This window comes from Falco peregrinus, chromosome 14 (genome assembly GCF_023634155.1).
Source record: "Falco peregrinus isolate bFalPer1 chromosome 14, bFalPer1.pri, whole genome shotgun sequence".
In the NCBI taxonomy this organism is placed as follows: Eukaryota; Metazoa; Chordata; class Aves; order Falconiformes; family Falconidae; genus Falco; species Falco peregrinus.
Window position 1 is genome coordinate 15,385,156 of NC_073734.1, and position 72,089 is coordinate 15,457,244.

The 72,089-nt window shown below is 40.5% G+C and overlaps 2 long non-coding RNA genes across 5 annotated transcripts; both read right to left on the minus strand.

The window, feature by feature from the left end:
• Nucleotides 1–7,101: 7,101 nt before the first annotated feature.
• Nucleotides 7,102–34,072, minus strand: LOC114011600 (uncharacterized). 4 transcript variants are annotated; one of them, XR_008749839.1, is made up of 8 exons: nt 33,978–34,072; nt 26,207–28,693; nt 22,885–23,071; nt 22,326–22,459; nt 18,005–18,587; nt 16,613–17,213; nt 14,621–14,808; nt 7,102–10,005 (listed from the first exon to the last, which is right to left on the minus strand). It is a non-coding gene; the product is annotated as an uncharacterized LOC114011600 (long non-coding RNA). The 4 variants fall into 4 exon arrangements; XR_008749837.1 differs by having other exon boundaries at nt 16,613–17,481; XR_008749838.1 differs by having other exon boundaries at nt 16,613–16,885; nt 17,072–18,587.
• Nucleotides 34,073–35,128: 1,056 nt separating this feature from the next.
• LOC129785643 (uncharacterized) lies at nt 35,129–55,719 on the minus strand. Its single transcript, XR_008749796.1, has 6 exons — nt 55,321–55,719; nt 54,577–54,891; nt 45,104–45,198; nt 39,156–39,195; nt 36,466–36,701; nt 35,129–35,282 (listed from the first exon to the last, which is right to left on the minus strand). It is a non-coding gene; the product is annotated as an uncharacterized LOC129785643 (long non-coding RNA).
• Nucleotides 55,720–72,089: the final 16,370 nt, after the last annotated feature.

Here is a 72,089-nt window from a genome sequence, read left to right on the forward strand (position 1 = left end):
TACCCGGAGAATGTATTCTAGCAAGCTCCTAAATTGTATTTGGACAAAGAATAATTGAACACTGGACAGAATAACAAATGCTATGGTCAAGCTTGCTTCATGGGTTTATCGTGTTGTATTAACATGATAGAAATATGAATACTTAAATCTTATCTCAGGTATAGTTTATAACTGCATTAATCATTTACTGTATTATATATTTTTCATGTCACTAAGATTGTGAGGAAAAGATTCAATTTTCCCAGTGCAGTCAGTTGAATGTGGTTTAGATAAGTTAAAGGCATTGCATTAAACTGTTTCAGCATGGCTTTCTCTTATAGATCCTATAAAAGGATGGGGAACATATATCAAACAGTAATAACTGGTATATTTTACTTTTTAAAAAAAAGTCATATAGCAGTGCATTTTCCATTTTCATTAAAATCAGATAAATGAAGTTACTAAGTTTGCCACTTACAGGTAAATGTATTCAAATTGACACAGGCATTTCTACCTGCTGTATTTGCTTAAAATTGTTAAGGGGAAATGCCCTTCTATCAATTAAAGTAGCAGTTTGGTAGACACTGAAATTATCCAGGGATACCATAAAGAGCAACAACAAATACCCACAATATACCTAGAGGTGTTTCACTTTCCTCGTATTTACTGGTGATGTGGAATACGAACCTTCCAAAAAAAAAAAAAAAAAGAGTGGCTCACCAGCATGTGTCTCTGAGATTTCAGCACACCACAAAGCACTCCCATTTTACTCCACATAAAAAAGGAATATGTACCAGCATATGCATTATGCACTGCTAACTGCCTTTTTAGATCATTATATGAACATTGCACATTCATTGCCCATGAATTATACGTAGATTCTAATTTGCAAGAGAGATACTGATTCATATCCTTGAAATCAAGAGGTGGCCAAAGGAAAAACGGGGGATGCCAAGGCAAGGGATGCCAGGGGGGCTGCGCCAACGGCTGCAGGCTGAGTGCAGGCGAGGTGGTGTGGCTGCCGACCTCAATAGGAAAAACAGTGAGTGGAGCAGGTAGCGGTATTTACTTGTCTGTAGGAGTGCTCCATCAGTTTGGGGGAGTTTTGGACAAATGGGTGAGTATCGTGTGGTTAAGTACTTTTGCACTGCCCCTTACTGGCATGTAATATATGGCCACTGGGGCTCACACCATGAGCAGCTGCTTCTGTTGGGGAAGAGATGCAGGGAATGGTGTCTGGCTGGGCTTCGGTCTGGTCAGGACCAGGGCTGGCTGGGGATCGGGTCCAGCACCGTGCCCGGGACTGCCTAGGTGCAGTACAGCACCCTGAGGGTGGCACGAGCGCCGGGCAGGGCGGGCACCAGCGGGTCCTGGGGCGGCTGTGCCATGCAGGTACTTGGGTCCCCTGCGCAGGGTGTGGGGTTTGTAGCAACGGCACAGATATACCGTGACTGGAGGTGAATTAATTGTTTCAGCAAATTTTCATAGTTGCTCATAACCGCGTTTTGGAAAGTCCCATTTAATAACAAAAAACAAAACAAACAAAATTATACTGCTATAGCTGTCATGCTTTGCTATTGTTCATTATTATTTTTTAATATATATAGATAAAACTGTTCAAAAGTTTTGTACCTGGAAAGCCAATTGAAATACCAGGATCCTTATGCCACGACCGTTCTTTTGCTACAAAATTCTCTGCACTTGTTTGTATTTATCTGTTGCACTTCAACATCATGCTCCGTTTGCTTTATGACTTTAAAAATAAATAGGATACTTTAAATATGTTGTACAATAATAACTTATTTTCTGGTCAGATATCCTCTAATTGAGATCAGCTGAAATAATCTTAATGAAGTTGTACAATATGGAAGATTCCCTGCTATGGAGGATTTATTCGCCTAAACTGTAAGTGGTGAGTGAAGCGTTTGCCAGCTCTCAATTAGTAGTTCCTATGTCATTGCTGGATTTTTAGAGGGTTTTCCTTAAACTGCTTTGAATTATGGTGTCACAAAATGCTAAATCAATTACATATGTGTCCTTGTATCTACCCCATAAGAATACCTGCCATGATTTTTTTATGGTCCTTTTAGACTTCTTGTTTACTTCCATGAAGTGAAGTAAAGGTCATAACACAGTGCAACTTATTCCTTAAAGTTTAGAAAAAAATCAAAACAGCAGGCCGTATAATAGAAAGGTGAGATTCAAAGACACAAATCACTTCACAGTCACAAAAATTGCCAAAAAATAGCAGCTTGCAGCTGTGCACAGCAGGGACAGAAAACATTAAACACATGTTAAATAACAAATAGGAGACTTAAATATAGCTAAAAGTGGACCTTATTCTGAATAAATCATGTAAACTGCATCTTAATGGTTCTAAGGAATGTAATGGTTCATGTGAAATATGCTAAATTTGTATTGTTAAAAAAATCAATAGTTAACCCCATCCCTTTTAAAAAGGGGACTGTTGAGTCCATGAGTAAATATTTTGTCTTTCATTTTCCTTCTCTATGTACAGCCAGATTTGTGAAATTTCATTTCAGTTAAGGGCAAAGCAGGACTTGCATTCAAAGCAGTTTGGGTTTTGGGTATGATACTATTTAACATTCTCTTTACAGAGGCTGGACTTTTAATGAAATTGTCCTTTTCCCCTTTCTTCTGTTACAAATGCAAAGAATGTGGATTATCCCATTTTTTTATATACTCCTGGTAAAGTGTTTGAATTGGGCTATCCAACATGCTGCATTCATTTGTGGTGCCTGTGAAAGGGCAGCCATTGCTCAATGGGCACAGCGAGCCTCATCCCATCCTTTCTACCGTCTGGGAATGAGCGACTGAGCGCGAGGGGGAGAGGAGGGGAAAAAAGGCTCTCTTCTTTTTATGAGAAGCATGAAAAATAAATCACCAGTTTGAGCATTCAAATCAATCCTGCTGGCAACTATCTTTCCCTTGAAATGTTTGTTGCCTGTATATTTCTGCCTTCTGAATATTTTCAAGCCTTTTTGCCTGCCTTCCTCACCGAGGGTCACGTTTTAGTTTCGCTGTATATATCTTTTTTGAGATTAATGTACCTTAATGACATCATTGTGTGCGATGATGGGAAGGTCCCCAAGTTTGCTTTTCTTCCCATCTCAGTTGCACTTCTGAACAAATCAGCTCTTGGGCTTTGATGTTTTTTCCTTTAGGGCTATCTTTCTTATAGGCAATATAGCTTACCTATACATTTAGCGAGTCTGCAGTCTCTCATTAGATGCATTTTTGTCATCAATAATAAGTTCCTAAGGAGCCTAATATGAGGGGTAACGGATACGGTGTGGAATGGAGCCATTGTTTGATAATGCAATATCTCTCATAACAATGTAAATAAGAGACTGAATACATTTCAAGGCTCCTTTGTGCTCCACGTTATTAGATAGTGCTCTATTTTCAATCTGAATATTCAAAATATGCTCCTAGAGTGCAGCATCGAAGTAAGTGGCTTTGAGGATATTTTTTTTTTTAAGTGGAAAGAAAAAAAAAAAAAAAGAAAAAATGAGGAGTGTTCTAATGAGGAACAGTTGAGTACTATGATTTAACATACTTCTGAGGTTTCTATCAGCCTGGAGCCGTTCTTTCTTGGCTTGTACACAGTGCATTTACATGGAGCTCTGTTTGGATGAGTGCCTTCCAAAGTACTAAATGCTCTAATGTACTGAAAAGCGATAAATATGGAAAATGCACACATGCATACACACACACATACGCGAAGTGCAGATACATATGCAAACACATACACACACACCCCTACACTCCTTACAGAGAAACTCACCCTCCCCCATACAGATGTTTTCATCTCCTTGATGGATGGATGGGTGAATTTTTGAAGGCAAAAATAATAAAATAGTATGTATTTTATTTATTTATTACCTGGCATTGCATAATACTGAAGTACTGCTTGAAGGGATGTGCTCCCACCCCTGCAGTGTGGCACCAAAGAATAAGACTAGTTAAAGGGGAAGAAAAACGAGGGGAAAAACCCCATAGAATAAAACCTGTACAAGTATTGTCACTTCTTCCCTGACCTGCCTGTACTCTGCTAACCTGAAAATGAGGGAAGGAAGGGTCTGGGTTTAAGCAGCACAACAAGCTGTGTTGCTGGATGTCAGGTACTGTAAATGCAGACAATAAGCTCTGGAAAGCATGTCACTGTTTACCAAAGGGCTCTTTGCAGTGACCTTACAAGCTAACAACAGTGATGGGAGTAGAAATGGTAATTGTCATTTTTATAGCATAGTCTTTTCTAATTTCTTTCAGTTCGTTCCTAAAAAAAAAACAAAACAAAAAGAAAAAAACCCAAAAAAACCCAACAAAACAACTTAGACCACAAAAAAGAGAAATAAAATCGTGAAAACAAAGCTGAATAGGTTAATGAAATGACAATAGAAAAGAGTCCTTAATGGGGATACAATTGCTGCCTGAAATATTTATTACTTACATTTATTTAGATCCTTCATGAAAAAATGTGTCTGTTTTCCTATACTTTGATTTTTGCTCTGAAGTTTCGAGGAGTTTTTGTGCTTTTTCATCTAATATTCCTCCTCTAACTCTCCCAACGTGATTCATTTCTTTAAGATCTTGTTTTATTTTTAAGTCATCAATTACTCAAACTTTGTTGGCCTATCTATTCTCTGCCATCTGGACCCCATACCTTATTTTAAAGCATGTTCAAATAATGACAACCTTCTTTTCTCAATTAATTTATGGGCTGTGGGGACCATTTTTCATTTGTTATCATGCACTTCCATTTGATCTCTCATATCTTTCTTCTGCATCTGCAACCATAGTGTATAAATCTTCCTCTCAAGCATTGTCATGGTGCCCAAGATATATAGGTGTAACTCCCTATTAGTTCCACAAAACCGACCTTAATTTCTAAAAATGGTATCAGATGCGAATAAAGTTTGGTAAGATGATTTGTTTTGATTTACTTTGTACCACTTATCTCGGAGTTTTCTTCCTACTTTTCTTTTATCTAATTTAGACAGTATAGTCTTGCAAGCCCAGTTGCATGTTTATCCATTACCTCCCTGCCAATGCTGCTCCTTAGAGAGATGGTGCTGTAAGATTTTGGATGCTAAGAATAATAAAATGGCATTTTTCAGTAACCTGTAGTAAGTATGCAATTTCTTCTTGCATTTAAAAATGGTAATTTTGTTTCCATTGAAATACAGGGATTTTGTAGGTCTGATTGAGGTGACATCAGTCTGGTAAAATGAACAGAAACAGACAAATCCAAATAGCTTTCATTTTATTCTGCTGTGTTGACAAATGATAAGACTTAAAAATCCAATTCTCCCACCGAGCACTTAGAGGAAGCTGGTTTGGACTGCTGAAGGGCTGTGGCTCACAAAACAAAAACCTCTCTTTTTTGTTATTGGGGGCGGGGGGCAGAGTATGCATGCACACACACACACACACACACACACGTGTGTGTGTGTGTATGTGTATTTTGTTTTACATAAACAGACTTCAGTCCAAACTAAGGGTTGCTAATTAAGCAAAAACCATGACCAGATGTTTATTAACACCTCTCAGGTTCATGGGATTTGGATAGTGTGCAGTTTTCATGGACTAATTTGAGAAGGGAAACACCTTTATTGGAATAATGGCCAATTATAATTGCCGCCTATGCCTATTTTTCTGTTATCTGGTGTACAGGGGGGAAAAAATAAGCCCAACCTATCATCCTCATACTGTTGATATTAATTCTGCACATTATTGGGTACATATTATTAATAATAAATACATAATAATGTACAGATGAAAAATTCCTCAGCCATTTACTTTACAACAACTTTTCTGTACGTGTTTTTATTAGTTTATCACATGCCAACGTTGTTAACCTATTTATATGTAGCCTGCCACTAGGTTTGCCTCTGCCAAAGCAACGATGCGTCACTTTGATGCCAAAAAGCACTGAAACAGGAAGAGTTGCTGTTGGGTCCCAGCATGGTGACTTCATCACAGGCCTCAGCTTCAAACTGTGGAGTAATAAAACTGAATAGCACAATATAAAACTCCATGTTTCATAAGACAAATATTGCTTTACGCATTCATGTCCCTTGTACTATGTTAACTGTAGGAAGAAATGGAATACAGTTTTAGTGACCCCCTGGGACCTATAAAGGCTATTTCTGAGTCTGAATCTTGCTGTTTAATTTAATCATTTATTATATTAATATTCAAATGGGCTGCATCTTATTAGCTACTGCAAAGATGTTAGTATGTCTGAAATAAATACCTAATTATGCTTTTGAAGAGAGAGGTTCTAAAGACTTTTGTACATTTGTGCTAATAGAACAGTTCATTTGCAGATTTTTTCTGCAGAAATCAGCAGTCTGAACATTTTGTTTTTTCCCCTCCTTACTTTGAATAAAATAAGAACACAGATCAAATATACCATTGTGGTGCCTAAATAGCACATACGAGTTTTCCCCTTTGTGCTGTGAGACTTCATTCTCCAAGCGAGTGAGTTATACAGTAGCAAACTGACCAGTGCCCTCAGCTTCTAGCTCAATAACACATTAATAAAAATAACTGCTTTAACCAAATGACCATGAAATTAAGTATGTTCTTATTCAAATTAAACAAATAGATATGCTTTTGAAAAAAACATTTTTGAGCCTGACATGGTCATGTTTAAAATACATTGACGTTTTATTGTTTTAAAAGCCCATTATTATTTTTTCCCTGAGTGCAAACTAGAAAAGATGAGGACTTTGAATTTCATGTCTTCAAACAATAGACAGCAGCTTCTTGCAAAAACACATGTTGTGGTTCTACATCAGGGAGGTAGCAGGATGCAGGGATGTGGAGGAAAACCATCCGTGGATTTCCAGTGCCAGCACATCTGCAGGATCTCCAGAAAAAAAACCTTTCACTAAGTCTGCATAAGGATGTCTTGAACTGCAAATACTGTGTATGTAAATGGTACTAACACATTTTAAACTAAATATGCACGGTGTGTTTAGAGCAGTACAGAAAATTAGTAATAAATGCAGAAGTTACCGTCTGCAAGACTAAGGATCACAAGTTGCTATCTTTCAAAAGATCACCACAACCAAACTTGGAATAATCTTTTTTTTTTTTTTTTTAAGTCTCTAAATCCAAGGTTCCTACTAACACAAAGTTATTTCTTTCATAACTGTTTGCTGAATAAATGATGTTGTTAATAAAAGGTTAAAGGACAGAGACTGCTGGAAGCCAAAGTCAAGTCCTGATATTATCCACAAACAGCCAAGATAGCGAGCTGCAGGATGAGGTCCTCCGTGCCGACCTGTGAATGGGCTTACCCTCACTCCGCTGCAGCAGTGTGGAAGCCTCGCCAGAACATCTCCTGCCATCGAGGACAACAATTACCACAGTTATCACTGCTGGGCAAATTATCAGCCTTCTTGAATCCAAGGAGGAGAGAGGTAGGTCAGCTCCTATATTTACTCAGGGAAGTTTTGTCTAACACCTCTAAGCCCCGCTGCTCCTCGTGGGAGTGTTGCCTGTGAAGGCTGTGACTAGACCCCACTCCGCAGTTCGTTCCTTAATTCTCCCAGAGCTTTTGGGGCTGCACTTCATCCCATTCACCCCCACAGAGTCTTCACTGTATCCAAGGCATCCTTAAATGCCTGTGAGGTTTGCTGCGGAGAACTTGAGTCAGTGACACCCCACCCCTGCAGGTGATTTTAATGACAATTATGTAGTTACCTGTAACCTTTGACAGGATTGCAAGGAGGATCAGTATGTATTATGGCATAGAATACATAACGTTTTATAACCACTGTTATCTTAGTGACCAACTGAAATTATTAATAATGGTCATCTGACCTACCCTGTATATAAAACAATAGCCTTGGTAGTTTGCTAATTAATGGCAATGATGTTTCTCTCAATAAGTAGTTGATGCATTTCTCTGTTGGCAAATACTTAAAAATACACATTGTTGTCTAGTTTTGCCTTCTTTTCTCCTGCAGAGTACCTAAAGATTAGATTTTCACTGTTGGTTTAACAAGTGCAAGCAAAGCTAGGGCATCAATAGTTAACCTTATATTTCCCTCTGCTGAACAGACACAGTATCAATGTAGGGGTTTAACTACCACACCACTAAAAACACATATTCCTGCAGTTTTAGACTAGCCATAAGAATGCTGTGTATATGTTTTCCTCATTATTTGGATGTGCTGTTTGAATGTTGTGATCAGTGATTCAGAGCACATGATTCATCAGGAAGACATTTGCTAGGCAGACATGTGAGGAGCTGTCTGCCTCTTCAATCTCACTGACAGGGCAAAAATGCTGATTTATAGTAAATCATTAAAATCTGCTTATTATTGCACTGCTTGTTCCTCTTCTCCACTTCAAGCCAGCATCTTGATCTGCATCATGTCTCTTACAATTTTATACTACAGCAAGCAGTTATTTAAACAAGAGAGAAATGATCCTTAGTCTTTATTAGTGCATATGAAAGGATATTTTGTTTAAAGAAGACTAATTAAGAAAGCAGACTCTATTTTCTTGCTCAGTTTAGGGAAAAATAAAGATTTAAAACGTGGAAGTGCAAAGAATTATTACAATAAACCAATACTTTTAAATGATTATTGAATAGCTTGTTTTTTAAAAAATAATCATAGAAAAGCAGCTCAAATACCACCAAAAATATTTGGACGGAAAGAGAGGTTGGATGGTTATTCAGCTTGTGATAGAACTCGGGGAAGACACAGCTAAATATTATGTGATTATTGGTGGAAAGGGAAAAACCCCTTGGAACTAGAACTAGGTGCCAGTTGGGTACAGTGACAATGGGAACATTAAAATAATTTTCGGGGGGGGGGGGGAAGTTTTGTTTACTTTTAAAGAGGTGGTTTTGTGAAATAATACAATATGTAAATACGCTGTCTGATAGAAAAACAAAGAAACAATACAAAAAGCTCTATATTGTGTATGTGTTACTTACAGTAAAAATTTTAATTTGATGCCTGGGGACAGAAATCCTTGCCACTGAATTACAAAGAAGTGAATAAACTGACTCAAAATTAATCCATACAGATCTGTCCCCTTAATAATACTAATTCCAGAGAACAAAGCAGTGCATAATGCATTTTAAATTAACTTGGAAAATGCATAATTTATATTTGTTTTATTTCTTAATATTTGAACACAGGTACATTTTAGAATGCTAAGGACAAAAAAGGAGAGGACAGATTTTGTCCATATATGCTCAATTTAAAAAAAATAAAACCAGATAATATTTTTCAAGCTCTCTTAGAAAAGGACTTCAGCTGTGAAATATTACGGAGAAAGGATAAACACAGTTAGGAGAGAGAAAATGATTTTTAACATGCTGTGAAATGAATATGTTTGGTTAAAATATAAAAAGGGTCCTAATTCCTAATAAAACATTCTGAAATAGATAATTACATATTAGTTTGGATCAAAAATAATGTCCTTACTCATGAGAAGCAATTGAGAGATACACGGCGGGGTGCCCTGTCGGGCATGGCAGGCAGATAGAATACAGGATGTAAGAGGGCAGGGGTAATGCACTGCAGTGCAATGCTCCGCTCCCTGAAAAATACACCGTGCCTACGGGAAACGACGAGACTCGGGGCTGCTGCTTTATTAATGCTTTTCACCTACACATGTAACATTGTCACCTGCCTCTTATATATATATCATATTATTTACCATATGGGTGTGCAAGTAGAAAACCAGATATCCTGTGTTTCTAATCTAGAAAAGCCGTGCCTGTAATTCAGAGATGCATTGATCTCCCGGCTGCTGGGGTAGCTCAGCAGGTTGGCTTCACCCCCTCCAGCCCAAAGGGCCAACCTGCACTTTACCAGGCACCACCTTACCACAGGGAAGAGGAAATAATTTCGTACATCGGTATATCAGCCTCCTTCCAGGCTGTGTCTTTTGGACAAACTCACAGGCTCTTCACTGCCCCGCCGTGCTATGTCTGTGCTGCTGGACTTGAAAGTTTGTCGTTCAGTTGGCCTGAAAAGAAAGGAAGGAAAACAAAAGGATTGCTGCTACAGTACAGGCATGGGTGCAGATGGTAATGTAATACAAGGAGAGAGCATCTGGATTTAAAGGTTCTTAGTCTGGAAAATTAGTCCACACTGTTTTTCTCCTGCCTTTTCCAGAGTAACTTTGGATCTAATAAATGTGAAGGGCTTTTGGAGAGGGCCAAGAAGCAATCGGGTAGGTGTGTGCCTCTTGCATAGCTGTATATGCAGAGATGGGGCATGCCTGCAGGGGCAGCAGGGTTGTCTGCATTTCCCCTCTGGGGTACCAGCCTAGGTAGGTCCTGGAAAGAAAGATAAGCTTTTAAAGAGAAGAAAATTTGCAAGCATTCCCATTCTCATATCAAAGCTGTGATCCTGAGTGAGGATGGAAACCCGAGTGAGTATTGAAAAAAAACAACCTGCTTGACTATATTTACTCGGGGAGATGTGGTGGTTAAAACAGTGGTGGTACATGTGCAGCTGGTAATCAGTAACGATTTAGAATAATTTCACTGGTGTAGATTTCAGTTATTGATACTGCTAACTGTTAACTCACTTTGAGTGGTTATCATAGGAGCACACGAAGGATAAAGACCATATTTTATGGAGATTTTCCTAAATATTCTTCATGATGTTTAAAAGAGGTGAAATTTGCCTGAGACCAGACTTGCTTACAACACAAAAATTTAGCTCCTAGTTGCTAAGTTATAAATCTTTCTGCCAGATTGGCTGGAACATCACATTACCTTGAACTAAATTTGTAAAGAATGACCATTGTCCTCACAGCTGTAAGAGAAAAATGTAGAGCTTGCCCCAAACCACAGGTTTTAATAGGCTGTTCACATGAAACTAAAAAGTGAGGAGATAAAACCAAGCCAACGCAAATTTATCCAAACTGATTACTTCCACAGTGACAATTTGTTAAATAATGACTTTACTAGGAAACTAAATTGATTACATTTTGCACACTTTTAGTATTTTAACTACCTGGAAAAAAATATCAGCTTATGTTTATAGGAAAACATTCCTAGTTAATTCTTTCCTTGGTGCTATGGTTGCGAGTTATTTTCAATAACTCAATTTACAGGCTAGCCTTATCGTGGGCTAATGCAAATTAATGCTTTGAGTCATAAGTGTTTCCCTTGGAAACAGTAATTTCAAGTTAATGTCTCTTGATGTGAAATGGAGTGCAGTGTCACAAGCTCTCTCTCACCAACCTACAAATTAACTTCTGTCCCCTCTGTACAAGAAATATGGATGGAGTCCTGCTTTGCTTCCCATAAAAAGTTATAGACACATACGTGTATGTGTAGGTGTGTCTATGCAGGCATGTGCAGCAGGCCACTCTTTAATGAACTGGTTACCGTGGATTTTCACTGGTGCAACCAACGGTGTGTGAAAAGGCTGTATGCAGCCGTTGGAAATGAATGAAAAAACAAAGTACTGACATTTGCAGCATACTAATACAATGATGAATCATGAAAGATAATTGTTGATCCCCAAACCAGGCCTACTTGGGCAGGTTGATTTGGTTTGCACCTAGGGACTGGTGAGAAAGAATTTGCAGCTAGCAACTATGAAAAAAAACCCACCAGAATTAAAGAAAGAAAACAAAGAAAGCAAATAGTGAGCAGAGGGAAAAAACATGTTTCTTCACTGTATTAACGACTTTCTTTGTGACATATTTTAAATGAATCAACAGTAGAAAAATTCTCCGATCCAGCACAGCTATGCCTCCTGCATATATATTTGATTTAGTATTTTCAGTCCAATCTTTTAACACAGCCTGTAGAACTCCAGCCTTATGCTACTGCTCAGAGAAATCACAGCACTTGTCTCCATCCTTCCAGCCCTCTGCACGTGTTGGAGCATGGGCTTTTTATTCTCATAGTTGGGCAAAAGTAAAACCAGAGTAGTCAGAACTACTAATGGTGAAGTCAGTTACAACCGAGTCAAAGCAGGCTAATTCTCCTGGCTGTGCCCTTGATGGTGCCTTCCCCTAGAACTCTCATATTATTGAATTTTTCTTCTTGCAAAATTCCTTTTCTTTTTTTTTTTTTTTTTTCCTTCTTAATAGTTCCGAGGTCAAACTTCTCATTTTTATAGCACCTACCTTCTGGAATTTATTTAAAAATAAATATTACAAACCTAACAAACCAGCCAGCCAGCCCTTCTCCACTTCTCCTTTGCCTAAGATAACTAAGTTAAACAAAACAAGCTTTGTAGAGAAATTACACAAATCCCATCTTACAATACAGAACATTTTCCATCTTTGCAGAGTCCTGAACTTCTTTTGGAGCTACGCAGCTCTCTGTCCCACAATGGACAATATTTGTGGGCTGCTACCTTTTGACCTCCACAACATCCCACAGCTTTCAGCAAACACCCAGGCGACACCAGTAATGCTACTTATTTTCTCCCAGCAATGGAACTATCAAAACAAGTTAAAAAAAAAAAGTGGTAAATAGCAGTTAATGTAGGATGCCCGCTGAGCATCAGCTAGGACAGTCCCAGCAGTCCTCCGAGCCTAAGACCACACAGCTCAGCAAGCCCTGGGACAGCTGCAAGTCTCCAACTCACAGAGGAGGGAAATGGTCTCTTCTGAAAATTCATGGGTAAGGATGTGTTCAATGAGAAGGGAAAAAAAAGCCTAAATTGCGCATAGCTCTTGACTCTGAGAGAAGTACCTATGTATCCTTGGGAAATAGCTTCCCTCATCTTGAGTACAGGCAAGAGAACGAAAGCAGAAGTGCCCATCAGCAGCCAAAGGCAGATGTGGCATTTCAGAGGGAGAGGAACCCAAGGCAATAATTAGATCAGAGACAGAGAACAAGGTAGAATCCTAGAAAATTAAAGGGAAGGAAGAAGAAGCAAGACTGCAATAAAGGAATAAAGAATAGAGGACAGAACATTCATAAACCAAGATGAACAAATAAGATAGTAAAAACTAGGGAGGGAAAGGAGCAGCATGACTGATTTTTAAAAGCTCAGGTCCTGATACCTATAGGAGGAGGAAAGGAATGAAGACAGTGGGGGGAAAAAGGAAATAAAGACAGTCTGGCCTGATGGAAATAGCAGAGACAAAGAAAACGAAGCATGTCTGAAGAAACAGCAGCAGGAAGGGAAAGCACAAATTCCTTCGGGAGGAGGCAAAAAAGAATAGCTGTGTGCTCTGGACAGAAAGAGATTTCTTGAGAAACCACTGGCAAAAAGGCAACAAAGTCCCTATTTATTAACGCAGATTGTTTAATGATTTTTTTTCCTAAGACTTGAAGCAAATTATGGGACTCAGAACACTAAACAAGGATGCAGAAGACAGAAAATGTTTAGGTTGTGCAGGTGAGCTTTAGGTTTCAGAGTGTCTTGAAATAGCACATACTGAATAAAATTGCAGCAAGTATAATAGCCTGTTTACAAGATCAAGGCACAGAAGCAAATCGAATGAAAGGTTAATAAGATCAGAGTTCATAAATTAAGGTTTAAATTCTCATTTTCTTAAAGAGAAAGACTTAGATGAAAGATCATGCAATCTATTTTAATTGTAGGAATAATTAGACGTATGGAAGAGCAGAAGGGATAATATGTAATCAGTGAAAAGACCTGGTCTTCTTGACCAAGGAAACGCCCTCCAGACAAAGTCAAAGACATGGTATATTCAGGAATCAATACATTTTTCTTTACTTGAAGAGGTCTCTTATGGTCCACGTTGGTTCGCGTCATCCAACTTTAAATGGTTTTACTTCATCAAAGAAAAATTATTCTTTTTTCCCTCTTTTTTTTTTTTTTTTTTTGATGTTGCCATGGATAATTCATTCTGACCAAAAAAGCAAAGATTCAGATATGAGCAAAAGACCAGAAAGGCTATGGGGGAAGACCCTATTTAATACTTTGATCTACAGACTTGAAAACAACTGTAAATATTTTTTTAATATTTCCAACATAAATAGTGTCATCTTTAGAATTATATTTGCAATCAAATTTATGATGGCCAAAAATATCACTTTAAAGCAGAAGCATCACTTCTACCGTCTGGAGATTTTTCTTTTTTTTTCTTGTGTTAGGTGTCTTAAGAGTGTGCAGAAAAAGGCACTGCAAATTCAGCACTTAAGAGAAATGATAATCAGACAATACCACATTTAAATCATAATGTTACATTACATTGCAACACCTTGTTTTTCTTATGACTTATGGCAATCCTCTAAGGACCATCACTCTTCAAAGAAATTAAGAGATTTCATCAGTAACAATCCCAAAAGAATTCTTGCACTTTGGAGTGTTTTGTTGGGTTTTTTAAAATACAGTTTACACACAAGAATATGGCCGCTGATGTGATAACAGACTCAGTTGGCAAAAATGCTTTTCTTTTCACAATTACTGCTTTTGGATTTCATTCTGCAGAAGGCTGAAACAAAAGCCTTGGCAAAATTCCTATGACCAAATGGTGGAAGAATGTGGCTGCTGTTTGAGGGACCGTGCCGGAGGAGCCCAGTGCAGTGGGACCTGCAAGCAAGTCACCACTGCCCTGCGCCAGGAGAAGGTGCCGTAGCAATATCAGGAGCATTTCACTTCTGAAAGGCAGCTGTGCGCATGGCTTGCTTGCTTACCTGTCTTGCAACACTCTTTGCTCACCGTGGGGCAGGAGGGAAACACTAGGGCTGTCACCAGCTTCATGGGCATCCTCTCCTCCTGGAGCTGTGTTCTTTAGGGCTCACATGGCTCCCAAGGGTCTGGCCAGCCTTTAAAGTCTGACTCCTGCAGAGATCAGGCTGACTCCGTCCTCTACCTGCATAGCCTCCAAAAAGGGAGCAAGTAGAAATTTAAGCAAAAATTGGTGGAGCCTGAAAGACGAGTCTGTGCTACAGCATGGAAGAAGGTGGCGTGGGGAGATGTGGGCTGTCACTGCCCTGTGAAGGGTCTGGCAGCGTTTGCCAGTGCACGTGGGGACCGGGCAGGTGCCTGTGCATCCTCCTTCGCTATGACCAAGCGACTGCTGGACACCAGGCACAGCAGTGGGGATTTCCCCTGCCTCTAGGAGGAAAAGCATCACCTCAAGGGGTGAAGAGCAATATTAATAGGGAACGTTGTCTCCTTCCTTTGTCGATGAAACACCTTGTTTCAGGGTTTTTGTTTTTGAACAGAACAAACGGTAACTAATCGGTAAATGTTATTTTGCATGTGCATATATCACTGGATTGCTCCAGCTCCTGTAATGTGATATCATACATCAGAGTCAAGAGGGATTAACAGCTCTGTCAAATGTCATCAGTGAAAGCTGTATATGTACAGTCATCTCCTGTGGAAACACTTCTGAGCAGGCTAAGTTTAATTCAAATAGTTTTCAAAAACATCTCCAATTGTCATAAATAGGCGAGTCCCTGGAGAAGCAGATGTTAGCTCTACCAAATGCAGTAAAACATCTTAAGAAAAAAAATCGTAAATATGGGCAAACTTCACTGATAGAGTATTTGCTAGAGAAAGACCAAAAGATTTACTGTGGATGTCATTTGGTGTTTAAAAATACTATCATGTGTATCATTAAAACAAAGAGTATTCTCTTAAATGTCTGTTATTTAGTTTTGAAGTGAAAAATATCAAATAGTTAAACTTTATTACGTGTAAAATTGTTTTTAGATCATGATGTAAATGTTACATACAGCAAAGCAAAGTTGAAAAGCAAGAAAAAGCAGCTTGCTGCAGAAAGATTCAAAACACCAAAGCCAAACAGATGTTTTTAAGCTAATCTGACTGTAGCAAGGACCACGTGCCATCACCTATAACTGAGCCCTGAAGGAGGGAGGCCAGGATTACTGTGGGGTTATAACCTGGTTCAGCTATTTAGAAGCACGTGGAAACCCTTGAAATGCTGCATGTAAAATGCAGCGGGGCCTTTTGGGCAGATGTGGTTTCCATCCAACAGCAAGTCCTGCTTTAAGCTGCTCAAGAGCAAGAGCCGCTGAAAGGCCCAAGCGCTGCCCTGCCCACCAGCCTTCGGATTTTCCTCTCCATGTTACACAGGAGCAGGACACAAACCAGAAACTATTTGGGTGCAATCACAGGAGAGCCCTGCCAGGTTTGGCAGTGCCAGCACTTGCCCTGCAGCTGGCTGGGGAGGCCCCCCCGGCAGCCCCCCGGGAGAGGACTGTGGTGCTGCCATGCCCTCAGCCATGGCAAGGTCGGCTGTGTTCCCAGGCAAACATCAGCTCCTCCCGCAGCTTTCCAGAAGACATCTTCAGCCCACACCGTACCCAATATACAACAGGATATAACTTCCTGAAAACAAAAGGGTTTTCTTTAAAATAACGGTCATGCCTCTTAGTGTCTCAAATCCTGGTGAAAATTGTGTAAAGTAAGTAGTGTTTTAAGTAAGTAGTGTTTTTACTTACTAAATTTCTTCCTTCAAAATAAACTGAGTTCTAGACATACAACAGCATTAAAAAAGAAACGTCCTGTGACCAGTTTTGTACTTTTCTGGACTGCTTTTTCTGCTGCCATTCTTGGATGGAAGAGACCACAATGGGCTACACTCATGTAGAAGTATGTGCATATTGAACACTAAACAGTAGTCATCATGTCATTAAATCAAAGGAACATCTCACCATGTAACTGGGTCTCGATTCCTTGCAGCAGCATCACTGTACAGGTAACTGGTCCCTTGGAGGTCAGCTGAATCCATTTCTCTTTCTTTACAAGGACTTTTCTGTAAATCTTGGAAGTTCACATGTTGTGTTTAAAGACTTGTAATCTCTCGTTCACATAACCATCACAAAGAGCACTGCCACCACTGTAGCGTTTAGACGAGCTGGATCACCAAAGGCAACAGTGGCTAGCCAGGCAGCAGAGGAACTAATGGCATCTAAATGGTCGAGATTCTATGGCATATAGACAAAACATGAGTAAATCTTGAACAGTATTTCATTTTGTTAAAAATATTTTCCTTCAGAAATCTTAGGTGTCAAACTGAACATTTAATTACCACATCTAAATTGTGACAACCTACACCAGTAAACTGCACTGCTACATGAATGAGGGACAAACTATCACATGAAGGTACTCACCGTCATTTAATGATCCTTCAGAAGAGTATTGTTCAGAAATTACCTCATTAGTTCCTTTGCAGGTAACCAGCACCATTCATATGTCACATTGCAACAGGATGCTGAAGAGCCTATCTAGGGTCGACTGAAATTTGTCTTCTGCCTGGTAAAATGGACATTGCAAAGGAAATATATAAAAATGTGACTGATCTGATGAGTTGCAGAGAATGACAGTGCATCCTTCTGGGACTTCTGGTCTCTTCACTATCCATGGATCCATGCAGCCACCCATTCTTCCACCCATCTGTCCTGAGAACTTTTGATGTGCGTGCCCAGAAACTTCTGATAAGATGGTAATTTTCAGCTTCTAAAGCCAGGCATTTTTTTTTTCCTTTTAACTGCAAAACTATGTGTTCTCTCCACGTCACGGTCTAAATCAAATGGCAGGATATTAATAAAAGAAGTCATAACCAGCAGATTAAATTTCTTTTGTATTAAACTTGGTGAGAGTTATCAGGACCTCAGATTCTTAGCTATAAAAAATATTCCTTTACTAAGGGATTAACTTCTAACAACAGATCTGTTGTTCAGCAGAGTGAGAGATGCCCCAGACTGCAAGGGACTTGAACCAGCTGGCCAAGCCCTACGGTCAGCCTACGCTGGGCTGAAATATTAAGCATTGTCTGCCAAAGCTGGCATCTCTTTGCCTGGCAGTTGTCAATTAATTCATCTGCAAGGCCTTTTTCTAATACTCTGTACTCCACTGGAGTTTAAAAAGTCAATCTCTATGTTCTTATTAGGTTGAAAGAGCTTAATTACTAGTAGAAGGAATTAAAATAGTATTGAAGGTTTTGCTTTCTGAAGAGTAATTAATACAATATATAATTAAACCTTAGGTTTATTTTCAAGGGATGATATTGCTTAGGTTACCTGAATTCAGCCTTCAGCACTGACCTTGTGGCCTTGTGGACAGGGGGATGGCAAACCTCTGCAGGAGACACTGGGAAAGCAACGGCAGGAGGACAGGAGTGACACTGCACAGAGGACATCCATCGGGCTTGCTTTCCAGTCATGTTAAACTAAGCTGTGGGAAAAACTTAGTTTAGATTTTCTTTCATACATTGGCACTTATTAGGTTAAAAACCATCAGAGGCAAACCATGTAGTCATGCTTGTGCCGCTGAGTGCTTCAGAATGTCACGTGCCAGGTTGCCAGTGCTGAAGAGGTTTGGGTTCCATTTGTTGGGTTGTCTGGCTGTAAAGTGCACGTAGCAGTTGGGTCCGGCGGGCTTTGCAGCAGGAGCTGAGCTGGGTGGGTGACTCGGGGGTCACAGTGCTCCATTTGCATCCTCATCTTCACACACCTGCATCAGGTATGTGTGAACGCCCCGTGATACCATTCGGGGAGGTGGGTGTAAGCATCTTTTTTTTAGGAGGCAGATACCCATGGTCAGAACGGTGCTACGAGGAGTTTCTTCAGCTGGGGAAGACAGGATCTCCAAGTCGGCTTTGTTTCACACCACCGTATATTATTTCAACTATTAATGAAAACACATGGGTTAATGTTATTTAAAATGCATTTAGGATAAAGGCTGCATATGAAATAATGTCAAAAGGAAAAAAACCCACAAAATTGTCGTAAAAGCCAGCTTTCTCAGAGAAATATCGCACTGGATTTATTTGAGAAAGACTCAATATTTTCTGTTTGGAGGATTTTGATGAATAAATGTTATTCCTATTTATTATTTATCCACTTTCAAATTGTAATGAATAGTCGTGGTGATAATTTCTTTATTTCTATATTTATAGAAATACAGAATTTCATACATACTGAACTGTGTTATTATCCACACATGTTCCGCCTTTCTGTAAATACAGAAATTTGGTGTTTGCCAGTAGAACTATTCATTACAATTTGAAAGTGGATAAATAATGAATAGTAATGCCATTTCTTCATTAAAATTCTACAAAAGGAAAATATATACTCGTTATTCCTTTCATGAATTCGGCCCATTGAAGGTTCATAAATAATTGTGCTTCACAATTGTGTCTAATTAGCAATGAACTTAATCCAGTGCATCCAAGAGCCTGAAGCAAAGGGAGGGATATTTTTTTGTTGTTTTATTTCTCACTCTCAGTGGCAACTGTCTGATTTTTGAATGTACCTTTGCTGATAAGACAAAATGATGCACTTTCAAAGATCAACGTTACATATACTTCTTTCCCCCCCGCCGCCCCCCCCCCCCCCCCCCCCCAAATTTGCTCTTTTAAGTATGAGGTTCATAAACACTGTCCCCACCAAACTTCAGGTTAGCTCAACAGTGGAGCAGCAATAAACTGATAAATGAATCTTAAAAATACTTCTCTATATTGAAGTTCTCACATAATACTTTTATTCCCTAATATGAGCTTCCCTGCAGAGCCATGCTGCTGTAGGAATGTCTCGCTATGAAACAGTTACTTCTGAGCCAAGCTTCAGCAGTGGCACCTGCTGTGGCAACACCCTTGAGGAAGGGTTGTGCAAAAGGCAGAAGGTTGGGTCTTCCCTACCGGGGGCACTGGTAGAGTCTCAGCACACAGGCACACACAGCACCACAGCTCGCTCTTTCCCTGCACAGGCTTCAAAGTCAGTATACAATGTAAAGTGATCATATTGCCCGTGAGGATTTCCCAGCAATGCACCCTTAAGAACTGTTAGAGGATGATATGTATTTAGCTGTCCCTCTTTTCTGTACAAGCTGGTTTACTAGAGAGTGGCTGGTGAAAAAACAGAGCTAGATGTACTAAATGTCCTATATTCTTCAGCTTTCAGTATCTCTAGTTTCTGTGGTGCTTATCACATGCCTATATAGCCGCTCCCATCGAGATTCCTTGGCAGGCTTGATAAAAATCCTAAATATATTCATTGTTTTCATCTCCCCCAACTAGTCAGTCATCAGTGACGCTGTTGGCTTTGTTCTTTGTACTTTTTCAAAGGAGCTTAAGCTCATACTCTAACTGATTTGATGTTATCTGAGTCTTAAACTATCACCAGCTATGAAACATCTAAGTCTGTTATGAATAGTCATTTAAACAACCAGTACTGTTTTATGAGACACCAGCAGGTTATTTGATTATATTACAATCACATGCCTTGCAGTTGAACTTTACTGTTGCCAGTGAAAAGCAGAGGAGAGGAAGAAGGAAAGGGAAACGGATCTTTGCTTTTCTTAGTGTCCTTTGTAACTCATGCGACTCATACAGTGAGGACACCAGACAATATCTTTATTGAATGTATGCCATCAAACTATTTAACACAAAATATGACATATTTTAACTGACCTTGTCTTAGAAAACAAAGGCAGACTCCAACAGATTTCTTAAGTGAAAGCCTCTAATATCACAGCTTCAATAAAATAAACATCTCTTTTGTTTTCCCTCTTTGCCTTTTACAAAGACCAAAGGAAGGTCTAAAGACAGACTCCCTGATGGAACACATTTAGCTAAAATAACACTGTCGCCTGCTTTTAGAATTATCTCAGCTCCTTCCAAATATAGAAAATAATAGAAAAATAAATGCTGTTTTATCATCATACTTCACCCCTGAGAAATTCATATCCTCCAACAAACAAAAGTATGAATTAAAATTGTCTTTCGAGACAACTGCTGGAGAAAGTTACATAGGGGAGAGTCAGGGATTAAATATACAGACTGATTTCTGCTCCCAGTTCTGCCCCAGACATCCAGAATGACACTGGGCAGGTCAGGGATTTTTTAGGTACCTGCTTTCCCATAACAAAATCCATACCCATGAGTTAAATCCTCATGGCTTATAAAATGCATCCAGAGAGTTAGGCACAGAGAATAATAAGTGAAAAGCTGCCTAATACAACATAAATCTAAAAAACGTAGTCACCCTTGGGCATAATAAAATGGGCATAATAGTATTCTCCTACCTCACAGAGTGCTATCAGCATACATTTACGAATGCATGGGTTCATAAAGACTACAGAAACAGCTTGGGAGACCCTCCTACCACATCATCTCAAACAGACCCTGCCGCTGCCTGTCCCTGGCATGAGGTGTGTGGGGCATAGGCCAGGGAGAGCCCTGGGGGTTGATTGTTCTTGCACCTTGCTGTCCAAACAGGTTTTTACTCTGCAGCATTCAGCCATCTATAAGAACACGGGAATCTTATCTTTTGAACTAGTTGGGGTGAGAAGCATAGCTTTTCCCCATGCTTTTCCCATCTTTCTCACGCTGCTGGTATTTCCTAAGTCTGGGAATTATCCAGAAACCAGAATTCAGCAACGCTGCTTTGGTATTTGCCTTTCTGTCAGGCCTGTGAGCAAAAAAATGTTGTCTAAATGCTTGGTGATGTCTTAAATTCTCAGAGCAAGAACATGTATGTCTTCACTTACACGTCCTTTGCGTCCACAGGCATATATAGCAAAGCGGTGAGAGATCTGCAGAAGTGATTTCCCATCTGAACATGCTGTGACCTGGATGCCCATGTAGGTATACGGTTACAATTTTTGCAACCTAGGTGCAGAGGTTTGAAAATATGCCCCCAGTGACCAGTCATTAGCAAAACTGAAATGAGGACAGTTTCATGTAAGAGGCTTTCTGAAAGCCTTGAAATATACTCAGCATATTTTAAATGGCTTTAATTCTACAGTACTTTTAATATAACCCTTTAAACATGAGGGAACACAAAGGGGAGGTTAATTGGAATGGCTAATTAAACACAGTGAAGTTAAAGAACTGGAACACTGGGATTTTGTTTTGATATTTAGCAACATCTCATAACCCTAAGGACATTGATTTAGCCTAAGGTCTGGTATCTTTATAAATTGCAACATAGCCTGGAGACCCAAAGGAGAGACAAAAGGGTTGAGTGCTTGTAACAACAGATTCCCAAAGGAGCCCTAATAACAATTATAACCAACATGATTATTTGCATTAGTTAAAAAATAAATCCGTCTCTCAAGTTTTAGTCATTTTGTACTGATCAACTAGGATATGGAAACAGTGAGACAAAATCTGCAACAAAAGCACATCCGACCTAGGGATTCAGAGGACAGAAATTTGTATCTTCCCTTGTGGATATTCAGCCACAAACTTCATTTTGCCCTCGATAATCCCAGAGCAATTCAAACCATTCCTCAAATATGTCAGTGAATGGGAAAAAGAAGGCTGCTTTTCTAGACTTCTTCCCCAGTCTTTAACGATAACATTCAGAGAGCCTGTGAGGTGTAGTTATACCCATTTCATAGCTAGGAAAACAAGCAATGTACCCAACTCTCAGCAAGCAGAGAGAAACCCAGAAGCGGTGACTGGATGTCCAGACCTGTTCCTCGCTGCTGAAGGGTGCCTGTGCCTGCTGCTCTGCCATGCTGATGTGCCAGCGACAAACCCAGTAGAGCAGGAGCTGCCAAAAAGCACTGAAATTAGAAACAGTAGAGCCACACCAGTAAGATCCTAAACCTTACAGCTTCTCTGGCTGGGGGACCAGGGTCTTCTCTGCGCACTGCATGGTGCAGGAATGCAGGATGGAAACCTGCCTGGTTGCTGTGTCTCATATGATTAAACTGGAAGCAGAGACGAAAGCTGTTGAACCTCTGTTGGCTTTGTTCAGTGAGCTCCTCTTCCATGAGACCTGACCTTACCACACAAAATAAAACCTCACTTTAATGAAGGTATCCAGATGGCCCTCCTAGACACAGCTATAGACTGCTGAATGCTAAGAACAAATCAAAGGAGTTGTTTGGTTTGTTGGGTTTTTTTAGTGTTGGTTTTTTTTTGTGTGTGTGGGTTTTGGTTTTTTTTTTTGTTTTTTTTTTTTTTTAGGGTTACCTTCACACAAACAGCACATATATCACAGGAACATGAAGAGCTGGATGTTTTCTGTAAGCATTTTCTTGTCTTTGCTGACTGAGAAGTTCCCACAACAGAGCACAGTTTGCCCAGAGTTGTTTACCTTCCTGATTTCTGATATCACTGTTCAGCTGCTGGTCTCGTAGCAGTGCACAGATTACGATGTCTGCTGAAAAACATGATTTCTCAGCCTTAGCAATGGCACCTGGGGAATTAACAGAGCTCTCAAGGATTAAAGTGAGATCCTAGCCATACTTACATTACCTGTGTAGCCGGCACAAGGAAGAGTTAGTGTCCGTGTTACCATGATTCACATGGCTGATGCAAAAGTGTATAATCTTTTTAGGAATGCTGACTTCTATTAATTTAAAGATACAAGGATCAGATTACTAGAATATTAATGGTATAGATGCATAGAAGATGAAAGAACTATTATGAGTCTGTTGTTCTAGTTTAGTAGCTGGACTGTTAGAAAGCAAGCAGAAATACAGAGCGCACATGTAGAGCCCCCAGTAACCAAACCCCAAGCAATTACCTGCCCAGACTCAGAAAGGACACGTAGGTTATTGCTAATCATCTGGACAGGATGAAAAGACCTGAAGAAATGAGACCCTTTCTAAACTAGCAAGGCAAGGTAAGTGGTGGGGATGGGGATATTTAAGCAAATTTTATGATGATGGGCAACCTGCAAGCCAACGTTGTTCTGCCAGATCCCTGCTGTGACTGTCCGTTTCCATAAAGAGCAGCTCCGTGGTGCCACCACACCACACCAGGGACCGTGCAGGTGATCAGTGGTTCCACAGGGCACAAGTTCACCTCGTACCCCACCTGCACACCTCTCCTGCTTGCTTCTCACTCTGCATGGATCTGGGGTGTTCTTAGAACAGCTCGAGCGAGAGCATCACTCACAGTCCATTACAGGCTACTGTCTTTCCAAAGGGCGTTCAGCTGATGCCCCCACAGCCTGGTGAAGCCTCGCTGAAGCCCTGCACATAGAGCAGACAAGTCTACCTCTCCAAAGAAGATTTGCTGGCAATCCACATACGTTTCAATACATAATTTTGATTTCATGAATATTGAGGCAACACTAAATGACTGTGTGAAGCTGCAATCCAGCTCCGAAACAATTTGCAGCGAAAGGTATTCAGGCACCAGATAAATCTACAAATTCACTGCTTTCATTAATACTTACAGAATGCTCGAGAGTAGAAGAGGCCTTTATGCACTATATGAAATATTTAACTGGATACATATTGCCAATAATCAAATATTATGCTCTGAGAAACCTAAATGCAGTCTAAAAATTGGGAACTTACTGCTGAGATAGCAAATAGCTCGCTCTTCATTTCTAAAGGTCTTGCAAAGTTTTGTCAGTGCTTTGCAAAAATATCTGCGAGAAATGCGAATCCTCCCTGTAAAATCCAGCAGGAAAGGGCCACTTCCCAGCTGCCTTTGTTGTCAATTTAGAAAAAGAGAAAATGGTTTCACAATGATTGCTTTCACTTTAATTTCCCCCCTCCCCTGATTTCAGCAGGAGGAGATTCTGCTGCTTAAAGGGGGTTGTAAGTCCAGAACTGCTCTGCTGACTTCACAGAGGCGTAAATGAGAACAGAACAGAGACAATTGCTTTTAAATGGATTAATCAGAGCAAGTTAAATAAAAAGCAGAAAATTCTGTTCCCGCTTTATATTCAGGTCAGAATTTGGGGATTTGTTCTTCTCATTTGCCAGTGTTTCAGAACTAGGAAATAATATCTGAGAATTCTTTTTTCTTTCTTGACAAAGAGCGCTAGTCAAAAATTGGGAACCAGATGGCTGCTTATATATTTCTTTTTTTTATTTACTGCAATACTAAAGCCACCATAAAAAAGCAAAGTTGAACAGACAGAGCTAATAATATAATCATTCAAAACACCTGCAAACAGTGCAGATGGGCAATTTCTGTCTGCAAAATCATCAGTGAAAGACCGCCTTCCCATATGGGCAAATCTAGCTGCCTTAGAGCTTCCTAAGCTCTGTCCCTTACCTTAAGAAAACCTGCATTGAGCATATGCAGTCTTTTTATAGCAGAGCAGAAGTGTCTGTATCTGCCTGTTTATTTTAGTTAAATATAACTTACAGCACTTACAGCCCTCTATCAGTGTATTTGATTTGCCCATTGTACGTCCCAAAAGGGCAGAAACTCTGAAGTAGTAAAGCAAACAGCTTTTACTCAGGCAGAACATTTACAATTGTTAATGTATATTAATGAACCTCAAACACATAAGTTTTATTCCTTTATGTAAGCAAACAGTTACAGGACCAAGGTTGCTGTTGCTGGGGGGTGTGAGCACATATGTCTGTCTTATGTATGCATGTGTTTAATATTGGGTTATGAAATTATTTCTCCCCCTTATTAAAAAATAAATCCTCCTTCTGGTATCCTTTTGGCATGTCATCTCCAATGATAATATACATCGAGAAATGGGAAAGAATGAGACCCAGGTTGTTCCAGAGCTAACGCTGGTGCTGCCATTGAGCCTAAACCAGGACAGGCTGATTTTCATGCCCCAGCTTCTCGTCACTTCAACAACAAACCTGCTTCAAGCCCTGGCCCTTGGGAGCTCCCCAGCCCAGCTTCCCAGTCAGATGGAACCCAAACCTCTCTGGAATTCAGCGTGATCTCAAGCAGCCCTTGTGACCAGACTCCTCATTTCATCCCTGGCGCTCTCATCTAGGCAAAATATTCAGCTTTGATATTAGTATTATTTTTGAGTCAGCATCATTAAGAAACCTCCCCACTTTCACATGAAAGTCTTATCTATAAATTTGATTATCCTCGAGGATACATGATTTTGGAACAAAAAAAAAAAAAAAAAGTGTAATTAAACACTGTGAAAATGAAGTGGCGAGGCTGTTCCAAGCCAAGCAAATCATCTGCAATACTACTTTATTCAATGAATTCAGTCTGCGTTGTGTCTTTGCTCTCTACAACATCTAAAAAAACCACAGACCTAACACTTTTTCTTTTTTCTTTTTTTTTAATACTAGCTGTGGACAAAAATAGAAAGCTTAACTACATTTTTACACTGCTGCTCTTCTTAGGTGTGGGCACCCACACCAGCTGCTAAATAAAAACTGTTCCTTGCTCCAGAATATATACAAATTTACTTAGAAATTCCCTGTTGTTCCTTACAAATATTATTTTTAACGTATTTATTCTGTGCAGAGTGATCTCAAAAGCAAGTCCAGATGAAACACAAATGGTCAGGAAATCATAACATGATTTTGGTTTTTTTTTTTTTAACCTCTTAAAAACCTACCTTAATACCACTGCATTAGAGAGTGTCTGCAGCCCCGACATCATGGAAGGGGGTTTGAATGCAGATCCCGCCAAGGCAGTGACCTTCTCCAGGCGTTTTCTGCGTTCAGGGTCCACACATGAGGTCTCTCTGGAAGGAGCTCATTGCTGTGACAGGGCCTTAAATTTCATTTTCCTCAAATATGTGCACAACTTTGAAATTTGCTTTGTATAAATACTTCCTGGCAGTGAAATGCAACTTCTCAAATCACCACTGAAAGAACACAAAAGGAGCAGCAACCAAGCCACAAGGAATGCAAACATTCACAGAAAATATTGTACATTATGTACCTAGTTCTGGTGAACATCATCATTAGGCCATTTCACCGGGATGCACAGTGTTAGCAGCTCACATTGTTGTTTTAACATAACAATTAAAAAGGTAATATGTCGTAGGAAAGGAAGTAGGGGGGAATGTAGGTAAAGAAAGACCTGGTTTCTGCATTATATAGCAATATAATTCTGCAGAAAACCCGTCTGCTCTCCTAGCAAGAGCTTGGAAGGCTACGGCTTTTACAATGCCAGCTCATGTACGAGGAAAAAGATGTAAAGGCTTTGCCAGGGCTTCCTATAGTGCAGTAGCTCCATTATTATTATTAAGTATCTTCTTTTCAAAGTTTCCTGGATTTCCTAAATGTAACAATAATTTTAATAATTACAAAACCGAGAATACTACTTCTATGACTGACTGTGTTCCCTGTTTTCCTCCAAGCTAAAGCTCTGCTTTCATGTAATACATAAAAGAGCAATATTGCTCTGATGAACTAAGACACATGAAATATCTAATTAACATTAAAATATTGTCTCTTGTCATTAGCTTCATTTGCACTTTAAGTGTCAGTTCTTGAGAGAGAGGTTCAGAAGCAATGACCTGGTCCTCGAATTAAAAAAAAAGAAAAGAAAACAAAAACCTATGCAAGGCAGAAAAGAGGAAAAAAATACGCTAACGTACCACATTACATACAAACAGAACTGCTTGCAGTTCTTGAGAAAGAGGTTCAGAAGCAATGACCTGACCCTTGAATAATAATATAAAAAAACCTCAACAACCAAACCATGCAAGGCAGAAAAGAGAAAAAAATACAGTAATGTACCATGTTACATACAAAGAGAGCTGCTTTTCTTGATACCCAGGCTCAAAACAGGATTCTCAACAAATAAGAAGCTTTTTTCTCTCTTCTTTTTGTTTCCCAACCATCTCACCTCCGATGAACCCCTACAGAGTAACTTTTGGCCATGAGAGGGATGGAGGGTGATGGGAGGCCCCAGTCCCATCCATTTCCCTGTGCACCCACCGCACAGCGCCGGGCATTGCAGCTCAGCCAGCCCTGCCAGGGCTTTTCTTTTCTGGCTGAGAGCTGGCCCTGGGACCTGCACTCACCTGTCCGAAAGCACCCTGGCCACCAGCTGGGTGGGACCTTTGGGGGTGAGATGTCCCGGGAAGCTGCCCTCTGGTTGCAAAAACTAAACCCTCCCATTGGCAAACAAGCCAGCTTGTTGAGTGTAATTGTTTTATTAAAACAGATAACCTTTTGTGATCATCCTGATGGGAGCAGGAAGGCAAAGGAAGATCATTATTTTCATTTTAAACTGACCAGTTTGTTAATCAGGTTTTGATTATTTATGTTTCTAGGAGGTTTGTGCCAAATGAGAACTGCATTTATTTATTTATTTGTTTGTTTGTTTGTTCTGTACCTGGCACTGAAGCATGCCAGATCCCTTCGCAGCATTTCTTCATCGCAGCATCAGCACAAACCTCACAAAACAGCATGGAAGTGGAAGTGGGCACTTCCCAGCCTAACAGCTCGAGGTCAGGTGGAGCTGCAGGTTCAGAGCTGGATTTCTCAGCTCTCCAGGATTGTGGGAACTTTGTCTCGTTAGAAGGGAGAGCTTAGCTGAGATACTTGGAGCAGACACTCGCCTGCAGACACCAGCAATTAATGTGTACTCAGACAGGGGTGTTTATTTCTGGACCGTGTCTGGTAACTACTTTTTAAATTAAAATCTCAGGGGTCGCAAGCAAGGTGAGAATTTTTACTGTGAAAAGAAAGGTGAATATTATTTATACAATATAACCCCAACCTCATAAACAAAATAAACTTTCCTCTCATTAGAAACTTTCCCCTTAGAAAGACCCGCTAATTCATTTGAAGCGTGATCACTTTCCTCTTTGTGCTCATGTTGGTTTATGCAATCTATTAACAGCTCTTCAAGTTACTCTTACTTTTGGTCTTCCGTGTTCTTGGGAAGGCAGGAGATGTGAGAAGAAACGCTGCCCTGTCCCCATGTCCTTGGCTGGGGAAGTCCCCAGCTGCTGCTCATCCTTGGGGCCAGGGAGAGCTGCCTTTTTGGGGGGCACAGCCCCCCGCGCATCAGCCAAGGACTGCCGCGGCCACCAAGTGCTGCTACCCTTTCCTTCCCAAAGCTGGAGGAACAGCTGTCTCCGATGCTGCATGGGACAAAGGAGAGCAGGAGAAAATCCACACATCATCGGAAACACCGTTCGTACCATCATTTGTAATTTCCATGCACTCTCTCTTTTGCCTAGACATCAGGATTAAATGCCAAAACCTGTAAAACTAATTGTATCAACGTAATTCCCTTAGTCAGCATACCTCTTGGTTGTGTCGCTGTTATTCCTTGCCATTTGTAGGTCAGGATCTAATGGATGAGCTTTACAGGCCTGCATATTTCTTTTTGGAGTTCATTAAAGCCTGAAGCAATTGCACCTTAACATTTCCATGCAATTGCAAATTTGACCTCTGGCAACAGGCCTTGCAAATCGATTCATTTCCAACCGGTTATGATTTGTCATCACTGAAAAGTTTTGGTGGGGGGGAGTGCCCACCTCTGAGCCACGCACAAACCAGCCAGCCTCAAGAGACCACTCCAAAGCAGGGCTTTGCCAGAGTCACAAGGACAAACGGAAACCAAGAGACAGTTGAGACACTTATTAAAAACAGTTAATTATTTAAGAGTCATCAAAATTCTCACGTGCTAAAAATTGATGGCAAAACAACCAAATGCATCCCGTGTTTGGTTAACACCTAAAATTTGACTTTGACCCTCTGGTACCAAAGCAAAGAAATTCACAGTTAAAGCTACATGTCTAAGCAGTACTCTGTGCTTAACTCACACTGTTTTTACAAAGGGTCTGTGCACAGTTTTAAGTGCCATATGTCCAGGGTAAGGAAGAAAAACAACAACTAAAATATTAATATCTAGTGTTTGTTTGTTTTGTTTTGTTTTTTTTTTTAATACAGGAATTTAGATCTTGTGGAATATAATATAGAGTAATGATTCTATCTGATTACTGGTTTTCATTTTCCCTGGTAGTTCACTTGATGCTCTTTTAAACTATCATTACATGACTTAAAGGTTATTGAGTTTTGTTTCTTTTTTTTTTAATCTGTTGAAATGTTTTAAGTTTGTGGAACATAGACTCCTAAATCAATGCTGATGGCACATCTAAGGTGCAAGTTGCAAATTTAATGGATTTCTTTGGTTATAATAATTAAGAATAGGTATTTTTACATTTTTTAAACCGAAAAGTCCACCTCTCTGAAGTCCCGATTGCAAGTGTTTAGAAGTGCAAACATGAAAACTGAACAGGAAATTGCATTTATTTTTGGGTATAGCATATCTGAAAATCTGCCTCAACCGCAGAGCAGAAGCACACTGGGAACAAGTACAAGAATAGGTCATGAGTCTGGAAAAACTCTTGATCTTAAATATCTATTTTATTACTTCTCCAAATCTGTGAAGATACGGCTTTCAGCCGCAGGGATTTCTTACATTTTTGGGTGATGGACTAAAGGTGCCATTAACAGAAGATCACATTCCCTGTGTAGGTGCAACTTCAGCTAGCACAGTGCCAGACAGGCTTTCCAAAATATGGACATAATCTGATTAATATTGCTTTAGCACCATCCAGAAAGCCAACTGCGCATGCACTATACACTTTTCTGCCAAAGTCCTCCAAGAAATACTTTTTACTCCTCACTGTTCAAAATAATCCATGACAGTATATTACTGCCTTCCTACACATGTGTTACTCAGCGCCCTATCTTCAGTTTCTCAGCTCTCAAAGTATAATCCCACAAACAGCTTCCAAAAATCTGAGATGCGGTGAGCAACAGCAGATAAAAAAATAAATAAATAAAGTCATATACCTATTTCTAAAACATTCGCTATGTCTGCATGCCAACCAAACAAGCTTCTCAAATGAAGTTTTTTCCCTTTTTATGTTTGGTCCAGGAGAATAAATCAAGTTTCATGTGACTGAGTAAAATAGTTCATCAAGAGAAACTTCCTTTAATGTGCAGCCATGATGGCATTACAATTTAGTTGAAAATGATAAAGGCGAGCCTTGGTCCACATCTGTGAAACCACAGAGAGATCTGTCCTCTCTGATCCACAGGAAAATTATCAGCACTGTGGCTTTTGTTAAGTCTTTTCATGCAAGATGTCATTTTTCAGGAATGTACAGTAGTTATCTTGTAGTGAATGCAAACAAAGTTATGAAGTCTACAAATTAAAGTAAAGATGAATATCCTGTTCTTTGGCTAATGTACAACATTCTATACTTCCATATCATTTCATATCTTTTAATATAAAATAATTATACCAGATAGGATTTCCATCTCAGACCGTGACAAATGTCTTATTGCTACACAATGCGGCACTCCCGGTGGTCCCCACCGCTGTTCAGTGGGCACAAGGCAATGAACCCTGCTAGCCACCCGGCCCAGGAGGGTTGGAGGCCATCCTGCCAGCGGCTTTTCAATGCATGCAAGGCAGCTCTTGGGTGTAAACACATGGCGTAGGTGAAGTTTCTGACTTGATTTTACAGCACTGCAAACTCAACAGTTCCAACCCGGCTTGCTTCTCATTCTGCTGCCCCCACACGCGCTGGGGTTTCTCATTGACCTGAATGGGGAGCAGGGTGAGGAGAGTCTGGTAAATGCACTCCTCATTCAGGGAAGCAAAGAAAAACTCTGCAGACTGCACTGTCAGCTGGGTCTCTCTTGTCTAAAAGCTTCTGTGTTCTGGCGTGAAACGAAGGCAAGACTCCTCAAAGTAATGAAAACTGTAGCTATACTAGCACAAAAGCAGCATTGCCCTTTTTGTGCACATGTGCTGCTGCTTCTGGGAGCTCCTGGCTGCAGATCAGTGAAGATTTGGGTGCATCCACAGAGCATGATGCAGTGCCACAAAATCCTGGCACTGGTCTCCCTGAAGCCCTGGAAGTGGCACAGCAATCTCAGCAGGGCAATCCACTTTGGCTAGTTTCCTGGATGCTGCACTGATGCTGCAGACACTGCTACGCCTTACTTGAAGAGCCTGCTTGTTCAGCGCTATCTTGGGATCTTCACATGATGCTGTCAGGGGCTTGTACCAGGTTTATTTTGCACAAACAAAATCACTGTATTTAGAAAACTCTCAGCTCTGGACATTTTATGGCAAGAAAAGTCAATTATGTGATAATGCTAGTGACACGAGAAGACAACCAGCATCCAAATTCCTGCCGTCTTTTTTCTACCCTTTTTGACCTAATGTGTATCCTTTGGTCAGTGGCTTAATTTCAGTGCCTCACTCATTTATCATTTTGTACTAGGTTTGCCTGGCAAGGCTGTGGCAGTGGGGGGCACAGGGTGGCTTCTGTGGGAAGGTGCCAGCAGCTTCCCCCGTGCCCGATGGAGCCGATGCCAGCCGGCTCCCAGCCGGACCCGCTGCTGGCCAAGGCCGAGCCCGGCAGCGACGCTGGCAGCGCCTCTGGGATAACGGGTTTCAAAAGGGGGAAAGTTCCTGCGCAAGAGCAGCTGCAGGGGGAGAGGGGAGGGAGCCCGTGGGAGAGCAACAGCCCTGCAGCCCCCCAGGCCAGGGCAGGAGGGGGCCGGGGGGGCTCCAGGCGCCGGAGCCCGTGGGGAAGCCCCCGGCGAGGCAGGCTGTGCCCCCAGCCCCGGGGGGTAACGGGGAGCAGACCCCCACCCGCAGCCCCTGGGACCCCAGGCCGGGGCAGGGGGATGCCCAGAGGGGGCTGTGACCCGTGGGCAGCCGGGCTGGAGCAGGTTTGCTGGCAGGACTTGTGACCCCATGGGGGACCCGTGCTGGAGCAGTTCTTGAAGAACTGCATCCGTGGGAAGGACTCGAGATGGAGAAGCTCATGAAGGACTGTCTCCCATGGGAGGGACCCCACGCTGGAGCAGGGGCAGAGTGTGAGGAGCCCTCCTCTGTGGAGGAAGGAGCTAAATGTGTGATGAACAGATCACAGACCCCGTCCCCCTGCACCGCTGGCAGAGGAAGGTTGAGAAATCAGGAGTAAAGTTAAGCCTGGGAAGAAGGGAGGGGTGGGGTTAAGGTGCTTTTAAGATTTAAGTTTTATTTCTCTGATTTGTCTGTAATAAATTTTAATTTTTTTCCCCCAAGTTGAGTCCATTTTGCCCGTGATGGCAACTGCTGAGTGATCTCCCTGTCCTTAACTCAACCCACAAGCCTTTTGTTATATTTTCTCTACCCTGTCCAGCTGCGGAGGGGAGTGACAGGGCGGCTTTGGTGGGCACCTGGCATCCTGCCGGGGTCAGCCCACCACACATTTGTAAAATGGATAGATCCGTTCTCACCTACATCAAAGGCAACATGCAGGGCAGCAGGGGGAATTAGAGGCACTTAATAACTGTAAAGTGGTGACAATACTGGAATGGTGCTAGGAAAGAACAAAGTATTACTTTGGCAGGTGAATAATCTGTGCCCCAAAGCCATTGTGAGCTGGAAGTGACCTCTTGTGTCAGCTTAGCTATCTCTGTTCACTGGGCTCTAAATACCATGCAAATAAATAAGGAAGTGATAGGTAGAGTCTTTTCAAATTTCAGAAAGTTCTGACTCACTTTCCCACGGAAGTGAATCGCACAGTTTAATCACAATTCGAGCAAAGGCCACACCTTCTTTTACTAGTCCACTACCCAGTTAGCTCTAATGACGGCGTTTAGAGACTACGTGCAGAACTGCAACTCATTCATCTTCAATCATTATTTTGAGTAGAGTACCTCTAGTGCATTTTCTCTCATCTTTTCCTCTTAAGCATGAGCCCTCCAGCACTCAGCATCGGAAGTACTTTTTCTGAAGGCAGCACAAACGCGATGCAGTCTGCGGCTGTGACATTGGTCCCCCAAGAGAAAGCACCAAGTCATGAAGAGAAGTCAGGTTGTTGCTCAAGTCTCCAAAGGAAATAACCAACTTGCTGTCATGTCACTAGCAAAAACTGAAGGGATTATGATTTGAGGAGCGGATTTCTGAGTACCCTGCCTTGCCACTACACAGTATTTCTGTCTTTCTTTTTTATTAACAGCAACTAAATGAACCTCAAAAATTATCTGGACTGAATGACAACAAAACAAACTAAAATTAGTAACAGCATACCCATTGCCTAGGGCAGTGCTGAACTGATGGCTGATGTGATGGTGACAGACAAATCCTTATTCCCATTCTAAAATCTGTCTACTAAATAAATAATGCCATCAATAGCATTTCCAGCAATTGCATTCAGCTCCTGCAACTTTTACACTATTATTGTATTGCCTTTGACTTACTCTACAGCATAGTTTGGTACCTGGGCTGACTCAGAAGTAGTACTGCAGCCAATAAACTCATGACCAGAGAGACTGAATCAGTTAGTTTGAAGTATTTGATGGATAATATCTTACACCAGTCCTTAGTAGAGATCCAGTACTTACCTTGTCTTTTATTCTTCTACGCCAGCCTTTTGCAGTGTGGAAGTACTTTCTGGATATTCCTTCTGTATCTCCTTGTTTCTCTCCTGTTTTTATCACGTCAGCCCTGATAACAAAAAGAAAAAAAATGTATCTGAGTAGCAACCTATCTCTACAGAAAGACAAGCAACAAACACAATGTAAGAGGTCACATCAGAAATAGCTGGAAGACCTGGGAAGAAAGTATGCCTGGATCTAGGGTAAACCTTTAAAACTTTTTAGGCAGATAAGCGGAGCTGTCCTATTTGGATATCTTTGATGGAGTTCACAGTGATAGAAACCTTCTTTTCTCCTTGTGTTCTCTAGAAATCCCAAGATACTTTTTATAAGAACAGGGTTATATCTGAAGTGTTAAAACACAATATGCTTCTTCCATTAACATGAAAAATGCTACTTGCCATCTGACAAGTGCCTGTACTGCAGACCGGCTTCAATACCACTTCTGAATCATCCCCTATTGTCCCAGAATGAAAAGCACTATTTAGTGTATGGCTTGCTGTTAGTACTTCATCTTTCTACTAACTTTTTGACTATTTATCTGTTTAACTTCCCCTCTGGCATTTCTGCTTTTCTCTGGTCTTATGCTTATTGGTACCAGCATTGTTAATACAGAGGATTGCTCGCTGAGGAGCGGGAGAGAGAGCTGAGAGCAAGTCTCACAGCTTGGCTTTGCTCCCCCTTGCCCAACATCCATCAGGATGCAGTGTTGGGATCCCTCCCTGGATATATGCACCTCTAAGATTCCCCTCATATAACTAGGCTACGGTACAGTCACACTGGGGTATTTGCTGAATATAGACTCCCTCTCTGAGCTCCTTCCTACTGCTGGTACTTGCTAGTGAGGTTTTCTGAATCCAGAGCTGGGTTTTGAGGCTCTGGGGTTTTGCAGAACTTCTCCTAGTCATTGAGCTTGGTACTCTGTCTATGGAAAAGAGATATTTAAATAAACAGAATCAAATCTTCCAGAAAGTGATGTAAATCCAGTACATGCTTCATAGCACACTTTAAAAGTCTGATTTCCATGCATCTTCCTTAGGCAATTCCTCATACAACCCTCCTATGTTTGGATGGAGCATGGTTCTCAATGATGGAAATGCAGAGCTCTTACCTTTAGGCTTTGACTGTCCTGGTGAGCTTCAACAAATGATCACTGTGTTGCTTGCGCACCGGCTTGGCGCTGGGTTTTTTCCTCTGTCCACGGCTGCTCTTCAGTGGAGCCTTCCAACGAGGTTTGATGGTAGATACATCTGTGATGTATATTCATAACATCTACAACATCAGAAAGAACTCATCAACTGTACATAGACTCATTTCCCAGGCTATCAAGATTTTCATAAAAGGCTAACAAGCTCCAAGGTCTTCAGCTCATGGTGCCTCAGCTAGGATTATTGAAAAGAATCTGGCTGGTATCCAGAAATTTTTGAGTGCACAAGGTTTTGCAGCTTTGCAAAATCTGTTTACAACATAACATAACGCTCACTGGGAGATCACACCAGGCTATGACTAGTCTGTACAGTATTAGAGAATTTAGTGGCAGTATTAACCTCACTGTAAAAATGTGAAGGTCTTCATCTAGACATAGTTTTAGCAGAGTTATAAAGTTGTAATTCCCTTTCACGGTGGATATAAATGAGGGGTTTGGGTCACGAAAGTCCTCAGCCAGATTAGAGTCCAAGACAGTGTCAAAGGGCTATATGTATATATATGTACACACACACACCCTCTTCTGCATCGCCTTGCAAGGTGTTCTGGATCATTTGTTATGCAATGACTCTAAAGGAAATCCATAAGAAGGATGAAACCACAAAACCCTAGACCTTCTAAGAGCGAGGGGGAAGAGGATAGCCAACGGGTATATCATTGAATCAATTTATTTTGAAACTACATGAAAGCTCCACTTAAAAAGTCTGCTGCAGAAGACCTCTCAATTCCTCTTACTTGGACCCTGAAATCTGAGATAAAGGAATACCTTCCAGATGCAAAGTTCATTTCCCAGTTGCACACAGAACTGATGCTTTCTGCTTTTACTGATGTCTTCATTACGTTCTTGTGCAACATGAGCTTGTCTATACCTGTACATGTACCTGCTTGGTCCTGGAAAAAAATGATTTTGGGGTTTTGTTTCTTTAGTTTCAAGGGAAATTAAAGGCCTGTGATAAGATTGAAATGAACAAGAATGTGATTAATATGAAGACCAGTCTGAAATTACTATGCCAAAAGACACACAAATATGTCCATATGTTTCAGTTAAGAATATTATTTTTTCCAGACAATGATAAATTAAATAACAAAGATTTTGTAAACCTTCATCATACTAAACCGCTTAATGCTAGGAAGTCAAACCAATAAAGCACTTTTACTGTGCCTTCACTCCATTCTACGCACGTAGCCAGATGGATTAAGGTGGGGGAATAAAAACATGCCATGAGGATGTCATCACTGTGACTCATACCTGAGTCTCCCCAGCAATGAGGGCTTTGGAGGAGACAGTTGTCCTTGAAGCACTGTCTTGGCACTTCCCCAGGAACAGCTCTGGTTGAAGTCATAAGTGAGAAGTACCAAAAGCTGGAGTGGCACTGAGATGATAAATGGACTATTGCTTCTCCACACATGGTCCTTGCTCATGGATCCCAGGGACTGCAGGGGTGTTTGCAATCACATCCAGATTGCCCCCTCTCCTCAGGAAACCTATGGATAAAATTCACAGGGTTTTGTTCTTTTCCTAGCAGAAGAAATTGGTCGAGTCTGCCCTTTTCCTCATTCTACTCTTGGAAAGGGAAAGAAACATTGAACTTTTCAAGCTCTTATGCCACTACTGACAAACAACAATCCAAACAGGGAGTTTTGCACATAGTAACTAGAAGGATGAGGAGACATTAGTGGTCCTGTATGCATTTCAGTAACTTTGAGATAGCCTAATCAGTGCTTCTTTGCTTTGGTTCCCCCTAGCAGCAAGCACCGATTACATGGACAGGCCAATGAAACACTTAAATAAGGATTTAGACATAGAAGTTTGAAGAACTGCGACTTTATATTGGCCAACAACTGAAATGAACTGCAATTGTCTTGATATTTAGGATGGTTGTATTGGTACTAAGGATATTTAAGGTGAACTTCAAAAGATGTCTTTGTCTGTTGCTGAAATAAAAGGGTCTTTCCTGTCTTTGTGTTATATTTCATTACAATGTATGGTTACCTCTCCGTAACAGATCTCTTAGAAGGGAGCAAAAGCTCTTGTCAGATTAACTAGAGCCATATGGCTGTAGCATAAATCCATATAATGAAGGGAGCCACGTACATAGGCGGGTGAATGGATGCCCTGAAGAAGAAATGGAGAGCGAGAGAAGAGCTGCTGAAATGGAAATCCAGGAATCTTTTTACCAGCTGAAGCATTATGCTGTTTCATAACAGAGAATCTGAGTTTGCATTTCGGCAGAAGCAGGCTCGGTGTCACGCTTTCAGGTCCGGATCAGGCAGAGGGATGCAACGGGCCATAGCAGTAGGCTACTTCGTGGCAGTTTTAATCTGTAGGTTTTCACATGTTGTCAAGAAAGCCTGTGCATTGTACAGATTGTGTGTCAGGTCTGCACATCTCAGAGGGCTCTGGCGGGAAATTGAGCATGACCAAGGCATCCAGGAGAACCACCGGACAAAAATGGTGCCCGGGACAGCTTCAGTGCACTTCTCGGAGCCCTCCTTTTGGGGTAGAGTACTTACAATGAAACTCTGCAGGCAGGCTTGCCTTGGGAACTGCTCAGCATCCAAAGCAAGCTCTGGGTGCAGGCACTGCTCCTTGTCAAGGATCCGGCCCTGTCTAAACCATGCTAATTATTAAGTTGTCTTCTTCTTCTTTTTCCCGTTAACTTGTGAGGAAAATTACCCTTCTGAGTTTGAATGACAGAACAGCAGTAAGAGTACGCACCTTTTTTTTTTTCTTAAATCAACCAAACAGAAAATTCACAATGAGGATGATCTTGTAATTACACACACGTCAGAACAGAGAGCATGATAGTTTGCTCAGATTTCTTTGAACATTTCTTTAGAAGAATTTGGGAGGAGAGAGGGAGGGACGAGTTTATTGTAAATCAACTTTAGCATGAAACTTTTGTAAAAAGGTGCCCAACATGCATTACATTCTTTGTTCTGTGTTTTTTCCTAAGTATAAAGCCTTGACAACCTGCTATTCTATGATTGATGCACTTATTTCTTCTAAAGTATCACTAACCAAGCATATCATTTTTATACAGTAAGTGTATATTCAATTTCCTACAGTTTGACTGCTAAACAGGCTCAGTAGTAAAACAAATATATACCGTTGCAGTACACTCTTCAGGGGGACCAACTGAAAACCTTGGAATACTTTTCATTCACATTCCCTTTGCTTTCAGTGACAATGAAATCACAGCAGGGGCACATGCTAAATATCCATATTTTTAAAAAGTTGCACTGTCATTGGGTGCAGTCTGCAACTACTGCAGACTTTGTGCAATGTTAATAGGAATATTGTGATTCATATATTCTTGCACAATAAAACAGAATGACATATCAGGTTTGCAGGCTCTCCTGACAAGGTATGAGGTATTTATCTGGGTATGTATAGCACACTCTTATCAGCCTAGTATCTGAACGACTATTGACATCATTATCATTCATGTATTCATAAAATGTGTAGGGGTCTCCCAGTTACATTCTGCAAAGTCTGGAGTTGCTTCTTCATAGTGCAAAAGAAAACACAAACTGAAGAAAAAGAAATCAAACTCCTGTTGGCTTCGTATTGATCCCTGGCACTCCTGGACCGGGCGGGAGGATAATGGATCTGCGAGAATTCATGTATGTTTATGATGTACGAGGCATTTCGTCTGACATTGAATCAGGTCAGTGGGCCCATTGGACAGGATGCAATGTCAATGGAACTGTTATGTATTATTGATGTCAGTCACAGAATAGATAAAAACATTAGCAAAATAGCTTCCATTGCCATTTTGGTTTTTTTTGCCCTCAAATGACAAAAGGCACCAGGCCATATTAAATACAAGAAGCCTCCAATATTTCTGATTCTCTAACAGTTTTGACTTGGAGCAAATCTAGGAAATGACAAACTACTGCAAAACCAATATTTTTACATGGAACAAAATGGCTTACCTTGTTTCACTTCCATTTTCAATTGTGGATTAAGTTTTGCCTGCAAAAGAGAAACATGCTCGCTCAAGGTCCTCTTCTGCAAATTGTTAGGCGTATGAGTCCTCTTACTCACTCTGCATTTTTGCTTATCTCTGTGTTATATACCACTACACCAATGCATTTTAAAGGGCTAATTCTTATTTACATTTAAAGCAACTTTAAACTTCCTGGTCTGTGGCATTAAAGCACATATTAGCACTTCTTCACATTGGCAAAGATGTAAAAAGGCTGTCATGCAAATCACATCCAACAGACTATGCATATACTTAAAGTAAGAGGACATGTAAAAATTAATTTAAAAGCTTTAGGTACAGATTATACCTATTTTACCTAACCTTAGGCATCTCATATAAGCATTGTTCCCTAGAGATACACACCGCCTGGGCTGCTACCACAACTGACCTGTTCTTAAGTTTGAAGCCTTAAAACCCACTAAACAGGTAGTAAAAACTGAGCTGCATTTGAAATGCCATGTAAAAAATAGCTATGTATGAACAAATATTTATAGGATTTAACACCTTATGAGGAGGGAAACCAGTGCTGTGAGGCTGACTGCACAAAGACTATGTATAGCTTCTTTGCATCCTGTGTTTTCCAGATCACATTAGTGACGTTTTAAAACTTTAAGCAAGTGAGTAACACCATAAATTTCAATAGGGCTGCATGTGCCTAAATATAAACACTTAAGAATTTTACAGCTTCAAAGCACGAATCACGTACTTGCATTTGCCAATTAGCTCCATAAAGGGATGGGGAAACATGTGTTTACCTCATTTACATACTCAAAGCTGTTTTGTGTGTGCACCTTTGGCAGGCTGATCTGAGACATACATCTTTGCACCTGCACCCATGGAAGACAGTTTTGTTCAGAGCAAAACTTAGGAAAATGCAACATACAATTTTAGTAAAGAGTTTTATCTCAGCCAAATATGATAAAGGAAGTGCACTCAGAAAATGATGAGGCTCTTTGCTTGCTCTTTGCTAATGAATGGTTGGCCTGATCCTTCTCTGTGGTATAGATTTGTCCTATTGTCTCATTCCACCATGACATTCAGAACAACCTGTGCCAATTTGTAACTTGTGGGTGCTACAAAAGCAGGGACCCCAATGTTAAACATTTTAGTCCTTGTCAGTAAGGCCACTGGTCTCCCCTCTGAAGCTTCAGGAATTTAAAAAATAAGCAGTCTTAAGAACAACCTGATACACAGTCTGATTGATGCTTTTTTGACCTTCACAATAATCCTCTTTTTTTTTTTTTTTTCTTGTTCTTATCCCCTGCAACTTATCTTTGCTTGCCAGTGCTTTGTTTTGAACTAGGTATGCTTATAGGGTCATTAAAACTTAAATTTGTATACTGAAAGCGTTGGTAAAGATAGGCTACCACTATACCTAAGTGTTATCTTCAAAAGTGGAAGCAGAGTAATAATCTCTCCCTCCTTCCCCCCAGAGAGATCCCACTAATTAGTGACTCTTTGATCCCACAGCCTCTGAACAAAGACTACTACAAGAAATGTCATCAGATCCCTGGCAGAAGTATTCAACCTCTGACATGTAAACCAAGGGTCACAAAGTGGACTAGGTTTTACAAAATATTGTGAACGGTGATTTTGTTCAATAATGTCTTTGAATGGTTGCTCTACCCATCTGGGGTATCCGTCCTCTACTACTTACTACATTTAGTGTAATTTGGTCCACTACTCTCCATCAGATCAGAATCAGAACTAAAACCCAATCAATAAACCTTCGGATTCCGTGGGTACCTGGTGGTGCAATGAGCTTGCTCCATTCCCAGCGGCCGAAGCAGCACTTCAGGACACACTCCCATGGTTCAAAGGATGTGACAGTCCCAGGAAAGTGAGAGGTGTGGTTTTCGTTTTCACCTCATGCTCCTAACAATGCAGAAGCTGAATGAAACTACATTGGGTGATTCATCTATATGCCTTCAAGACTGCCTTCCAGTTGGGTGAGTAAATGGCATTTGCTTCTGTCTCCCCTCTGCAGCAGTTCCCCGCAGCCCCAGCAGCTGTGGACAGGGTGAGCTCACCCACTGGGAGCCAAGCTCGTCCCCCCGTCCCATAAGCTGGCAATGCCATGAACTTCACATGTGCTTTCTTTATGAATATATACCTCTAATTAACAAAGACTGCAGACTGTTAGTTCCCTTCCCCAGGTCCTTCCTCCCCTGATAGCAAGTGGCTGTTGCAGTTAATCTAAAAAAATTCCTCCCAGGCTTTCTGCTCAGTGTTTTCCCCTCTTCACAAACCAAACCATCCTCTGCTGTAAAACAGATAACTGAAAATTTTTATGACCAGGTTCTTAAAACATTTTTAAACTTCCCCTTCCTCCCCTTCCACAAGCCTTTTGATGTAAGGAGAAAATCTCATGCGGTGCCTACCCTTATCTCCCCAAGAGAAAACAAAGAGAGTTAAAGGAAAACGTCTTCTGCAGAGACTGCCTTTTCTGCGCTTCTCTCCCCACTGTGTGCCAAATAATGGCATCTGTTCCTGCTGTTCTTTAGTTCCCCCATCCAGTGTGTTTTCAACTTCCTGTGAAAATTTGTGGTTCTTAAATCCAAAGGTCATGTTTAACACTTAAGTTCAGTTTGGAAGGATTTGGATTTGTTTCTCTTCATATTTTTCTTTTTCCCCTCTCACCTCTCCTTTGAAAATTGACAAAAGGCTTTCACTCGCTCTTTGCATTGCGCATGTTTTACACACTTCAGCATACATCTCCACAGTTTGGGTTAATACTCGGGGAAATATCCATTCATGTATTGATAAGCATTAAAGCATTGCTGTTTCTGTGCCTTCTGGCAAGGTTTGACGTGCTGTTAGCAGCACATGCTCCTTTCACACTGCCCTTACTGTACAACCAGTTTGCAGTGTACAGGAATTCCCTTCATCAGATCTACCAGAAAATTCAAGCTGCATGTAAACCAAGCCACACTTCTAAGCAGAGGTTGTTCGAGTGACTAGTCAAAATTCTACTGAATTGTGTGTGATGGTTTTGTGCAGGAGGAGCTGAACTCAGATCACCAAATTAATTTTTCTTATTCCTTCAAGTTGGGCTCAAACTGTGATCCCGGAGCTGAAATGCCAGTGCTCTGCCCAGTGAGCTGGTCAGCCCATCTGTTTGCCAGCTTTGTGCATTTTACAGTGGGCAGCCTGGGATGGTTTGACCATTGATGCATTGTAGGCCTCCATTTATTCAGTATTTTTCCTAAAATATAATTTTTAAAAATGCATCTTTTTAAGCTGAAAGGATCTGATGATGAGAGATGGTGAGGCATAATTTGAGAAAGACAGACAGGGAAATAAAGGCAAATACATAACTTTCCACATGGAGGGGAAAAAAAAGCCAAGACCTTCATTGTTTCCTTTCTAACAGTAAGAAAAATGGCCTGTGCATGTTGCTGAACCTTTATTTCTATGCCAAGGAATTGGGCTGCTCCACAGAGCACTGGGCAAGAGCCCAGGGAGCAGGATTTGGGGTCTGCGCGCCCTGTGCTGGCCACCCCTTCAGCCTGAGACTCTGTTTTCCCTACCTGAAAACTCACCTTGCAAACACCACTTTAGAGATAAAGGGAAGAAGTCGTCCTGAGAGGAGCAGGGTTTTAACGATGTAATTTTACAAATGTTTCATATATTTCATTTTCATTTGAGAAAGGGAGTAAACTCCACAGGTCTGATGCCCTGCACTCCCTCCCAAGATTTTCTCTGCCCTTGATTCACAGGAGTAGTCAGAAACCTTCACATCCTTTAGTCTGCACACTGCGGGTCTGGCATGGTCTCTCTTGTTTGGTCCAAGAATCAGATGCTATTTCTGGTCTGAAGACATTTGTTCTCAATTGCCTACACAGTTCAATAGGATTTTAAGGTACATTTGTTAGGGATTATAAAGCACCTAAAGATGTATCAAGTGGAAGGGTCAATACAAGATCAGGGTGTATTGTGTTACGGTGTGCTGTATTATGCGGCATGTCTCAATTCACTATTGGAAACCAGATGTGGCAGACCAGCCCAGCCTATTTTTTGAACATTCGTAGATATCTTTGAATTATCCCATCAATTTTTAAAGATTTTTACAAAGATTTCAAGAAGCAGACTTTCTCAAGTCTTCCAATTGCTATCAAAACCCCAAATTCCGCTGGATAATTGAAGCGCTCTATCCCAATCAAACAAATAATGTGCAAAAAGAATGCTTACGTCTTTCTTTAGCAATATATACGAAAGATGGTATTAATTTGCTACCTGTAAGGTGTATTGAATTTTTAATCATCTATATATTTATGGTAAAGTGTAACACATTACTTCTAGCACACAAAAGCTTATGGCATACGATTATCCTTAATTAATGGGTAAGTGCAAAGCTTTATTATTCAATGAAACTGATTTATTATCTTAATTCTCCGATGTTCTGCTTCATGTTTCCATTGAAACCATTGTTTGCACCATGGTAACCAGCAACCACCATATGTATGCGATCTTTTTTATGACCTATACGTAATTAGATTTTATTGTTTTCTTAAAGTTGAAGTGTAGCCTGTGCAAGCGGTCCAGCTATAGCTTCCTATACCTATAAGTGAGGGACAGGTCTCTTGCTGCTTTGTTTCTGTAATAATCAGGTCATGTTTTGGTGTATTATTATAATCCAGTGTCTATTTTTTCCCCAGCAGTCCTGCACACATTCTTCCCCTTCCCTCCTGAGCATGACGGCACACTTGCCTACCTGTCCCTGTCTCCTCTGCGCGGCACAGCTAGTTAACTGAAAGGAACTGAAAAGAGCTGAAAGCTAGTGGGTGTCGGAGCTGCCTAGTGGAGAGATCCCCAGCTAATTGCTAGTCCTAACAGGCACAATTAGCCGCTACAAGCCCTTTGAGATGGCCCTGGGCTTCTCTCAGGTAACAGCCATCACTAGATAAAGGCTGAAATACACTGCATTTAGAGAGACACTTGCAGACAGGGATGTCACAGGCTGCCAATTATGCTCTGCCTGTACACAGTCACTTCCAACAACCAGACAAGACACATACACCTGAAGTTAAAGGGACAAGTTGTGTACTATTTTGAACTACACAGGTGTGGGGCACGTGAAGATATAACCCTTCTCAAATTAGGTTGTGTCATCTTTTCAATTATCAGCTCTTGATAAAGTTTTACAGGTTTTTTTTTCTAATGTTTAGTCCCAGCAGTAAGTCCTGGAAAGCTCCGTGGGAGAGGGCTGCGTGTTTTGTTTGCTGTATGTGATGTTACTTTAAGCAGTTTCCCCATCACCACACAGACAAAAATGGCTTATCAGGCCTTTTCTAACCAAACAGTGGTGCTACAAGCCACTGGGACTGTAGTCCTTCAGCCACCTATTCCTCGCAGAGGAGGACAGATTAAGATACCAAAGGACTACTTTTAAAATTAGTAAGTGCCTCACACTTCCTTAGCCATAAAACCCCGACCTTCTCCAAGCATCTCTGGCCATACATCCTTTCTCTAAGCAGCCCATAAAAATGGCCTCAAAAAATTTGCGGGTTTTGAGGCCAGTTAGGAGGACATGGGCTATTTTGGATAGCTACCACAACATAGGCCACCGACAGCAGCATCCTACACAAAATCATCATAGCTCAGTGCATAAATATCCAAATGCTTCAAAGATGGAGACTACAAGAATTTTAAGATCTACATCTAAGTTGTAGTCAGTGGTATTAGCATACAATTTCCAGGTCACATGACAAGCACAGATTTTGGCACAAGTTTTCGTATATTAGTAACCTAAGTTAGTCCCCCACCTCCATACCAGCATACCCATTTAAAAAGAGATTTGGTAAAGTGATTCAGAAAAATGGTGTACACACAATTACCTCTGAGTAAAACTTCTTATTTGGTTGCTCTGAGAATTAAAATGATTCCACTGCCTACCTTCAGAAGATCTGGTATCTCCTGCCATTTTCTGTTAGCACATGAGGTCCATCACGGCATATTCTCATGGTATTTGTCAAAATCTGTTATGCTGCCTGTATCAAATAAAATTAAAATTAAATATTAAGAGAATGCTATTTATTTCTTAACTAAATATCTTAACTCTTTCATATTTATTTCCTTTTTTCAATAGAATCTTGAAGACCACCTTCCAAATCATACAACATCTAGCAAAGTAAGTTAATACTCAGAAGCGAGCTTCCCCAGTTCCAACTGATACCACATGGGAACAGCTCTTTCTGTTTAGGAAGCTGAACCAAAAATCAAGATATTAAATATAAATTTTTGGTTTTTAAGACACAGTTTAAATTTTCCCAAGAGCTTTGGGATCTTAATATGGAAAGTATGCAAAGACAGTAATTGCTAATTATGAAATAGTTGAATTCTGTTAAAGGATAAAAATTACTTGACACAGTTGGTTTCACCTCCGCAGAATTAAAAATGAAGCTCCAAGTGAAGACTTGTAGGCTTTGTGGAGACCTGTGTCTATCTGCTTACCTACATGGAAGGGAGGGAAGACCACTGAATGAGTCGACAGCATATGTTATCTATACGTATGCTTCTCTCCATTACGATCTACTGATCATTCCTATGATAGATTTGTGAACCAGACCCGAGGTAAAAGAACCCAGGGAACCTGTGCTTACATTATTGTTTCTAGTGTTCATTTTAGATTCCAAGTATTTTTTATTTGTTGGGTTTTGGTTGTTGGGTTGTTCTTTTTCTGTTTGTTACAAACACGTTTGTTTTCATTATTGAAGAGTGGACAACTTTTAAATGTATGCAAAACCAGCATGCTAATATTTGATTGCAAACCAAGCAACGATCAAAAAACTAAAAGGAAAGAATGAGTGCTCTATTATTAAACTAGCAAAATAAATAGATATACATTTTTTCCCTTTTTACAGATACATTTGCAACCAAATTAGTAATAAGATCTCCTCCAGTATAAATAAAAAAGGCTTGCACTTACCTATTAATTAAGAATAATGGAATGCCATAAGCTTTTGTGTTCTAGTGGTACTGTAATTTGTTACTCTTCACTACAATAAATATATAGCTGCTTAAAAATGTAGTGTGGCTTACATATATTAAATTCATACTGCATTTTGTATTGATTCACTTTGCTCATCCGGTCATCCACTGAGTTCATGGGGACTAAGCTCTGGCCCTCTCAAGTAGGGAAGAAAAGCCTCTGGCAAGGCAGAGGGGTTCAACAGATGGATCTACAGCACACAGTGGCATAGGGTTTAGTGCCACAACATTCACAGGCTGACCTCCTCATTCATCCCAACCCAATTCACCCAGGTGCTCCTGCAGGCTTTCCGCACCATGAAGGGGCAATGGACCAAACCCCAGTGGCCCAGCTGGTCTCCCCTGGGACAGAGGTTCCCACCTCACTCTCAGGCTGTCAGCTTCAGGGATTTTAAGGACCAAACAGGTCTCAGCAAGCAGATTCTCCTTCCCAGCTCAGAGGCTCAGTCCATTGCTCTGGTGGCCCATCTCCAGCTGTGAGTTACCCGAGGGGATGATCACCTCCAGCTGCCCCGCTCACTCCCTCCTCCCTGTTCTCAAAAGTCAGCAGAAAAACCCCAACCACAAACAACTGAATGCATCTGGTGAATTGCACAGTAGAGGGGAAGCTAATGTACTAGGAATAACATCCTGGTAAAAATGAATTAAATTTCTCAAGCAAATTACCAGACACTGAACTTGTGAGCTCCTCTGAGGAAGAAAAATAAAAAAAAAAAAAAAAAAGAGAAAAGAGAGAAAAGAGAGAAAAGAGAGAAAAGAGAGAAAAGAGAGAAAAGAGAGAAAAGAGAGAAAAGAGAGAAAGTTGATGAGAACCATGGGGCATGGGGCTTATTCAGTGTGAGGAACAGAATCATCGTGCACACTGCTGTGTGTGCTCCTCAAACATGCCATTACGTATGGCTTCATACACCATTGCAAACTTTGGGATCTTTTACAGACTGAAGAATTAGGCACCATTCACTACAAGGGTTATTACATCAGAGTAAATAGCCCAATTGTCCATTTCATGATGATCACTCCTGAGCTCAGAAATTATTATTTGCATGGCTAATTTAAAACAGATGCATTTTAAATATACCTTAATCTATATGTAGCAGCAACCTAAAACATTATGCCATTGGAGCAAAATAAGCCCATCCAACGTAGTCACATTTCAGACTCCTTAGAAATTGATTTTTTCTTAATTTAAAAAAGTCTAAGTTCTCACTCATGTGGCAGAGAAATTTCTATACATCAACTTGCTATAAATGGTTATTTGTTGAGATTTTTTGCCTACAAACCCAAATTTGTACAACACCACCTGTGAGAAACTGAATTTTTCACCCTTGCTGTAGCCTCCTTCATCTAATTAGGGTCAGTTACACTCTGTACATGTTAACATTACCTACTAAATTGCTAATAATCTTAGCAGACGAGAAGGAGAAGTGGAAAGCTGGTTCTCCTGGGAGGAATCAGAATTTGGTCCCTGAGGGAAATGTAGAGGGGAAAAAGAAAGAAAAAAAAAAAAAAAAGGCACCAGAAAAAAAGAAAATTTAAATACCAAACCAGCAGACAAACATTATGCAATATTATCCCACAGAGTGATAAGAGACGTAATGATCACACACTCCAGGAATAAATAATGTTAATGACCAGAAGTTTAGTCACTGCCTAAAACCATATGCTTTGAGCTTGCATCTTTTTGAGAACTTCTTACTATCATCAATGGCAGAGAGTACTGCTGTGGGTTGAGCATAATGCCTGGACCACGCTCAGCCTCTGGTACCAGAATCCGGCTCCCTGCGCGTGATAAATTTGGCTCTGCTGACAACCACAGAGTCCACTGCTGTGGACTCCAGAGGACTGCGACACTGAGCCAAGGAACTTTCAGCATGACCCTACTGTGCTGAGCACAGAAAGTGCACCATATTCAACTGCATTAATGTTGAAATGTGAGGTAGGAAAAGAAAACAAAGCACCCCAATACTGAAATTTCGGTGAAGCTAAGACTTTTAGATTAGCCTTCTTCCTTTAGAAAACGGGTTATGTATCTTTAGGAGTCAAAACTCCCGTTTTACATATTAACCATAACCAAGTGCCTAGAACATACAGTGCCTGATACCAGTGTGATGGAGCGTTTGCCCATTACAGACTCTGAAAGAAGAGTGATACCCACCTATTCTCTTGCAATATTTCCTGCGCTTGGACTTGAAGGGTTTAAGTATTGGCTGTTCTGGATACAGTGTGGTTTGTGACATCTGATAGGATCTTAAACCAGAATAGTATGGCTATAGGCCATAAAATAAGATATCAGAAAACAGAGAGCCAAGGAGATAAATTTTGTGAGTCCACCTGACCAATCCAGCTGAGCAGAGTGCTGGTTTCCTGCATCTCATGAAGTAGGCATGTAAAATATCTGTTTCTTGATGGGCCTGGCAGATGTGATGCCAGAAATAATTCTACTCTGATTTATTTTTGTAGCTTTATCTAGTTCCCTATATTAAACCTACAATCCTAAAATAATTTTAGGGCCATTTATTTTTATGTCTACAAACAGTAGAGTTACCCAAATGTTAAAAGCCTATGCTCATAGGCCCATAAAAGCACTGTTGATTAGATTGCAGTATTTCAGCTTTTAGTTATCAACACTGACACTTTTGGAAAAAATTGAGTACAATATACTTCTGTACACATTGCAGTGTTTTTAACCATTTAGTCAGTACCACGTACATCAAATAGACACCATAATAAAACAGAAATACATTAAACATACATCTGGAAGCACTTTGTAACTGACTTCTGCTTATGAAAACGACTGTACATAATTTCATCATTCACTTTAATTCAGTCACATGCTGCAGTCAATGGAGTCGGATAACACGCTGCAATAAGATTCGAGCATAGATTTCTCCTTGTGCTAAATTCCATGCTTTATCTGTCAGTCCACACTTGCCATCACTCGTGAGTCCATAACGTGGCACCAGAGCCTGCAGCAGTGGCACTGGACACAGCAGGGACCTGGTGAGATATTGCAATACTCACCTTTCAGAATGTCGTTGCTCTATATAGCTTATATCACATTTCATGGGCAGTTACTAATAGCAATTCCAACAGCACCGAGTAAGTTATCCTTAAGCAGCTTGACCAGAAGCTCTAAGGGGAAACCAGATCTCACTTTCTGTTGCCAGCAAACGACAGGATATTTGCACGAGGTACCTGTTCTTTTCTTTTTACCCTTTATTGCTTGGTCTGAACCATTACTTTATATGCACTCCAGGATGAAAAGCTGCCATGTATGTACTGTTATTTTCATAGCGTATATTTTTCAGTTTTATCCACAAAGGGTAATAACAGCAATAACAGTAATGCAGCAATAACAAAGGCAATAGCAGTAGACATGGAAACACACACACACACATCCCCCCTCCCTCAGCAGTATGACTGATAACATACCCAAAGCGAGCAGAAGCTTGCTATCAAAGGATATGCATTTTAAAAACAAAGGTACTTTATCTTATCTACTGGTATTCCTTTACTAGTATCAACTAAATCCCATGAAAGGGCCATACACTGGTGACTTGGCGTGCTGTAATGCATAGCCGATCTTCTTTATACTTTTAAAGAACCACGTTGATCTTCTGTTAAAGCATGGCTGAAATGATTAGCACGTTATATTATAGCTAAGAAAACCCCAAACAGGTAGAACATTTAATCTACACCCAACTACATTGTTAAAATCAACAACAAAACCCCAGTAGAATGCCATGAGTCTTCGTGACAGTGACACTTCTAGTGACACCACTGGTTATCCTATTTTATGATTGGTGGTTTTGCCTCAGTAACACATTTCCAATCTTTTCTTTAACTTGTTCAATTATAAAACCAACATAATACAGACTGATTCATAAGCATAACCCCACAAACACTTCCTTGTTTAAAATAGGAAGAGACATTCCTTGACAGAAACTAAAGATCTGGTTAAGATTCAGAACAGCAGAAGAAGTTTCCAAATTGTCTACTACTCAATAGTCTGAAAATACTTTATAAATATTACATTATCTTAGTTTCAGTGCAACGATCATTTGTGCAACAATCCAAGCAACTAAATAGAGGTATCCCTTTTTAAGCTGAGGAAATCAAAGCACAGAAAGACTAAAGTATCTAAAGAAATTACAAGATTTCTGTTCCAACACTAGAAACAAACAGAGAAATATTTTTTTTTTTTTGTCCAAGTCTATGTTTTAAATTTCAGCTATGCTGACTACTGCTTCCTTTTGCTTTGTTGGAGAAAACAGAATATTTAGAGACTTAATCTAAGAATCAACCACATTAAATATAGTCTGGCGAGCTCTTGAGCAGAAGAGCATTGTCCCTTCCAGACGGACTAGCTGGCCAGTCCAGCTGGCCTGGATGAAATTTCTTTCTTGATCATTTTGTTTGTAGGATATATTTTGCTTTGGCACTTCTGCCACCTGCTCTTGTTTTCCATTACTCCATGGCTGTGTAAGCGCTTGTCCACTTCAGTCTACACTTACCTTGAAACCGCAAAAATATTCTCTTCTCATACAACAGACTTTGAAACATTCTTTCATTAGTCAAAATTGTCTACTTTGCGTTTTGGTGCTTTACGATGAAGACAGACTGCCGGGAAAGTGCTAATAAGATGGGTCTCACAGAAGTCTAACTAGGACAAAACCATGCATATCTACCTCACCACCCCTGAGCCCAAAGAGAAGGTTTTCACTTTGTAAATAAAGATGCCTTGAGATGCCATACCTGACAAATCCTCATTAATTTGTGGTGGCATTTGGATGCAGACAGGTTAATAAGTGATGGAATAAAACCAGTGATGTCAAAAAATGCAGAGGACCAGAGCATCCTTTACTCCACCCTCCCACAGCACCCTTACAAGTTGCTGTCCCAGTACTAAATAGATGAAGCCCCATTACCTATGGTGGTGGCAGGAGAGAAATGGGACAGCCTCATTTTCCTCTTCCCCACGGGCTCTGGGCCATGTGTTGCCAAAGGAAGATAACTGCAGTAAGACTCAATGCAAATCAGCTGAGGGAGCCGTCTCCTGCTCCACAGCTGCAGCAGAACTGCAGCAGCAGCAGCAAGACACTGGTTCAGTAAAACCACAGATTAAGAATGATTATCCTTTACTCGGGTTTGCAGTGATCAGCAAGGTTGAAGCCAAGATGTGACATACTTTCACCATCCCACGGTTCCCAGGGTGGAACCAGTCATGCTGCTGCTCTAGATGCCAACACAGCAAACTCGTATGTTCATTTTCAATGTGGATTTGAGGTTTACCAAGTGATGCCTGTCAAAGCCCTGTTATTGTTCGCCAACAGAACAACTAAAAAAAACATTTTAAAAAAACTTTTTCCTCTTTAAATGAAGCTGTATTTTACTGCAAAGGAGGGGGAAGTGAAAATAATTTTCTGCATCAGTATTATCAATTATCCAAAGCCCATTTGCACCATTATGACTTTAATGTTCTCCCAATAGAAATATAATTCTCATTATTTTTATTGGGTTTTATTTTTATATTGCTATTAAATGCATATCGCCAGATTCTCTGTTTTCTTAAACTACGTGGGCCAAATATCCAACGCAGTATGAAATCCCAACTTTGAAACTGTGCCCCTGGGCTTAGGTGTGTATGTGTGCACACTGGTGATGCTGAAATTGCTTAGGCATGGGATCATTTATATAAATAAAGGTATGCAAAGAAATGTTCTGCTCTTGAGTTTTACCATAGCCACCAAGTTAGTGGCTGTATCTCCAAACAATCCTCTTTCTTGGCCAAAAAGGAGTAATATTAGGGAGTGGGTAATGATGCCCTTTAGAACAATGCATTAAAACATGGTAAGGTCTTAACAGAAAAAAATTAAAGAACATGAACAGTTTGAGAATACGGTTTATTTGATATTTTTGTATAGATGTTTTAGAATCAAGACAAATTCAATCCCAGTTCCCTCTTCTCTAAAAGTAGAAGTGGAGGGAGTAAAACAGATGTATTCTAACAAGGGACAGATTACTGTTGTGATTCTGTTGTAAGAGGTGGTATTTCTGGTCTTTACATGCGGACTTACATATTTAGTAAGTAGGGACACCCTCTCTTTCACAGTCTTGTTTTTATCTGTTATAGTTAATACTAAGATGGCATTCTTTTTATATACTAAATCAAAAGACTAGTCATTACCAAAATAAAATGCTGCTTTTTTTTTTTTTTTTAAAAAAAAAGGTATTCACAAGCCTGAAATCATAAATCCAAAGCAGGCACTGGATGAGTAGGAAAAGACGTTTTCCAATGCACTTGCCTTGCTCTAAGTATGCTCACTAAAGAAATCCAGAAATAATGTGTTTGAATGCAAAATTTCTCCTGCTCTAACCCTCTCAATTTTTCTGAAAGCATAATTTACCAGATAAATCCTTCTTTCACTCCTCCCTCGCCATTGTGTCTGGTGTTTTTTGTGCCCCTTCCCAAAGCGCTGGAGCCCAGCTCACCAGCAGCCAGGCAGGATCCCTGGCTGCTGCCCCCTCCCCAGCACAGCGCTGCCCTGTGCCCATGCAGGCTCTCCTGATGCCCTGCTTTGGTCAACATGAATAACGGAGCACCTGGGCTGAGTCAGGACTGAGCAGGCTGGACAAGCCCTCTCCCTGGACCTATACGGTGGTCCTTAAGCAGGCTCCCGATGTAATTTTAAACTTCACTTCATCATAATGATAGGCTACACAACCTGCCTCCTATGAACATAATAAGCACCGTGGAAAAGATAAACTGCTTTAAGAAATGCTACGGCAAACACCAACTGGAAATGGGACATAAACCAGTAAGGCCCCATATTCAGCTGCTCCTGCAACTGCCCTCTGCCGTGCACATGTGGCTGGCAAGGAAATCCTCACACAAACAGGCATGAAAGGGTGGGTATAAAGGCTCTTCTTCTTGTTACTTCACCCCTCATTTTCAGTTCTACTTATGATCAAGTGCTCGTCCAATATACAGATTTATAAGGCTTCATTGTTTCATACAGTAGGAGCTGATGCATCAAACCTTTTTTTTTTTTTTTTGCCTTACAATTCCAGCTCAGAGACTTCTGTTTGCCTTAATGAATTTTGTTTGCATAATTGACTGGCATCAGGTTAAGCAGGTATTGAAATGTGATATAACAACCTAATCAACCGTTAACAGGTATAGAAGAAGCCCTGACAAGGAACAGTCTGAAACCCGTTCATGATGAGATTCTTTCTGATAAGGGAAAAAGGAGAAGTGTAGGACCAATTTATGCATAAATTGGTCACATTTTCACACCTAGCCCCAATTATCTAAAAAGGGTTTAACATTATATTTATATTGATAAGCTTAACAATGTTGAACCACGACTCTGGGATGATCTGTTACAATTCACATCCAAAGCGACCAGAAGGAATAATTGGAAACCCTCCAGCATTTCAAGAAATAGAAGCAGCCTTGAAAAAGATGAAAACTGCCGTACAAGGTCTGGCTTTTGCTGAAATTACAACATAAATTCCGAATGAAGGATGGCCAAGAATAATTCAACAATTACAAATTCCCCTCTAAAGACAGAAGGAATGCTACAAGATTAGAGAAATTGAGTCATTCCAAATGTCTCCAAACTGGGGGGGTGGGGGGGGTGGGAGGGTGGGGGGGGAGATAGTAATGACTACAGGCTGACTGAGACATTTGATAGACTATCACTGATTTATTGCACAGGGGTTTTAGCTGAATAACCAGTTTTTATGCTATGAATATCAATAGTTGGCTACACAAATAGAAAGGATACTTGCCAAACAATTATGGAAATCCTCATACTCATCACCGGTGTGTAAGTTAACCTCAAGGTATATTAGACTGTCTTTAATGGGCTACAATCATTTTGACATCTTCTCCAAGGCAAGAGCACCCATAAATGCCTAACTGATTTCCTGTACAAGCCAGGCCAGCAAGGCCAACCTGTCACGTGCAAGTATCTCAAACAATCAAAACCTAAATATCGACCCTTAAACCCCCCTTTAGCTGGTGAAATTTTGATTCCTCCCATGTCCTGTTTCTGTTTTCCAAAATGAACTCATACAATAAGGAGAAGGAAGCTTTCCCTTTGAGTACTGCCTACAAGCAGCAGAGAGACCAAGGTGAAGTCATATGCAGGCTTTTAAAAATGTATAATAAAGGAAGATAGATAATAACACCACCTATAAATCAAGGCTGTATATTACAAGAGGCACGGAGATAATTTTGTTTTCTCCACCCCCAAAATTTAGCACAGAAGTACACACGTCCACGAGCACCGGCACTGGTTACAGCACCCCATACAGTGGCACCCCAGGTTTTATGGCAATAGCATTTACGAGGGTCCCACCATCAGACTTACCTTTCCCATGCCCAGATGCTGGCAGGGCAGCTCATGCCGCTGGCCTCCCTCTTCAGGGAGCTCTCCTGCCTCTTCATCCCATTGTCAGCTCTTGCCTATTCCCTCCCTTCTGCAGGAGTGGTTTGACCCAGGCTTAGCCCTGTGCTGGCATCCTTGCCCAGCAACATTTAATTTTTGCAAATGTGGCTGAGAAGCCTGGAGCGGTCAGGTCTGTACTGAACTGTGCTTGTAAATGAGGTTTTTTGCTCCACGACAGGTCAAGCACAATAAAATAAACTGCAGTTGAAGGAAGCCAATATGTTTTTTCCCCAAAACCTGTTGATAAGATGGAAGATTAGATAAGAAATCCTTCGAGGAGGAGGATGTTGTATTTGTTTCAAACCATATTTTCATTTAGATTAAAAGTAAATGAAAAAAAAAAAAGTAAACAACAAAAAAATAAGGAAAACCAAGAACAAAGTCAAGTAAAATCAACATTTTCTGCTCTGAAAACATCAGGATGAAATACGGAATAAAGACAGTGAAATGACATCCTTGGAAAACATGGGGGTAAAACACTCAGGAAGTTTCTGGATGTTTTTGTTACCTTTCTTTCTCTGTGTGAGCAACTTTGTTCAGCCAAGAACAATTTAACAATGTTTTAGCATTGCTGATTCACTGTTTTTCACAAACACAAATGTAAAAAAGGATTCAAATGAAAATTTTTGCTCAGTTCTTCTTGTAAACCAACACATAGGCACTTACACAGCTGATCTGGAAAGGTGCTAAACAGCTGTTGGTGACAAATATGAAAGAAGACCTCAGCTTTGGAGACAGGCTGATGACAATGCTGGGTCGCATCCTGAAGCTGGCCTTGGAGGTGTCTGCTGTGCTATTGCCCACCCCTAAATCAGAAACAAGAAGTCCTACTCAAAGTAGTTCTTTAGATGGTCATAGCGATGGGGCCATGGCCCCCTCCTGTATACACTGGTTGACATGAGCAACATCTCACCTCTGTTTTCTCTCCTCTACTTCCCCAGGGGATGAAGTGTGTGGAGCATGCATTTTACTACCATGGTCCTTCCTAGTCTTGGAAGTCCCTCAGATCCCTAGTGGGCTAACAGGGCTCTGCACAGCATCCAGGAATTTGACATATTTCAAATCACAGCCAATGCTCCATCTTCATTTTAACGTTTTTTTTTTTCTTTTTTTGGGAGGGAGGGAGGGTGGGGGGTGGAGGCAGGGAAGGGCAGGTCCCTATTTCTGCCCATCTGTAAAAGGTGGGTTTACGAATTGCCAAAATCTGCCTGCTTAGTACCTAACCAGCTAACTTTCCTATGAAACCCAGATCACCCCTCACATATATATATGTATATATATATATATATGTATTGGTAGCCGTGTGTCTAAGTGCTTAGATTTGCATAAACAGTGCCAGCGTAATGTAAAATTATGGTGCCAGCACCTTATTTCCAAGAGATTTCAGAAGTGTAGATGTGTGCTAGAGAGTGGGCCAGGAAAAGAGTCAATAATTCATAGTATCGTTCCACAGGGTACTCCTCGGAGGATCTCTAAAGTACATCACTGACATTTATTAACAGATTCTTAGAAGGCTCTCCTTGAAAGGCACAAAGACAGTATTATTGTCCCATTTTATAGAGGGGAAACCTGAGGTAGGAATTTAAAGATATGTACTATCTCACCGAGACATTAAATGAACAAGCCAAGACAGACTCCAAGCATTTTTCACTCCCGAGGTAAAACTGCATGGGAGTGCATTTCTGTGCAGGCTTTCACTTATGGCCAGCAGAAACGAGGAGCAAAGGCGTAGCTCAGGTCATCTGCAGTGGGTGAAGTCACACACCTGAATTTGACCAATATTATCTCCACAGAAAACTAAAAGCATTACAACAAAGCAGAGATCAGGGGTCTACATGAAATTAGTCAGATATTTCCATTTTGTAGACTTGGCACAGTCTTGGGTAGCATCTCCCTTCAGCAAAAAACCTGCACACTCGACTGTTATGAACGTCACCCTGGTCAGATATAGAGACAAACCTGGAAAGGGAACTGAACTTGAGGGCAGAACTTTTCTGGGTTGCAGCTCTTTGCTTTGGAGGTGTTTCTGCCCCTATCCATCCTCGGTGATGGCAGTAAATCCCAGAAGCAACACATATTCTAGAAATACCACAACATTATATTTATACTATTCCTTTTTAATTAAAAATTCTTTTTTCCATGAACCTACAGAAGAAACTATGTCACTTGGGTCAGAGCAGCATGTATTTTAAATTATCGACAACACTCGTAATCAGGAAACAGAAATGAAGAAAAGAAGAAAGGGAGGAAGAAACCTGTGCAGTGCAGTAAGAAGGATGGCCAGCAGTATACATACATTCCTCTCACAGGAATACATACATTTCAGCATCTAAAATCTTCTACACCTCTTAGTCACTGACACCCCATAAAGCTGACAAGTGGCCACTGTGACCAAAGCTGCACGGCTCCCTCCTGCTTCCCTCCAGCCAAGCAGCCTGGCAGGAGAGACACAGACACACCATGGCAGCCCTTCCCCAGGGAAATACAAGGCAGTTGTTCCCCCGTGTCTCAGGACACAATTAGAACCATAATATTTAAACACTGCTACTCACCTGTGAAAGGCAAAACCACCACACTGGCACTGCCTGGACGTGGAATTTATCCAATGTGGACGTGTGGCACTGAAAACCAGTTTGCAGGAGCAGGCAAAATCTAAGTAATTTTTTTTTTTTCATTATCTTTTCATCATTAAATAAAGCATATAATAATTTCAGGTGCAGACAGACCTGGCCCTAGTAGCTTCTGTATAATGGTGCTGTACAGGAATGAATTCCTTACACTTGCAAAACACTTGTTGGATCATTGAATAATCCAAAAACATGGAGTAGGGCAAGACATTTCCGCAGTTCATCTTCACAAAACATGATGTCACTTATGTACAGACTCTTAATCCTATTCCTCCTCCTATTTTCCTTTCAAATATGTGTTTTGTATGGAGTTATCCATCAGACAGCACATTGTCAATGAGATGTGTCATTGCTGCGTGTGTATTCTGATAAAATGAACCTAATGCATATGTAAATCTGCTTTCTCAGGAAAAGTGTGCGGAAACAGATTTGACTTGAAATCTCTCACTGCAAAAAGATTTAAGATGGGTAGAGAAGAAAACATCCCAGTTGCAGGACTGAAGAGCCGCCCTTGAGATCTGAAGTATAGGGTCCGTGGAGGGACCCCAGGAAGGGCAGGCTGCCCTGAGCAGGGCCTGGGGGCAGCAGCCACGTAACCTTGTAAGAGCGCTGGGCAGCAGCACTAATAAAATAATGCAGACGACCAGCACACGCTGCTTTCAAAATATTGTGCTGCTAGGGACTGCTGGAAAAGTGATCAAGGAGACCTCCGTGAAAAAAAAAAACAACAACCACAAATAAATCCTGATCCTGGTAACATGGATTTAGCTCTCTAATCAAATAAATCCTGATCCCGGTAACATGGATTTAGCTCTCTAATTGTTTGTGTTTTTTTTAAAAAAATATTTTTAATTTTTGTAAAGGCAAACCCATCAACTCTTTTGAATGGACTCTTACATATAACCATTTACAATAATTTGTACAAACAGCATTTTAAGGAAAGGATTTAAAGATATCACCTGGCAAGGTGTTTTGTTGACGATAGATATTAAGTGCAGTTTATTCCTGGCCAAAATTAGGCATCACTCTTCTGGCTTTGTGATCATAACAGGGGGAGGTTTATTATTATCTGAAAGAGTTTGCAAAATCACCGTAACATTAATAGACACCTTCTTAAAAGGGTAAAAATAGACCTGTAAGGATATTAACAAAAAGTTCCACTGAAATTAAAAAAAACACACCCATAAACATCCCTCTCACAAGCAACTAACTCTTACTCAAAATAACATATATAGCCAATTTAAAAACAAGCCAGCAAAGTCACAACTGATGCACAAGTGCGTATAGGTATGCACCTTGCCATCCATATGGACAAATTTTGCAGGTAGAAGTACAAGGAGCTGTAAGGTGGAAGGAAATTTCCTTGTTATACCATTATGTATCTGCTGTTCTAAAAAATGGTATTTCTTAGATCCTAAACCAAAACCCAAGTTTATATGACATATCTTAAATGTTATAGACTACATATACAAAGAAAGGTTTTCTGCTTTGTAACACCATTTTCAGAAGCAGCTGATGGCTTTGTGTAAACCTGCTGCCTTTCTGGGCAGGGACGGTACCCTTTACAGAAGAAAAGTGAAAACCAACACTACCCGTTCATAAACTATTTTTATGAGAGCACAACTGTCTCTTCAGTTGGAAAGTGGAAAATATAAATACAAGACCTTTGTGATCTGAAAATATGGTAGTTTTTAAGCTGCACCTTTTAAAAGAATATCTCAAATCCTGAAAACCTTCTGCTGTAACTTGCTGCTTAAAGTAAGAAGGTGCATTCTTCTTTACAGCAAGAGGTACACTAAATCATTTGCACCACATATCTCTCAGAGTATGTTGTGCCTGAGTTCAGTGAAAGGCTTTGTTTTGGTCTCTAAGTGCTTTCTTGTTTATTTGAAATGGCAGTATTTACATCTCATAGCTTATTAACTCTAATCACCCAGTTCGGTAATTAAAAAAGGCAGAGTTGTCTACTGACATTGATCACAGTACAAAAACTCGCAGTAGAAAGAGTCTAATGAAATATTTTTGTAAATTGTAAAAAAGGATAATTATGGGAACAGAAAAAAAAACCCAAACAAACCTCTATAGTTTCCTTTAATGAATCAATATATCGTTCAATTAATGTAGTGAAGCAAAGCTGAGATCATGAAGTTTGATAAGACACTGACAAACGTATTAATGCTTTTCCAGCTTTCAAAATGACTTCATGGGATGATACCCGAGATAAATTCAATTTCTTTTTAAACAGTCACCTTTTTATATAAAGAGTTGGAAAAGGCAAAATGAGCCACTTGCTGAAAAGGGAGCGGGCAACATTCTGAAATCCATCTGCTGAAAAAGGTGACATTTCTTCATTCAAAGGAACTTTTGCTTTTAGTTGTAACCATCTGTTGATCATTTCATTTTATGAGACTATTTTTGAAATAGAAATGCTATAGATTATGACTTTTCCTCCACATATAGTATTGTTCAAATTTCAAAAGACACTATATTTGATAACTAACACTTATTACTTACTGCCCTTTACAAAACATTCTTGACAGAAGGTTAGGAACTGACATTTCCAGTTGAAAATAATGCATTGTCAAACAAGAAAATTGCAGGCTATAATTTTTAACACATGTATCTATTATTTTAAACATGAAACATTGCATCAGTTTGACGTTAATTTATATAATAGGGATAGAAAAGGATAATGCAATTTTCAGGGGCTATCTACATTTAATTAACTAGCAGCAGTCCCCTGTAACAAAAGAAAACTCCGTTACAAAATATAAAGCCTGTTTGTACACCTTCTATCATGCATTATTGAAACACACAATGTCATTATATGAAATAATAAGTGCTTAAATAGAGTTAGCAACTAATAAATGCAGACACAAAACTTTCATAAAAGTTTGTAAATACAGTATTGTATGGAAATTCTGATGCATATTAGCTCTCATATGCACTGTAAAATGTTTTATTATGAAAAAAGTGGGTAAGATACTTATCTTTTAAATTGGAGTTTAATATTTTATTAGTGCCAGGCACATAATTCTCATCAAATGGCAGGAAACTCTTTTTTGTATGGATATAAATGTCTAGAGTTTAATATTTCAAAGATAAGTACCTACTACTGCATCTATCACACTGCAGCTTAATGGAATTTACTTTTTCTTAAATATTTATACTGTATGTGTGTTTGGTTGTCAAATGATTGTATAACTACTGAGGTAGAACTGACAAGCTGGGCAACAATCTTTTGAATTCTTATTTTTCAGATTTGAAATGTTTAAAATCTTGACTACTATAAGGAATACAGGATTTGAGTAATTTCAAACATGCAATTTTCTTGGAAAAATAGTATTCTATAATTGACAAACAAACAAAAAGTTCTTCTAAGTGAGCCCTAGATTGCAGAAATTGTCTGACTTTCCCCAAACAAATTACATTTAAAGAAAACCAGAATGACATTAGTGAGAAATATTTCCTGAGAATCCAAAATACACAGTAGTGAGCAAATTAAACTGAGACCAGTCTCTGATATTTCCAGTGTAATGTACAGAGAGCATCATTCAGGTTCTGCAATACTGCAAACTATTTCATCAGTTCTGAGAAATGCTTTCTGATCCATGCTGATACAATTACCTAGCCTTTATTGGCAATTTAGACCTGCTTTTAGGGACATTTTAGAGCAAATGATGTTTTCTTGATATTTTAAAAAAGCAGCACTATTTGCTATACCTTTGGGATAAGGTAGAAATGGAGTTAGAGGCTCATTAAATATCTGATTGGTACAATGTGGGTTTTGTTACTGTGGACTAAACTACCAAAAATGAAGATATGTTCCTGGAGGTTCTGTTTCCCCTTGCAATCAAACAGTGTTCTTATTTGGAATATTTTTGTAAAATATCAGCTGGCAGTTACTACTACTGTACTACTTACAAGAGCCTTAAAATCTGCCTATTAATTGAAAGATTTTGAAACTTACCTAATAATTTTTTAATATGAGCATGTGTGAAGGGCACACCACATCTTTCTTTGTTCTTGTAAAAACGTGATGTCCAGACTATGACCATGTGAGCCTGAATTCCTTTTGATGTTTCTGTAAATAGAAAAAAGTGAAGCAGCTACAGAGATGAAAAAAAACTAAAATGAGATACCCTTAAATGTTTTTTATGCAGGGGTTTAACTGAAATGACATCTAAAACTAGACAACAGTTTACTGAAAGACACAAAGACCAAAAGCTCCTACCGGTTTGTCTTGCAACCAGTATAGCTTTAGCTTAAAGACAGCAGCAGTAGCCTTAAATTTTAGAGTTGAATTAAAAACCTGCTTTCCTGAGCACTGGAAAAGCTGGTAAATTAGGTCCTCTTGCTCTGATTACTTACAATAGCATATACAGTCAAAAGTAGACTCAAAAGTTCTATCAGCTAATGTTGCTTTGATATTTTCAACTGTTTTCAATTTTCCTTCTGCTCTTGGAAAATTCACATGAGTGTTTCTGAGTTCTCTATATTACACAGCTATTTTTATGCCATATTGGTCTGAGTAAATAACATACAGGAAAGTGTGATAAATCAGGAGCATACCATTGTGATAAATAAAAGCTGATAATTTAAAACTCTTTTAGCTAGAAGTGAGGTGCCTCGTGAGAATACTAGTGTGGTAAATAAAATCTGTTAATTTAAATCTTTTAAAATAATACTTGCTGCCGTTAGCATCCAATGCACAGTGCAGCAAGACACTTATTAAGCAGCCCTGTCGAGGAGAGGATTGCATCACTGCCAGCGACAGGGAGGAAACTCACACTGCCAGTTTCTGCAACGAGATGGGGAAAACTCTGCAAAACCTTCCATGGATGACACACACAAGCCATTTGGTGTGAACAAACGTATAAGCAACTTGATTGAACTTGAAGCCACAGGTATTTGTGACCGCACGATGCTACAGTCACAGTCCCCACCGCTGACACTAGTTTGCAGTAAGGCAAGCTGTGCTGTGGCTCAGTTTTAAAGCAAAGTCTGTTCAGCTCTTTCACTCGGAGTGGTTAATGGTCAGGCAGGGAAATTATCTGAAAATCACCTATTCTGAATCAAACACATGCACCAGATTAAGAAAGATTTTAAAGCCCCCATTTCAGAAAACCAGCTAGACATCTCATTGCTGAAACATCAGGTTTGCCCTTGCGCTGCCCGTTGAATATTTGCTAGCTGTAAGAGAACAAGCAGCTGGAAAACCCAATGCGGTTGCATCACTGTGGGGGGACAAAGACAAGCGCCCCCCCCAAAAAAGGGCAAAAGAATAATAATCCTGCCAGAAATGCAGCCCTACCACATTGCTGGGGAAGTTGGGGGGCTGGTTGGCCCCAGGGGCATGACGTGCTCCCTTGCCCTGCGCAGAGAGAAGCCCCCAGCCTCCTCGTCCCCAAAAGGCAAAGCCAGACCAACAGTCACACGTCTTTCATTTGTCCCTATCACTTCCCCTAAGAAAATATCACCTGTTGCCATCACATTTAAACAGCTGGTGCCCAAGGCTTTGTGCTTCAACGGCCTCCCCCCGCGAGCCCCCTGCCTGCCTGTGCCTACTGTAGGGTGCGATAAGGGCTCTATGGACATGCCCGGCTAATTTCCCTGGCACAGGGCTCGTGTTCTGAAGCCACAGCCTTGCTGCTGTCTGAGAGGAATTCAGGGAGAATTAAAGGACTCTTCTGAAACACCATGTGCCCGTGCCTGCCCCATAGGTTATCATTTGCACTCTTACAAACAGTCTAATGTGCAGGTGATTACTGCTTTGGTTGCCTGGCCAAGTGCAGGGATACCCATAAGGAAGCAAGGATACAAAGCTTAAGATCATACACTAGGCAAAATATTGAGGTTTGGTGTGGGTTTCTTTTTTAAATAAAGACTGAAAAGTGAAACAAAAACATGGGCTGTCAAGCACAGAAAAATGTAACCTGCTGGGAATGAGCTCGGCACTGGCCAGTTCAGCAGGCTCATCCAGTGGTGTGGAGGGCTGCCAGATCCAGGACGTTCTGCCTATCCTAAACAAAACTTGGAGAAAGTTGGTATGAGGTATTACCTTTTAACTCTGAATTTTTGGAATTAACAAGTTTTTGTTCTCTTTAAGGAAAAAACAAACAAACAAACAAACAAAAAACCCCAAACACCAAACAGCAACAATCAACAAACTTCATAGTCATGCCTGTATTTCACATTCAGTGCCCATTAGTCATACTGGCAGGAGAACAACTACAGGTGCAATTTTTAAAAATGCTAGTGGATAACTAAGGAAATAGCAGTGGCCGACCACGCTAGCTATCTTGTGGAAAAAGCTTGGAATTTGGCAGTGATGGACAGTGCATTCTAGGCGGAAGCTGATCCTGCAAGTGCACATGAGCAAAAGATCTAAATCTCCGCTATTCACGCTTATTCCACTTAGTCACAACTAAGCTGGAGGAAGGAAGTTTTCTACATGCTGCACTGAGAGAGAAATGAGCTGGAAATCCCAGTACAAGATGCACAGTGCGTCTGTGACCAGACATATGGACAACCTGGTTTTTCCCCTGTGCTTTTAGGCAAAGGACATTCAGAGGAGCAATGCCACAGGGACTGAGATCACAGGGATCGATGGTGCCTGCCCCAAGAGCACAGAAATTATCTCATGTGCTGGGCTCCAGAAAAGGACCGGAGGACTCAGCAGCCCTGTCTGCCTGTGCCAGGGTGTTCCTGCCTTGGAGGAGCATAAATATTGTGACCATATCTGAGGACCACACAGTTTCCACCAGCATCTCTGCAGATCAGGGGCATCATTGCTATAATCAGCAGTCAGCCTGCCTCGCTGAGCAGATACTAGACCACTGCCACAGCAAAGTTCAACACAGTTTGGAGACAAAACTGATAGAATAATTGCTGCAATGCCATACGGCATCTGTATTAACATGAGCAAATTATTTTGGTAGGGATTCAATTTCATAAATGTGGCTTCAAAGGCTGTTCCATGAGCACGATAATGCTTTTTTCCTTCTCACCAAAATGAATAAAAACTTTATGATAGGTTCAGCACAGTACTTAAGTATTTGTTTTGTTAATTTCTTAAGACAAATTGGATTCCCAGTAAACACAAAACTTGGACAGCTGCATTAAGCAAGCAGTGGGGAAGCAATCTCATAATGATTATCATGCAGAAGCACACTACAGAAGAATTCCCAGAATTTCATCCAAACTGTTATTTGCTCTATTATAAACCTTCTATAAAACCCAATATAAAAATTCCTGAAGGAAGAGAAAGCATTTTTAAATATTTGCAAATACCCTCCAATGATTAAAGGAATATGTGAAAGATGAGATGTTAACGAATGACAACAGAATTAGGAATACGGTCTTTCTCCTTATTTTATTGCACTGAGAGGGAATCAGAGCAATGTAACCGTTTTCCTTCCAGCTGAAAGTCGGTGAGGCCCGACCACCCAGCTTTGGATCATGAACCCTGCAGGGCAGTCTTGCCACAGGTCCCACATGAGCTGATCTGGAGGGCTCGACCCCGAGGTAGGTCACAGTCACCCAGTGAGGCTCTGAGACTTCAGCCATCAATAGGCATTGGGGTGAAAATATCAGAAGTCCTAGTCTTGTGGTTTCAATGGATATGAGCATGTGGGACTAACGAATCTCAATACCAGCCCGTTGTACCTAGGATTTTGCATAAGGATATTTGTCCACGTTTGGATCTAAATGTCTTTACCTGTGGCCACAGGGCAGGGGGGGCAGGATGGGTTAACACTTGCCTGATGTTCTCACCAAGCACGCAGGTACTGCTGTACAGACCTGCACTGCCACGTCTGGACAGCAACCCCCTCACCTGTTGTTTCTTACCTTTTGCACAGAATTTGTCTTTCAGAAACAAAATAGCTGTGCACAGCAATTTTCATAACACTTTCAAGGGGACTCGTAAGCTTTCTGCAGTGATATATGAACTCACTCCCCTTGGTGCTGCCAGGAGGGAGGTCAGCAAGGAAACATCCCATACACCTGATTGGGTTAGAACATCCACAACTCTAATTATCATTTATTTAACCTTGAAAAAAAAAATCCCATTGTAAAGCAGAATATTATTTACAAATTTTTAAAATAAAATCTGTCATCCCATGCAGCAGCCCTTTGTGGGTTTAGCAGCTAAGGCAGGCTCCCGGGAAGCAGGGGTTTGGGATCTTTCCAACCAAAAAGATTCAGCCAAAACCCTGAAATCTCTCTTCTGTGAGCAACTAATTAGACTTTGACAAGTCTTACAGCCATTAACATCCCTCCACAGGCCTCTGCAGGACATGTTTGCACATGCAACGCTATTTTGGTGAGCCCCACAGCCCCTGGGAAGGGCGGGCAGTGTCCGTGCAAGGCGGCAGCCCCCGGCCGTGCCTCGGGCAGCGCAAAGCCAGTGCTAATGAAGTGGCCTCCCAGAAGAGCTGCTTGGCATGGGTGCAACACCATACTGACACTTCTCCATGGCCAAAGATGTCACCTAGGATAGCTCAATGAATTTTGTAACTTGCCTCTTCAACATTTTTCTCTTGTTGTTCTGCCTATACAGTCCTATTCTGCCCTAACCCCGGTGCTGATCTGAAGACCACCAATACATCCCTCCTCCTTGCTTTTGCTCCCCCCAGTGATCACTGCCAAATGGGCTGCTACAAGCTCTTGGAAAACAGGCAGTGTCCTGCTCTCATAGTCCCTTGCCTATGCAGAGGCTGGACAAGGACTCCACAAGCCACTACCAAACAGCTTCACCAACCTAATACACCTATCAACCTCGAGACATCCAGCTGACAGCTGAAGATGCAATTTTCAACCTATTCACTGTTTTATGGCAGATGATCTTCTGAGGGGGCTGGTTGTGGAGCTCATACTCTTTCCTTGAGCATTTAGGAGCACCAGCCACCTCATGGACATGACATCCAACCACAGTCAGCAGCAGAGGTAACTGTCCGTAGGGTGTGGAGCACTCCTGCAAATCCCACACTATGCTCATGGGCAGACCCTATAAAATATAATCCTAATTTTCTGCATATTCATATGTGGAAGAGAAAAAAAATCTCATTTCTACCAGCACAGTAAAACACACCCATCTTTTTACAGAGGATGCCACAGCTACTAATGAGGTTCCATGTTTCTCAGTTCAGGAAAGCAGATGTTTCTGTGGGCCAGCAAAAAAAAACAGGTCAGCAAAGTGAATGTCCTGCACTCCACCTCCATGCTGTCAGGGATGGAGAAGAAGGGCAAAGTCTTTGCGACGACCACAGAATAAATCCAGGGCAATGCCATCAAGTTAATAACCACCAAAAATTATGCAAGCAGTATACTCATTTACCCACAGGTTAGAAGTGTCTACTGCTGTTTCATTAAATAGTAATTCTTGTAAATTTGAAAGCATAACTGTAATCAACCCTAAGGGCATGGTGTTTCTATTGTCACTGTCACTAAACCACCATACTTATTCCTGTGTGGTACAAGGTATATTTGATTTACTCACTTATATGCAACTTTACCTTCTGATGGATTTATAACAAAAGTTAAGGAGATCTTGCTGCCTCCTAGGCATGATTTTGTACCTGAAGACCTGCACCAAGGCAGGAGGGTCCCACGGTGTTTCAAGCAGGGACACGCACGGGGGCTGCTCTCCTCCACGGCTTTGGGAGACCCTGCTGCCAGCTGGGAAAACACGCAGTTTTGGAAACAGTAAACCCCCTGAAGAGTGTTACCAGGAATAGAGACACTTAAAAAACACCTGACAGCTCTGCAGCCGCAGCGTTTTAAGTGTTGGGTCTGATTCATAGTTGGGGTTTATGCCTCGTTCAAGCTGATGAAATTTTCTTCATTTTAGTAAAGTCATACTACAATAAAACGGGAATACTAGACAGATTAATCCAATCAATAACTCTTCTTAAAAGTAGCAGCATTTGCCCCCACACTGCTGCCTTTTATTTATTGTTTTATTTATTTATTTATTTTTACTATAAGTATGACTTAAAAAACCAGTATGTAATTTTCACCCCTGGATCCCTAGAGTACTACCTGTCTTCTCTGTATGTATTTTTAAGACAGTAAACGCTACAGACTGAAACTGTCCGTACATGTTCTCAAACACACAGTACTGAGCCAATTGTCAAGAGTAACCAAATAAATGAACAAATAATAACAACCTTAGTGATACTAGCTCATATTTACACTGAACTATTATTTTAAATGATGTTTGATGTTTGCTACTATACGACTATGGATTTATACGTATTGTAACATGCAATAAAAACTAATGTCAAAGAATAAAGGGAAATACAGCAGAGATGATGCATTTTTCCACCTGAGTAAAAAGTCTCCAGACTTGCAAATGCTAAAGTGAAAAGTGTGTAAAGTAACATAAGAAATGAAAATGAAATGGGGAAATCTCATTTGTGCCTTCCCTCTATCAATGAAGTTTTCTTACTGTTCGGGGATGTATTAGTCATCAGTGAAAACTGATCTTGTATTTGAAATAGAAATAAAGGAAACTTACCATTAATGTAAAATGACAGTGGTTTTAATCTCTAAAATATACTGAAAATAGAAAAAAAAAAAAATATTTTGCACAATTCACCAGAATTGTGTGTCTGGCAGCCAAAAGGATATAGGATATAGCCAACATCGACAAGTACTCCATGAGGCACCGGTTTCCTGGGAAAGTATAGTGCCAGATCACTGTGCGTGCTGCCTCCATCTAGAATGCTTTCTTTCCGTGGAGTCGTAGGCACCTAGTATTTTAAATTCCTCGCACCGCATCAGGGTTATGGTACTATGTTACAAAGTTATTCAGAAACCTGATTGGCCATGTTCCTGCAATACATTTTCCTAACCCCAAGATAAAGATCCATGCATCTCTTTACCCTTTAAACAAAAAAGCTATTGTAATAGCATGTAGTGTGATGCATGGCATGAATACCAAAACATGTACATGCACTGCTAAACTGTTTAAGTATGGAAGAAGTAGTGTCTAATAGCATCAGGAAATTGAAATTTAAAAATTTTTCTCACTCACTTATTTGATGAGAACTGGGCTGCTGACAGGTGAAGCAGAAAGTCATTTTTCAAGTTAAATGCCAAGTGGTTATATAGCATAATATTCAGTCAAAATTAACCACCTCACTGCTGCATTGACATACAGCATATTTAATGGCAACGGTTTCCGCAAAGAAAACTATAGACCTTGGGGAGTTCTAAGAAAATGGAAAGAAAATCTTACTAATACTTCAGTTACTTGCTTGAAACAAAGAACGATAGTGTGCTCTACCTCATGGCAGAGAGAACAAAACATAACTATTTGTCAAAATTATAAACATAATTTTTTAGACTCTTCCACATGCAGATTGCATGTTTTAAGTCATCAGATGCACATACCTGATTTATGAACCAGTTTGGATCCACAACACAATTTAGGGATGGAAGAAGGGCTTTTTGGTGCATTTCAAAAAGTTCTTTGCAGTATCTCAGGCTTGCTCTCAGGGTCATGGTCCTGCAAAATGACATCTATAAGCTTATTGGACTCTTACTACCATCTCTGAGGACTTTACACAGCTCAGCTTCAAGACTACGGATTGAAAATACAAATCTCTCTGCAGTGGGACCTTTGATTCAATTTTCTGGATTTAATCTGGATTTAATTTTTAAAGTGCAAACCAGTAAAATATACTTTGTGTTCTGAATGCCTCTGGAAGTTACTGTAAATTGAGTGCATGACACAGCCAGCCCTTAACCCTGAAACAGGCACACTGGTTGAGGGAATATGCTCTCTAACTGTGGGGTTTCGGGTTTGGTTTTTTTTTGGTTTTACTTGCTTGTTTTTCAAAGCATAGTAACTATTCCTTGCATGCAAAACCTTCTTACTGGAATCAGCTACAAGGAACTACATTTGTTCTCTTTATGCCAAAAAACCCTGACCCATACAAAGAAAGCTTTATTGGTCAAATAATCAGAGTACCTAAAGAAGTAAATTCAGAGATAAAGGAAGCATAAGAGAGCAGTAAATAGACTTTTTAAATAAGAATAAACTCCTATGTGTAATAGTGTAATAGCAAAACAGAGGCAAAGGCAGGCAGTGGCACACTAAAAAAATGTATTTACTTCTTTTGCTAGCTGTTCCTCATAAAAATTTACACTACAGGTGGTAAAATTATAAAGGAACAGAGCAGAAAAGAACAGCGAAGAAATGAGCTCGGGTGGGATTTCCAGCTTTTCGAGAACATTTAAGTTGTATTTGGATTTTCCTCCCCAGTGCCTCACTGGGCCAGGCAGGGACCCCAGGATGCTCTCCCACCACCCCTGCTTTGGATGGAGGCTGGGGGTGAGCCCCCATGGGCAGGCCCCCAGCGGTCGCTCCCGGGGAGCTGGTCAGTGGGAAGCGACCCAGGAAGGGATGGACACAGCACGTGGGGTTTGGTGTTAATTCTTGTGCCTCTAATGGGAGGAACGATGAACTCACAGCAGCCGGGCTGCCGGGAGGCCCGGGGAGCAATGGCAATGTCTTGAGGATAAGCAGAGCAGGAAAAATCAGAGATCTAACCCAAAGAAAGTCCTCTGAATCAAAGGCAGAGACAAACTCTTAAGGCCAAAGATCTGCCTGTCCCTTCTCATCAGTGAAGTCAGGCTTCATAAATAAGTATATTGTGAAGGGAGATTATTAAAGAGAAAAGCATAGATGGCTTTTTGTATATATCAAAATTCTTGCTTTCGCCTTGACAGGATCAAGCAAATAATTCCTCAAAAAGTCACAGAGCTATTCAACAGGTGAACAGCTGCCAAGACAATTTGAAAACTCTACATTGTGGTCCATCATGTAACTCATGTTTGCTCAGTAAATATTATTCTCTTGGGACATCTCATGCAGAGAAACAGATGCCAGTTGATGACCCAACCTTTTCCCGGTCTTTCACTATTGTTTATGTAAAAGAAATACAGGTAGATATTTATAAATAGAAATTACTCAAATCTCACCAAAGTGATGTTTCCTTATGTTCCACTTCTCTTCTGTGCAATATATCTGAGGTTTTGCTGGTTGAACTCCAGGGAGGGGGGGGCGGGGAAGAAAGATTGTAGTTAATGTGTATGAAACTACCTCTAGGATTTATGGGGTATGAGAAGGGTAAAAACCATAGATTTGTATAATTTTTACTAGAAAAAGATGTATTGAGCTGGCAGCAGCAGAGAGATGAAGGGAAATCATGAAATTCTTCATAGTATTATATGAAAATTGTCAAAGTGTTGGGATGCCCTAATCATCCATGAGCCAGCTGAAAATAAAGTGTGTTTATACAGGAATTTTTCAGCATCTTTGGACAGTAGCTTAGCTTTGTTATAAGCCGTAATGTTCTGCAAAATAATGTTTATTTTATCTTGTCATAGAATACAGTAATAAAAGAATTGTAAATGTATCTTATTTATCAGTGTGTCTGCATGTTTGGGTTATCACAGGAGACATGGGTTGTTTTTCCTTGAAGGAACTGAAATGTCTGGTGGTTACTTTAGATGAAAACAGGAGCAACAAAAAGCACTACAGAGATATTCTTCTTGGTCGTTGAATGTGATGCTTCTTACCAATTATCTCTTATACACAGTTATTAGAATATGGTTTAAGGGGTTTTCTGACAAAAAGAGAACACATCTGAAATGCTCATTGCTATTAGCAGTACCCAGTAATGTTCTATTTCATGTTGGAATTTATGTAATAAAAATGTTAAACAGCCAGTGATTGGATTTGTTTACGGGATCTAAAGAGGGGAACTGGGATGAACCCATGAATCACTTGCCTTGGAGGACTCTTTTCTAACTGGATATGGATGGATTGGACCTGGAAAAAAGAGACTGATGCAAAGTGACTGTAAAACATTATTCACTTATATTATTACTTGGAGTATACTGACTATCACAAGTAGGTTTCTTCATGGTCAATCAATATTGCTCTGGTATTAAAATATTTTTAATGCAACTCATGGAACCTGCTGTTGCAGAAAAAGTGAAAGAAAAGGAAAGAAAGCATGGGGAAAAAAAGCCCACTATAATCCATCTCCATAGAGTCAATGTGGAGCCAAATTACCCACCAGAGAGCACTGGCTGCAGGACCTATGGGGGTAAGCGCCATGCAGGTGTGCTCCTCTGCTCCGGCCGTCCCAGCCCCACATGCCACCGTGTCCCAGGGCTTGCTCTGGTGGACCACGGAGGAACCTTTCCCTGGGAGGCAGTTTTGCTAGAGCACATCACATTTTGAAGTTGTCTCTCTTGGGAAGACAGACTATGGGCGCCCACCGCTCCATATTTTGGTTCTCCCTCTGCCCATCTATTCTCCTTCCCTGGTATGTTACTCACCAGATATACCTACCTATGGTCCTAAAACTAAAACTTCACCTGTGGATTAGTGACCCTGACTTGTATATGTTATGTCCACTGCTATATTTGTAAGCAGGGGCCCTCAGGATTTTCATATGATTGCTATTTCAGTTAAGCATCTCAAAGTTAATTCCCTGGAATTGATGTTAAATTCTGTAGTGTGAATGCCTCTGTGTGTGGATATAAGGATATGTATGCATATGAAGAATTTATGCAGAACAATTAGCACTTATTAAAATCAATTTTCTCTTATAATTGAATGAGATAACTCTAGAGATTAAATAACAGGGGGAAACAATCTAAAATGACAAAAATGAAAACTATAGAGGAGAGTGTTATGCAATGGCACTGCCCTGCTCCAGAGGCAGTAATGGCCATGTTCTTCCTCCCAGAAAGCAGAGACCAAACTTTTGGATCTGTAACAAC